We start from the raw sequence: 72,089 nt of genomic DNA, 5'->3' as shown, positions 1-72,089 counted from the left end.
GACTTGCATAACATCAGCCTGATATGTCACTGACCTAGGTTTTATCAGATCAGACCATTTGGTCGCGTCATCGTATCATGCTGCTCCAAGTTCAACAAATCCTCAGCCGTTATATTTTCTTCATTATCGGTGAAGCACAAGTCATTAGGAGATGGATGTCTAAGGTACACTTCATGTCGGGAAGAGCACGAGGACATGAATTCACACAACTAAATTTCATCCATCGTACATTCTACTTAAGAAACAAATTAAAAGGACAAAGAATCATACATATCTGTAACTTGTGACAAAGCTAAGCTGTGCGGATCTAAAATACATCAGGATGAAAGCGTCCAGGAATTGTATTGCCTTGTTGTGCTTGCCTGAGATGCATCATCAGTGCATAATTGTTGACCTGATGTACACAATAAAAATAATATAAAACTGAAACAAAATAATACCATGGATAAAATATTCTTGTTGTGCATATTGTACTCCCAGATCAAAAAGGGTAATAAATAATTTCAATAGAAAAATAAACTTGCATCTGTGACCAAAAGTATCATTTTGTACCAGTCCATAAACATACTGAGCACTAGGAATATTTCATGACCTGATAAATGAAAATATCCCTTATGCACCAATATAGATATAAATTTCTCTTTCAAAAACATCCCTACCATTTTTCTTCAAAAAAATATCAGTGAATTACCTGACTCTCTATTACCCCTCTCTGATTGAAAAAAGTAGCTTGTTTGTTTTCCATTATTCAGATATTTTGGAGGGATGAACAAAGAATCTTACAATTTGCTAGAAAAAGAAAAATATCAGTTACCTCGAGGGTCCTGACTTGCTCCTGGTATTGTGATACCATCTGTCTAAGATGTTGTACTTCTTGGTTCTGTTCCACTTGCTCTTTTTGACGGTCATGCTGGATCGCCACTGCTCGTTTCAGAATAGCATTTTCTCGAAGGACAACTTCCATATGTTCCTTTAGCAATGAATTTTCCTATATAATTGAAACAGAAGGGGACAAAGTACTCAGCAACTCTAGGAACTGTAGCAAAACACTTCACTAAAGTGAAGAAATACACAAAATAAAATAATAGGAAGCAAAATATAAGGAGTACCGAGTATTTCAACACAGTTCTTAGTTGTCCTGTTATGTTCATTTAGGCATGCTAGAAGTAGGAAATGCAATTTTACTAGAAGAAAATATGAGGAAAATGGAGTACCTTTTGAACATTCTGCGTGCTTTCTGGGCTAACACGGGAAATGATAGACTTCTCCAAGACCTCAAGCGCTCTTGTGGCGCGAGACCTCGCATCATCCATGTCAGAGGCATTCATCATTTCCTGTACAAACAGCTCCACCCATTCAGAACCACCTGATGGGCGATTATTATCCACACCGGGCATGGAGTCAGCAGCTGTACATATGTTACCATCATTGCCCAGTATTTTTTGTCCTAATATATAGCAGTTGAAACGTATTAGAACCAGACTACAAATAGACTTAATGGGATTATACAAAAAAGCAAAAAAATATTATTCTGTCCATAAATTTAAATATTGAAAAAAAAAATACTTAGCAAGCACTTCATGCTATTGCTGTATGTTTTATAGTGTGTATGCTTTTTTTATTTTTTGCATTCATGCCAAATGAAGAAGAAACGAACATAAGAAGCAATTATATTCTTAAGTTCTCTTTCTAGTTGTCAAATACTTGGGTCAAATCCGGAAAGAAATGTCAGAGGGGAAGGGAGGGAGGCTGAAAGAAAATGAGCAAGGAAGAGAGGAGGTGAACTTTTACACCCCAAAATGGAGGGTACAAAATTTCCAATGTCTTGTGTCTTTGCTCTCTGTCCCTTCAACCCCTCCCCAGGTACCCCCTTCATTTGAATTTGTGGAGCAAGGTAGAACATTTGGGCAAGGTAGAGCATCTGGTTCTTCTAAGTAACTGTAAAATAAAGAAAAAGGCCTGAGAAAGGGAAGGTGCAGATACCTTCGTTTGCAAGATGATTTACAGGAGTTCCATCTTCACAAGTCCCTGCAATAGAAGCTAAATTGGTTTCTTCTGGTTCGAGATGCAGATCTGTCAAGCTCTTTATTGCAGAATCCATATCATTTCCAGCTGCTTCGAGAGCTCTCTCCAGCAACTGTAACCAAAATTTTGTTGAGAAAGCAGAAACTTTACATGGTACTCCAGAAAGATACCAGAGGTCAAAGCACTAACGCAAAATGTTTTAATTTAAAAAAAAAAAATCTAGTCAAAGACCAGGATAAACAAATTAAATTCATTCTCACAGATTAAAGAAAACGATCAAACGAACCTTCAAATGAAATCTGACCAGGAGAAAGTATTTATTTGTACAGGAATTGAAATTTTGGAAAATACCTCTTGGTTCATCTGAGGGAAGAGGGAGCGGAGGTGGGACAAGAGGGGATTGGCGTCTCTAGGAGGGGAGAAGCCGCAGCGAGAGCGCTTGGCGGAGTGGTGGGGCTGGAACGGCAACGGCAGCTCGTCGAAGATGGAAGAAGATCGCTTCCCGCAGACCGCGGCGGACATCTTGGCGTGGCGGCGCCAACTCCTATTCGTGCCTTGTTAGCCGAGGATTTTCCTGCCTCCTGACGCAGCTCAGAATGACGCGGAGAGAGAGAGAGAGATTAAAAAGAGAGGGTTTGGTTCTCTTTTCTTTGGTAAAAAGGGGAAGAAGAGCAAGTGGATGGATGGATTAACCGATGTGACTTGTGAGATGCGTGAAGGGCTGAAGGCTTGTGGTGGCTTGTGGGGTAGGGGACTGGTAATGGGTTTCGTGTTGGAGGGGAGTTTGGGTTGGGAGTCCGGCAAGGCAAAATTGGATCCGAAATCATTCAGGAGCTAATCCGAATCTGCCCAGTTACCTGACGCAAGCAAATTAAAATGGACGGCTCCGATTAACTCAAACTGATGGCCTATTGCCCTATTCTATTCGGAGATGGCGCCGGGGACAAGTATTAACTGTGCTTTGAGATTCGTATCAAGTTAAAAGAATGATCATGGACCGTCCTTTTCTAATTTGCTTGAGTCAGATACCTGAGGTGATCCAAATTCGTCACCTGAGGTTGGAAATTAGAATATTTAACAGACGAGGGATTGTCGATGTTTCGGGTTAATGCTCCGAAGAAATATTGATCACACGAAAATTAATATTTTCAAAATAAATAATTACTTGAATAAATTTTCCTTCGTTGAACTTTATACATAGATATATATCTTTCAAACTTACATGATAAATTGTATGAAAATTTTTGTAGATTAAACAAAAGAGTTTTATCAATTTTAAGATTTCTTTAATACTTTAACTATATCAAACACAACACCCGAAATTTTTATTAATAGAAAATATATTAAATAAATATCAAGATTAGAGAACGCTTTTGCGTTTTATCAAGATATAGGGAAACTGTTATGATTTATCACGGCCTCTGGTCGTTATGGTTTATAACGGCCAGAGTTAGCACTTAATTAACAAGATTAACCATTTTAATTGAACCATAAAAAAATCAAAAAAAAAAAACCCTGTCCGCGATAGATTGGAACGATCAGAGGAAAAAAAAATCTCTGTCCGTGATGAACAATAACGGCCAGGCGCGAAAATAAATAAAAAATCTTTTTTTTTCACCTCTGGCCGTGATGGGCTATCACGGCCAGCCTTTTTTTTTTTCTTTCTTTCTGCCTCTGGCCGTGATAGATAGTAACGGCCAGGGTTTTTTTTCTGGTTTTTTTCTTGCGCGGTTCAGTTAGAATGGATGATGATTAATTAAGTGTTAATGCTGGTCGTGATAAACCATAACGGTTTCCCTATATCTCGATAAAACGCAAAAGCGTTCTCTAATCTCGATATTTATTTAATATATTTCCTATTAATAAAAATTTCGAAACACAACACTATTAATTGAGGAGAGAATAAAAAGAACATGAGTTGTATGATATATAAAAGAAAAAAGTGAAGAGGGAGGAAGAGAGAAAAAAAAAATATCGTGATATGACGTGGCTAATAAGCTTAGAAACTTATAATCATTTTTATATAGAGTAAAGATGTTGTCCCCTTGAATTTGTCTCCTATCTGTCCCTCTAACAACCTTCTTTTTTTGTTCTGTCATGTGGTCAAAACCCACCCACTTCAATTTTCTCTTAGAAAGAAAAAAAAAATTCAACACAACTCAAAACTCACCATGTTCTTCTCCTCTACTGCTCGCCACCATCTACCCACGTCGACAGTTGTGATGGCGATCGAGATCCGGCGAGACGAGCGTGGTGCACCGTCGAGATTCGACGAGGAGAGCGTGGTGCACCGTTGAGATTCGACGAGGAGAGCGTGGTGCACCATCAAGATTCGGCGGGGAGAGCGTGGTGCACCGTTTGAGGGGGTCCATGCTAGCCCAGCAAAGGTTATCACAGTTGAACATATGAATATTTTATTAGTTAGATATGAATAATTTATTTGTTAGATATGCATACTTCATGTAAGATATGCATACTTCATGTAAGATATGAATACTTCTTGGAAGAGGTGGGGTGAGAGAGACGAATATGACTTTTGAATGTTGAATTGTATAAATTATTTTGAACATGTATGAATACTTCGTTTGTTAGATATGCATTCATGTTATTAGATATGAATATTTCTTAGAAGATGTGTTCAAGAAGAAGGGTCTGACTTTGAATTGTATAAATTATTTCAAACATGTATGAATACTTCATTAGTTAGATATGAATACTTCATTTGTTAGATATGCATGAAGAAGGGTCTAACTTTGAATGTTGAATTGTATAAATTATTTCGAACATGTATGAATACTTCATTTGTTAGATATGAATACTTCGTTTGTTAGATATGCATTCATGTTATTAGATATGAATATTTCTTAGAAGAGGTGTTCAAGAAGAAGGGTTTGACTTTGAATTGTATAAATTATTTCAAACATGTATGAATACTTCATTAGTTAGATATGAATACTTCATTTGTTAGATATGCATGAAGAAGGGTCTAACTTTGAATGTTGAATTGTATAAATTATTTCGAACATGTATGAATATTTCATTTGTTAGATATGAATATTTCGTTTGTTAGATATGCATTCATGTTATTATATATAAATATTTCTTAGAAGACGTGTTCAAGAAGAAGGGTTTGACTTTGAATTGTATAAATTATTTCAAACATGTATGAATACTTCATTTGTTAGATATGCATGAAGAAGGGTCTAACTTTGAATTTTGAATTGTATAAATTATTTCAAACATGTATGAATACTTCGTAATCGTCAGTATGAATACTTCATTTGTTTAGATATGAATACTTCTTTAGTTATATATGAATAATATATAGATTTGCTGTAGTGGTCTCCAATCTTGGCAAATGTCACTTTCAGACGGTTGCGATCTCCAATCCAGGCTGTCACAAGACGTTAACGGCCCCCCTGGTCGTTACTGGTCCCCTCCAGCTTGTGTTTACATATGACGAATGGTTCTGATAATAAGTATGAATACTATACATTCGTAGGTATGAATACTATACGTTTTGACTATTAACTCAGAGTATAAATAGTTAAATACCCTTATATCAGATGTTGGAGTCAGTTAGTGGTTCCATGTCAAAAGTTGTTTGTCTTTTAATGCAGAGAACGTTTAGGGAACTGATATGGAGGTACTGTTAGTCGTTCCCTTTTATATATTTATAATATTCACTTATATTTCTTTTGTATGAGTGATTTCTTAAACTTTTAATAAGTTAAATGCTTGTATATCTATTTGGGTTGTTCTTGATATTATATCCTTTCTATTAAACACACAAAAAAACAAAAAAAAAATATTCTTAATTTTTTTTTGCTGTATTACTCGAATTTCTTTTTATTTTGTTTCCAAATTAGAAAAATATTAATTCGTAAATAATAACATTATAACGTTCGCGGTACCTTCTTATCTAATTTTACAATTATAAGTGAGATTAATATTTTAATGATTGTTAATCCAGTTGTGTGTAACGGTTGAGATTTTTCTTTTTAGTAAGAGTTGGTTGCTAAGCAATCAACTGTTTAATATTCATAATTAAAGAGTTGGATTTTTTTTTTTTTAAATTTACAATCTCTCACACGGAGAGTGTTGTCTTAACCACTAGGTCAGAAGTTGATTCTCGTGTTGTTGTCAAGATTAAAATCTTAAGGATTGCTCCACCAAAAAACACGTAATATTTTCCACCAAAACATTTTAGAACCTATCAAGTCGATCGATACCAATAAATTAATATTACGTGTTTTTTTTTTTTTTTTCTGTCTCGAATTCTCATATTGACGCAAACTTCTTTTTTTGTTAAAAGTAAATATATAATTTGTTAGGGTGCCAAATTCTCATATTGGCACGGAGGTTATTTTTTTTTTTTTTTTTTTTACATAGAGTCGAATTCTCATCTCGGTACCACAAAAAAAAAAAAAAAAATATATATTTTTGTTTCAGATTGACTAAAAAAAACTCTTGGGTTGAGAAGCATCTCGGCACAATAAAAATAAAAATCAAAAGAGTCTTATTATCTATTTAAAAGGCGAGAACTCAAAAGAGACATGAGAAATTCATGGTATTCCTCTTTTTCTCTTCTCGCTTTCTTTACGAGTTCACAAGCCGATTAATTAGCCTTGATAATTATGTTCTTCCTGTGTACCGTAAATTTTGTACATTAATTGTTTGATGTGTGTAAGTGTGTTTGTTCTGATTGAATGACTTAAATGGGGGCAGGAATTGTTATGTGATGATTGTGATATTCGTGTAAATTTGGAATGTAAACACTTGGATCATTTAGTGTATTATGATTAATAATTCAATTTATTGTTTGAAGCTCATTAAACCGTTTTTTATCCAAATTTATGCACTCTTTTGATGAGCTGATCGACCCTCATATTAGTTTTACTTTAAAAAAAAAAAAACTCTTTGTACATGCTCTTTTTCTTGGTTTAGCATACTAAATTTTAATTTGCCAAGAGAATATATATACCGACCAGTATGTATCAGTTGATTTTGGTTAGTTTGTCCTCTGTATTATTTATTTTGCTCAAGCTAATGAATTTCTATTATAAGCTCGACCTTCAGGACAAGATAACATTATTGAAATCATGTAAACTTGGGAAGTGTTGTGAGCAGTCAAGCAGTACTTAACAGGTTCTATTAGCTGTTGTACAAATAACCACTAGTATATATCTATCAGCTGGAAATGGAGGGCATGTTGGCAATTTCCTTTTTTTATTTGCAATGGTTTCCAACTTTCCATGGCCATTCTTTGTTGGATGTGGATCTAGTTTTAGACCATTAAAGTTTTCCTTTTATGCTTTAAAATCAATGTAATAAGTAATAACTAATCTTAGGGGAAACGATACAATTGCAATTTTTTGTTTTAAACATACTTTTAACATTTTTTTTATAATTTTTTTTTAATTCTAAATGATAAACTCCAAAATATATTACTATTGTTGTGTTATAAGTATATGTTTAGAATCGACATAATTAATTTGGATAACTCAGGAGGTTAAAAATTAAATAAATGTATGAAATAAATTACTAGTGGTTTAGTCTTTCAACATCTTGATGTTGCACAAAATAAACTCTAAATTTATAATTATTTTATGCACATATATTGTTTATGAGTTAGAATAAGATTCATGGTTCATTCTTCATTTAAAATTTCAAAATTAAATTACTAATGCAACAAATAATTTTGTCATCATGTTCAACAAAATTTTCTTAAGTTGATCTATTCCTGTTATTTTATAGACATAACTAATGAAAATACTTGGAACATACAATCTTAATATCCTTGAACCTCTAAGTAGTAAAATTTAAAACCTTCACATGAAATTAAACAATCTGATTTTGACATTTTTTATTTTCTTATTGTAAAAGGGAAAGGTGCTTAAGATTTTTTTTTTTTTTTTTTGCTTTCAGTAATAAATAAAGAAAAATGTTGGTCAATGTGATAAATATGACTAACTATGAAAATAGATGTTCAATCTATTGTGAGCAATTAATTGAGAATTGAAGTTCTAGGCCAAATTTTAGTAGGTGGAACTTGTTCTTTGAACTAATTTGACAAACTATTGTTTTCTTGTTAGTCCATTCATATCAAATGTCATGTAAAAAGTTATTAATATGCATATGTTGTCACAAGTGGTATTCCGGTCTGTTGGTCTCCACTATGAATGAAGCACAAGAGTTGCTTAATTTAGTTCAAAACAAATAGAAATGTAACATCAATATAAAGTATGAGCCAACCCATAGAAGTGTACTAAATTTTTATTTGAAAACATAAAATTTCAGTTAAGGTAATTTGTTTGCTTAACTATTTCAAGATCTTCGGGTAGATATAAGTTTGATTATGCTATGCGTTCTTTCCCGAAAGTATGTTTAATTGGCAAATCAGAACTATGTGGAGGAGGTGATAGTTATTTTGCATTACCATACATAAACTCATTGGCATCTGATGGTGATTTGACACCATACAAAGGTAGAGTAGGTGTGTTATGTGTACCAACTAAATCATATATGCAATGCTATCTCAATCACTGTACCATCATCACAAGTCTTGAACTCAATTAGAAATGCAAACTAATGAAATAATAGTTTAGATTTTTCTTTTTTTTTAAATTAGATTGTTTCATTGAATATAGAAAATTAGAATGTGGATATTAACTTTACCATATATCGGTTATCTTCGCCAGATGTGGACCGAGTTTATGCTCATGATTTAAATTAATGTAGCGATCTCTAAAAGATACACATTTATGAAAATTAGGTTACACTTCTTTCTTATTGTTTGTTATAAGTACCCCCATATACCTAGCTAGCTCCCTTTCCATCACGCCGCCATCCTTTGTTCTTCTCACATCGCCTCTTCCTTCTTTGCATTCATCTCCTAGAAATCCTGCTTGATTATTGCTTTTCAATTGTAGATGAAAACAAATTCCTTTGATCCATTAACTATTGCAACCACAAGATACAAAAGAATAGTTTTCACAATATATTGTGTGAAAATCTTACGTCGGCTTACTAATTATTAGGGCTAGCAACGAGCCGGCTCGGTCCGAGTTAGACCAAGTCCATGGCTCGCTCGTTTCAGCAATGAGCGAGTTATGAGCGAGTCAACATTCAGATCCGAGCTGAAAAGGTGGCTCATGGCTCACTTGTTTTGACAATGAGCGAGCCGAGCTAGCTCGTGTTTGCTCATGGGCCAAAAGTCCAAATGTATTAGACTATGTAATATAAAGTCAACTATCAGAAATTAAGTTTGTAATTAAATTCATACATACAAAAATACTAAATTTCCAAATTCATACAAACATAATTCACAAAATAAATTCATGCATACTAAATTCACACACATTTATACCATTTCACAAATTCATATTAGGACCGAGCTAGCTCGCCAGCTCGTGAGCAAGCTAGGTCCCAGCTCAAACTTGTTAATTTTGAATTGAGCTAGTGATGAGCTGGCTCATTAATAGCTCGGTCCACTAATGAATGAGTTGTTAGCGAGCGAATCAGATGTGAGTCACGATCGGTCCATGAGCTACGAGCTTTGTTGCCACCCCTAAGACATTATGATCTTTCCATTGATGATGCAAAAGTTTCTTCCAGGGGTTGCAGATTACAAGCACCTTGAGCAAATGTACAAATGTGACAGAAAGAAAAAGCTAAAATGTACATTTGAGGTAATACTTGTCAATTAATGAGTCATCTCAATGTCTCTCTATTAGGCTTTCCGACATGTTGCCCAAAAGAAAGGTGCTAAAAGAGGACTTGTAATTTCAAAGCAACTAACTTTAAAAATTGTAAGAATGTATACACACACTCTTTGGCAATGCCATGTTTTTATTAGAGTCCAATTCGTCTTATTGTTACAAAAAATAGAGGTCAATGCAGCTATGACAGTAGAATACTGATATAAAGACCTTATAATTTTTTGTATCAAGATCCATATTATTATGTTTCTTAGTAATTTGTCTTTTATTATACGTACATGTAGATGCACAAATTAGTTTATGCAAATGATGGGGAATCAGTCATCGCACTTTCATCCAATGGTACTCATAAACTATAGAGATGGAACCAAACATGTTTGAACTCATGCAGCAAGGTAGAACTAGTTTCTTTATCCCTGCTTTCTCTTTCTTTTGTTATTTGTACTAAAATGTTAATTTGGTTGTATGTAGGCAACTTCCTTTGAGTCTCCAACGTAATTATTGCTATCAGATGGCCTAATGGTTATCAACGTGAGTGATGTTGACATAGAAGCACATTCATTTGATCTAACTAAGGACAACAGATACCTCATCTCTACATCAGGAGGATCGGTATCTCTTTTCAATGTCACTAATGATGAGGTAATATTTCAGTTGAAGATGGTAATTGTATCTCAACCTGACCAATTTGACCAACCGATCAAATTGGTGGTTTAATTGATTTGGCAAGACTCGGCTGATCAGAACATATTATTATTATTCATTTGCATTTTAAAATAATATATATCATGCTAATATAATTAGTAGTATTTACTTCCAGAAATAAAAATAATACTCACATCAATTTTCATACAAAATCTATCAACCTAGTAAAAAGTTGCAATATATTGTGTGTTTTCAAAAACTAGGAAGTTTCTTAAGACAGCCTCCAGTGGCTACCGTGTTCGCATTTCATCCCAAAATAATAACTGGGTTGCCATAGGCATGGACGATTGCACAATCCTTGTTTTGAACCCCCAACGTAAAAAGGTTGGTATGATATTGTTGTTTGAACAAAGATAATCAAATGTGAAGGCAAACAAAATGGTACTTAATGAAAACAAATTACGAACACTATCAATATTGAGTTAAATATCAATGGTAGCAAAATATAATGTGCAAAAATATCAATTACATGCACTCCATAATTAGCATACTTGATGTCAATATGTAGCAATTATAATTGCACTTGTGTGCAATTATATAATCTCTGTAAGTACATGTACACCTCTTCTTCTTTTTTAAAATACCAGCAGAGGCAGGTTGATCAGTACAAGTACATGTACACCTCTCAATATCATTATATGAAAATGCATTATTAAGTTTATTCATTGTTTATTTATGTAGGTTTGTTGTATTCTCAGTGGTCATAATAAAAGAGTAACTAGCCTCTGTTTCTCTACCAAACTAGATGTTCTTGTTTCGTGGGATTGGATGCTCAGGTACACTTTATTAACATGACAATATAATTTGTTGTATTTTTACATATAAAAAAAAAAAGATAATACTCACATCGATTAGCATACAAATTAAATAAAACACCAACATCAATTTTTTTATTATATGAAAAGAGAAGATAAATATCTGCCTTGGTCTTTGATGCATATTTTCACGTTAATCAACTATTTTCTTTTTTCTTTTCTCTTAGACCTTGCCTCGAATCAGGTCCAGCAAAGGTGGTTTTCAGCTAGTTATTTTTTCATACAGAACACAATGCTTTGATGAATTCTGCTAAAGTTCACAGTTCCTTGCTAGTTGTGGCAGTAATTGACAGCTTAATCAAGATTTTGACGGGCAAAAGTGGTCAGAAAATGTGGGAGCCTTCACATTACTAGGGGCGTTTAGAGATGATTAGAGACCAAGCAATCTGATATGGATACAACTGTCACAAAATTCAATGAAAGGATACCTCCAATATGGACCGTACCAGCTGGTACAGACTATATTTCCCCTGTGCATAAGTAGGGTGCTCCAGGAGTTAATGCATATTCCTTTCTGCTTGGTCTGGTCTGTATTGGGCTAGGTCTGTACTGGCTGGTACGAACTGTAACAGAGAGTTAGTTCCGGTGTTCTTGTTGGGAATTTAAAATACCACTTGAGAGATATGCCTATTGTGTAATTAACCAATGAGAGAAATGAATGAGTAATATTAGTACCGTACTAGTTGGTATCAAAAAGTTCAAAGTCAAAATAAACAAGTCAAATTAAGATAATATGAGATCAAGCATAATCACAAATGACACCAAATTTACGTGAAAAACCCTCTCAACTTGGAGGATAAAAAACCACGAGACACACCGACAAATTTCACTATACCAACAAAAACGGGTACAATTGTTCTTCTCAAGTTTAAGTCCTAAACTGAGATATACACACAGTAATAAAAAGAAATTACAAGAGATAACATATTACAGAGAAATGTCTTTCAAACTCCAATTCCATTCAAACTCAAGCAAACTCTAGATTTGAGAAAAACAAAAAATTCCTTTCTTACACACAGAAAAAATTGATCAAAATAGTGAAATTGAAGAGACTAACTTGCTATTCATTTTCTTCTCATCACCACCTTCTCTTTTTCTCTCCTTCTACTTCTCTCTCTCTTCTCTTTTTCGCCTCCTCTCTGTGTCTCTCACGAAGCACAACACAGCACCGCCCCCTTTTCATTTTCTTTCTTTTTCTTTTTCTTTTTCTTTTTCTTTTTCTTTTGTTTCTTTCTTTTGCCAAGATGGGCTGGACCCAACTGCCCAACAGTTCTGGGCGATCCGATTCTTACTCCAATTGATATAAAATAAACTCAAAACATGATTCCTACGTTAGATCATAAAAAGAGTAGCAATAATTAATTTCTGACAATAATTAAACATAAAAGTGAGATAATTAGACAAAACCTAAGTCAAAATCCTACATAAAACAGGGTTGTTTTTACCTGATCAGCGCGACCCCTTCTTGCTCTCCTTTCTCGTAGCCTACTACCTACCCCCTTCCATTCTCATCTTGTACCAGTATAGTTTACTCCATTTTCATGATGATTTTGCACTTCTTCTATTAGATTATTTCTCAAGTCCAGATGAGGGTTAAAGAAAACGATGATTAACTTATTTTGTGGGGGAGTTTTGACTTTGTAACATCAATTAGAAAGTCATTTTTGTAAGTCACTACACTAACAATTTCTCGAGATATTCAACTCAAAGGCAATTTAGTCATTTTTTTTACTTCCTTCACTCTTGTTTCATTTGCATATATCGAAAATAATAATGCAATCAGTACCATATAAAAGGATAAGCTTAAACCATGCCAGAAAGAATTTATTGAAAACTAAATTTAAAAACTGAATTGGTCTTGAGCACAATGATAGACTTGATCTTACTAATTAGCATAAGCAAAAATATTGTTCCTTCATCAGAAAATTTGTTTTTTGAAAAACACAGTTCAGTCAATAAAAAGAATATACTATTGACACCACTTCATACACAGTGAACAAATTCATTCCTTGTATCATAATGTGCATCCACTTCATAGGGGACTGTTTTGAAAACCCAATTTTTCTGATAAAGAATTAGATAAAGAGAAGAGGAAAAGCTAACGGGAGGGAGAATCTTTAGCAATACATTGCAAGATGAGAATGGAGGGGGGTGGTCGGAATCTATATCCTCCACGTACCAGCTGAAAGGAGAATATTTTACAATTTGTGGATTCAGACCGTTCTTTTTAACTTGGCACAAATCTCAAAGCTCAATAATACTGTCCCTTGCGCAAGCCTAAATCTCAAAATAACCGTGAAGTTGAAATGTCATAATTTTTTACTTTTTACAAGCTCTTAATCACAATCAAAATAAAGTTAAAATGTCATAATTTTTTACATATGCATAGATAAAATGATATAAGATCATATCTAATGGTTTTATTTTGACTTTTAAGTTTTAAATTTTGAGTTATTAAAGTTTTTAAAAATAGAAACATAATGGAGACACAAAAAATAGAAATATTTGAACCCTCCTCATTAATAAAATACTTTAATTTAAATTTAGATGATTAAATAACTATTTTTTTAATTTGAATGGAAAAATATCTAAATTCTGATTTATGATAGAAATATATCTAAATTTATCTAAAATTTATAATCGCGCCCCTTTAAGGATTGTTTCTTTTTTATAACGGTTAGTCCTAGAAAATATTTCATACCACAATCAGACTATTTTTTTTTTCAAGAGGAGGGTTCAAATGCCTCCATATTTTTGTGCCTCCATCTCCCTCCATTGTTTTCAAAGTTCAAACAGTCGATCCGAACCACTCAATCTAACCTCCATACTAAAATATGTTTGGAGATCAAATTTTATATTTTTAGGAATTTTTTTACTATTTTTTTAGAAAGGTAGAAAAATACTGTTTTTAGATGGTTCAGATTTACTGATTTTGTACCTATCTAAAAAAATAGTAAAAAAATTCCTAAAAATATAAAATTTGGTCTCCAAACATATTTTAGTATGGAGGTTAGATTGAGCGGTTCGGATCGACTGTTTGAACTTTGAAAATGATGGAGGGAGATGGAGGAATGATGGAGGCACAAAAACATGGAGGCATTTGAACCCTCCTCTTTTTTCAATGGTTGGCGGCATTTCACCGCCAACAGATATATTGATAAAAAAAAAAAAGTATTTACACAGGTCTTAGCTAAAAAATTTAAACTAAAATAAAAAAAAATTTCAGCTCGCAAAAATTGCCGCGAGTAATGCACAAAATTCACCTGCGTGATATAGCCCCCCCCCCCCCCCCCCCCCCCCCATCTTACCGCTTTTAGTCCTAAATCCTTTGATACCAAAATAATATTTTTGTTGTCATATCATTTAACAATAACTCTGTTTTTCGCTTGTCTGAGAAGACTCTTCTATTCCTCTCATGCCACAGGATCACGTACCTGCTGCCCAAACCACATTCACTCTATCTCGATCCGTCTTCGAGAGGCCCGGATTTGTCATAATCTAGCTTTGCTGAATTGTTCCCGACGTCTGAGAAAAGAGACCGAATCATCTGTTCCGGGGTGCAGGAAATTCCTGCTCCCAGGGCAGACGATTCGGTCTCCTGAGAAAAAATATCGTAGTGTGCCAGTAAGCTCCAGAATCTTTTTGCGAATGGACAATACCACGTGATGTCATCTACCGTCTCGTTTTTTGCGAATGGACAAGACCACAATCAGACTTTTACGCAAATAGAGATAAGCATGGAGCCATGACAAAGACATGCATGGCATGTGCTACGTACGCACACTGACTAGATTTTCATTTTATCTTAATTTAAGTTTGATGCAAAATTTAGCATAAATTTTTTTTCATATTAGATAGTTTCGATTAATTTTGAACATATTGTAAGTAATTCAATAAAATTGACAGTGATGCAGTGATGCTCTGAAAAAGTCCAAACTTTGAGAAAACTTTTGAAAGGAAATACTAATTTTTACACAAAAAATAGATGTATTATACGTAGCATTTACAACAAATTGCATGCGTAATAAATATTTTTGATTAATCTGGAATCAATTCTAGTGATTAAACCACCAAAGTTAATAGCGGTACTTTAAATAGTATCTGATATTTGCACACTTTCGAGTTTAAGCTCGAACTTAAAATTTCATTGATCGAAAGCCGAAGCCTTTTCCATTTTTTTTTCTTTGCACTCTTGAGCTGCTACTATTGGAAACCGACAGGAAACCTCAATCGACCTTTGCAGTTGCACTTTTCAAATATTTGCTAATAAAAGGATGAGAAATCTAGGCCCGCACCAAAATTTATACACCGCAGGCCCCAAGCCCACTATAATTCCTCATGAATTCATATTCTCTGCGTCAACTCAAATTTTGAGTTAGTATCTGAACCGTCCGATTTAAATCCGCACTAATGTTCAAGCATGGGCCAGCCAGATTAGCCCTGAATTCTGTATCGCAATCTGAAAATTAATTGCGGATTCATTCCTCATGCGGTTAAGCACCAGGTTACATGATAACTACCATCACTTGCTCTAAAAAAACAAAAAACAAAAAAAAACAACCACCCCTCTTTTTTCCAATTCCAATGACTGAATGTAAGGGAAGATGAAACAGGGATCAAAAAAGCTACCATGATGGTCGGGACTGTTTTCTCTTTTGTGCCAGTTTGGCAGTTTCATGTTTCTTTCTTGTTGAAACTTTTAGCCTCCGCTTTCCAAAATTGGGGGTTCCCAGAAGAAGGAACAAGAACCAATACAGTAAAATTTGTTCCACATATAAAGAATGACAAGACAGGAAGACCTACAAGATCCTGGGACCAGCTAAATTATAAACAAAAATATGAATACAATCAATAAACGCAACAACTTACAAATTAAGGAACCATTAACCATTTTCATGTCCCAAGCAAATTAATTATGCAAAACGACAAATTAGTACTAAAAATCCCCCCCCCCCAAAAAAAAAAAAATCCTGATTTTATCAAGTATTGGATGCACCACAGTCAAGTCAGTGAAATCGAATCGCCCCAGAGTCTCTGCTGAGTGGGACCGGTTACTGTTTAAAAGTTTAACTATTGTTACTATTTTTAAATGGGTCCCATCCCCAGAGACTCTGGGGTCTGGGGGCAGAAATTTCCTGCCCCCGGGGCAGACGATTCGGTCTCCAAGTCAGTACCTGTATTCTATATGCCAATCAATGAAACTTAAATTAACCAATTAATTAAATCCAGGTATTGAAATCCTCTTGAACTTCCTTCTTTTCATGTTACAAGATATTATAAATTTATAACCCTCCACTAGCTTTTAGCATTAAAATCCTAAACGGCCTATATATTTATAAAAAAAAAAAAAAAAAAAAAATTACTTCTGCTAAGCACCCATCACGTCCGTAGAAATATATCTAGAACTAAAAAACGAAAAACAAAATACTTCTAATCCAACAAGTTCTCTGTGTCAGGCGCTTCATTGAGATCTAAACCTCTCCAAGCCTTGCTGTTATCTTTCTCCATTTCACTGCCGCTTTCTTTTTTCACATAACCAGCAGCAGCAAGACCTGCTTGCACAGCATCAACTCTAGCACCGACCTCCGCTGCTTTTTTCCTGATCAAATCTGCCGTCAGCTCCCCATGGGCTCCGCTTTCGACCAAAACTTCATTGGGGAAATTGAGTCTACCAGACCGTCCTCGTAAAAAAAATACCGCGGTGTCGTACGCCTTTGCGGCCGCAACCGGGGTGCAGTAAGAGCCCAGCCATATGCGGCTGCGCTTGTTGGGCTCCCTAATCTCCGCCACCCACTTCCCCCACTTGCGCATCCTTACGCCTCTGTACTGTTTCTTTTTTTGTGATTGGTGGCAATTATTGGAGACCTCCATTGGTCTGGGGCTGGGTCTTGTTTTCTGAGCCATTGGCTTAATTTGTGCGAGAGAGAGTAGGAATTTAGATATTTATATTGTGAGAGAGAGGAGGTTGAGTCCAGGACGCTGGCTAAAGTTGATCTAATCCATTCAACGAAAGGGACAGTACGAAGGAGAAATAATATTGAATTGAAAACATTGAAGGGGTCGAATTGCAAAAGTACGATGGGAGGATACAATAGTTTGCCGACAAATAGGCCAATTGTAGGGTTTAATCATTTCATCAATGAGCGGTGATGCTGGAGTCGGTGGACCCTATTTCAGCTGTCTTTTCTACAAATGAACCCGGTCCACCACAGAAGACATATGTCTGTTGCTTGTACTGTTCGCTCTTTATATATTTCTAAATTATGTGTTACTATTTTTATTTTTTAATCAATAAAAAATGATTATTAAGTAAAATAATCAAACCGTCATAGTGGGTCTATATAAGTTCGGTATTATATTGACAGAATCCAAAAATATAATTTAATATTTTTTTTGTGAGAAATGTTTTTTTTTTTTCCGTCTTATGAATCTTTGTATCGTCAGAACACGACCCATATAAGTTTTATGCTTACAATTACAAAATTAAATATTAATATTATATAATTTTCACTCACGTATATATTCTACGTATATCAATTCATTTGTATTGAATTTGTGTTTACAACGGAAATATATTATAAGAAAATCTTGTACAAAATAACGTATTTTTATAAAATAATTAGACTAAATGACAAATAATATTTTTCAAATGACATTCTAAATGGCATCTACGTGTATATACTATTTTTTAGATGACATATTAAATAACATATTAAATGATATATATCTTTTTAATCTTTTTGATATATTTTTATAAATAAAATCTCAAATAAAATGACATAATAAATGACAAATAACATTCCTTAAATGATATAAAACAATAGAAAGAAATTAAAACATGATCAATCAATTCAAAAATTTCTTAAATGACATTTGAAAAATAGAAAGAAATGAGAATCCATCATAAAGATGATATAATTTGCATATGACAAATACATGTCTAAATATATTTGATCGAATGACTGATACAATTTGGACATCTAGACATAAAAAAAAACATAAAAAAAGATACATAAAATCTAAATATTGAATCAAATGGTTGATATTTAATTTAAATGTTCATCTTTTAATCAAAAGCGTTGACGAATCAGGACATCTACATATTTAATATAACAACAGAGTTATAAAATTTATATTTACAACTAAAAATATGTAACAAAGTGACAGTTCAGGATAAAAATCCAAATAACTACATATATTATCATTTCAGAAAAGAAAACAGAATTGAAATTTCCTATAAATGGTACGCTAATAAATACAAAACTTAAAATGTGACGGTATTGTTTTTTTACACGTCACTATCTAATTACTTTTAAATCTTCTATTAACATTTAATTCTAAAACAACGAAGAAAATGCTTACGATTCGTTGGCCAATCACAGCTAATTCATTACACAAATAGATAATAAATTGACGTTTTAAGTTACATAATAATTAGGGTTGCACAAAAAGTTGTAGTCTTGATTCGATTTGAATTTGATTATGAAAAAATTTGTAATTAATTTGATTCAAAATTAGTTTGTTCTGAAACAAATCAAACCATTTCGGTTCGAATCTTATTCAAACTCAAACTGAATATAGTTCGTTCAAAATTGGTTTGTGAACTATTTATATTTGAATCTCAAATAATGCAACTAATGCTTGAACTATCAATCTTTAATAATAATGGAACCAAACTTACATCAGAGCTCAAAATTATGAATATAATGGTAACTTATATAATAGGAAAATACTTCAGCAACATAACAAATTAACAATAGAAATAAATTTTATTTGACTAGATCCATGTCGTAATTTTAATCAATCCAGCAGCATACGAGGTAAAGGAATTTTGGACTAGCCCATAATTTATCAGTGTGAATTCATGAAAGGTAAAAGGTAAAAGAAAACCACATGAAATTTTGTTCCGCATGAATAAAACTAATGCATAAATTATCGGTGGCTGTCAAAAAAGTCCATAGTTCGTGATTCGATTGATTTCAATTTGATTCGAAAAAAATATATCAATTAATTTGTTCAATTAAAGTTCGTTCTAAAACAAATTAAATCAGCTCAGTTCAAATCTTATTCAAACAAAAACTCAAACTGTGATAAGTTTGATTTGGTTCGATTCGTTTGCAGCTTATTCTGTTAATAATCCATTAATACATTCGTTTGCGGCGGTAACTATTAATTCCGCTTTGCCATAAATTCATAGCACTGGAGACCAGGTGTACCTAATTTCTGCATCACCTCAGGTAGACGATAGAGCTTCAAACGTGTATTCTAAATAGGTGCATGCGCCTCAAAGCAATCTCCAAATTAATACAATTTGTCGCGACATAAGCTATGAGATGACACGTGACGGTAGTATAATAGGCGACAGTGAAATATTGAAATCTGAGGGGCGGCGCAAGCAATTAGACGGTGGGATGTTGGACGGTCTGATTTGCTTCAAGTGAGTAGGTGCGCATTAATCGGACGGTCAGGAGGGACTTAATGGAATGATTGGACAAGTAAGGTCGGTGGTGCCCCAGTGCCCCTTAGGCTGCCACGACATATTTTATTAACGGTGGTAAAGCGGCGGAAGTAACAGAATAGGTGCAAGAGTTTGGTGCGACCTTTAAAAAATTCTTTTGATAGTTTGAAGGGCTGCATCTTTATGTGTAAACGGTGGCAACTGGCAAAGCATTTAAACAGATCAATTTTAATATTCCGGATCTGTTCTCCATTTATTTTGACATTTATAAGAATAGTAATGTTCATACTCCTAAAAGACAAATAAACAGGAGTATTTTGTATTTTTAAAAGACAAACAAAAATATTTATACATATTTTATTTTAAGGTACGTAGCGCTATTTTGAACGCAAAAAATTTATTATTAAGAGTTGGGAGAATTTTTTTTCTCTTTTATACTAACTCTTAACTCCGTTCTCTATTCAATCTTTATTTTAGATTTAGTTACTATTATTAATAAAGAAAATATTTGAGGCTTATATTTATGAAAATCATAAATAAGGAATACAATTGTTTTTACTTTTACCCATATTAACACTAAAATGCAATAAACGATCTCAGAATGAAATTAGCTATTTTAATTCACAAATAAAATACTTAGAAAATTACTAAACGCGGTTAACTTTTAAAGATTAGTCAATGACTCCTCAATTGAAATGGTTCCAAAATTTAACATGTTATATTTATTTTAATTGTACGTATTGGAACTAACAAAATTTGACTATCTTATTTTATGTCCAAATAATTTTTGTTGGATCAAAGAGAAAAATTTATTCTACCATTATTTTTTTGACTAATCTCAATGACCTCATCAATTAATTACTTAGATAATTTATTTCGGACTGTACGTTCTAAATTTGAATCAATATATAGTTGTACATGTATAAAAATAATTAATTAGAAGCAAAATAAAAAGGTATTTAATTAGAGACTTGAATTCTCCTTTTATACCCGTGTAGCTGTGAATTTGATAGCAGTACGTAATTAATTAAAAGCAAAATAACAAGGTATTTAATAAGGTGTACAATTAAATTAAAAACAAAAGAATTCTATAAACTCTCAAAAATAAAATTCATACGTTTAAAATAACAATCTCCTTTATTTTAATTGTATGGTGTTGGCTCATGTAAAATTAAATCTTTATATTAAATCAATATCTTTATCTAAAAGTCCTTGCAGTCATATCAGGAGCGGATTCACGTTGTTCAGAAATAGACAACTATCTTATTTTATATCTGAAAATTAATTTTCAGATATAGGTACGCGGTAATATGAACTCTTACCCTTCTCTCAAAAATATTTTGTCATTTTTAACTCGAAGTTTCAAGTGTAGTCCACCTTTTTCATCTTTTAGCGCAACCAGCTAGCTAGCTAGTGTTGCATGATCAAATGGTCTGGTCCGGTTCAAATCTGATCGGTTCACGAGTGTCCCCCAGTTCACGGGTTGGTACGATCCGGATCTGACAAGTCTAGTTTGAAATGTTGGCTCAAATCTGTGTCAAGGACCATGGTTCAGATCCACACGGGTTGGTCCGGTTTGTTCGGGTTTGGTCGGTTCAGTTTTTTATCAATTATTTAAAAAACCGGCGGTTTGGATCCGGTCCGGTCTGGATTTGGTTCAGTTTTTGGTGGGTTTGACACAGGTTAGTCCAGTTTTGGGCGGGCTCGGTCCGGTTCTACACGAGTTTGGTCTGGTTTACCACAGCCCGTTCCGGTTTTCTACAAATTTAGTTCGGGTTACTATGGGTCAAGGGGTGATCTAGTCCGGTCCACAGGTTTTGAACTATGGAGTTGGTTCGGATCTAGTGGAGAAAACCAGCCAAAATTAATCGTGCTAGGCTCTTCCCTAGCACCAGTTCAGACCGGTCCACAGGTTGACCACGATTCGGATCAATCCGATCCTGATCCACAAATAGTCTGATCCAATTCTAGACCGGCCGGGTATTTTCATAACACTAAACCTAGCTCAACATAAATGACAATTCTAAGTGAGTGATAAGTTTTTACTATATAAATACCTCTTTTTTATGTATGTTCAGCATTGCTGTGACGCACACACGTTCAGCTCTCGATTCCTTTATTTTTTTATCTAGTATCCGATTAGCTAATGAATTTAAAACTAATTACAAAAATCTCAAATTCATCCCTGCTCACAACAACTATATCTCTTCAACATTAACTACAAATCTATATAATCTCTCAATAAAAATAAAATAAATTGCAAGGTTTAAGAATTATATCAAAAAAATAAATGGAAGGGAAAAGACGGTCGATGAAGGACTGAAATACAAATACATAATAAGGATGTTTCATTAATCAGGGAGGGCAAAATATACCGGAAAAGGTAAAAAAGAGTGGCATGCACTAGGTCAAAAGCGAGAGAATGGCAAATCTCAGAGACAATAACAAGGAATAAAGATATATTTCCTGTCATTTTTTGTGAGGACCTAATAACTATATTTTCATGAGTTTCTTAATTTTTCTTCAAAATAAAAAAATTAAAAGAATGTGAATTGTTGATGTTGTTTTATTTTATGTAATGCATTAGCTTGAAAATGCAAGAAGTTTTGAGTTTCTTTCTTACAAGATCAAAATATTAAAAAAAACTTGAATTATTAATTGTGATTCATTTATACCATTGACTTCTTCATCCTTTAAGTTGTAAAAAATATAAAGTTCTATGATTATTGACGTGTGTCTATTATTTTAAAAATAAAATAACATCAATAGTTCATATTTATCATATAAATTTAAATTTTGAATAATTTAAATTTACAAAAATAGTGGTCTTGACGGGGAACCAAAAATGTAAACAACATCATATTGATAGTCACAAAAATTTCACTACAAAGTAACTATTTGTTAGTTTGCACTATAATTATTTACATTAATATTAATATGAATAAAAAACTAATAATTTGAGCTTATGTAGTAGTCAATCTCAATTCGAGTTTAAATCACTTTAGTTTAATAACTTGATTGATTCAGTGTAATCACATACTAAAATTTGCATTAGCAACCTAACAACATGTAAATCTGACATCATACGGAAACCAACATTAAAGTAACATACCAAGAAATCCATAAAACTACAAAAATTTAATGTTAGTTTAAAATAAGTATCATCACCTTTAAATTTTGCATCAGAAATTTAATAACGAAAGTATACAAAGTGCAATTAATTTAATTTAATTACATATTGATCCCTAAAAAACTGTAATCCTTTCAACCCTATAGTTTAAATATAATCTGTACCTCTATTCAATTTCTTGCTTTCAATGAAATACAGCTAGCTATGGACCACAAATCCTCTATAGTGTAGGCAGAAAAACTGACATTATTGTCCTGAGCTATACATCCCAAATTAATCTACGTTACAAACATGTGACTAGACTATCTCAAATTCAGTGCAAAAGGCACATGTTCACCTTGCACGGCTATTTTTATTAAAACCCTAAAAAAAAAGGTTTTTATAGATCTGCCCTCCAGTTGGTTTTTTTTTTAAAACTGCCCCAGCCGCCAGGCCCATGGGCGACTCAGTCTCCATACCAGACCATCAGGCCCACGGGCAGTCCAGTATTTTTTTGTTTTTTGTTTTTTGTTTTTTTAGAGATCTTAATATTTTTATTTAAATGATTTTGTGAAGTTTTGGTTTTCTTGTTTAGGGTGTATACCAAAAAAATAAGACATTTGATATATTTATGAGTGAGATGTCGGAACTCTTTATAACTTTGATTTGATTTGTCAGTTGAATATCACAAGTCTAAAGATAACACTAATTAAGAACTTGACTTTGATTCTTAATAATTTATTTTATTCAAATGTACATAAGACAATATGGTTAGATTGTATCAATGATGTCAATTTTTTTTTTAGAGAATAATTGAAGAGCGAGAGAGAGAATAATTGAATTATTTATTATTGTCAACATATACCATTTGCTTGAATAAGCAAACGCACACAATAAATAGTAAATGCATTTTAAAATAATTATATGGATCATTCTTGAATAATCCCTTAGGCTGTGCTCTACAACGGAGGGTAAACCTCTCATTAAAGGGAAGGAAGGAGAGATGAAGGCAGACCGGAGCTGCTTGCCACGGTTACTCGCTCCAGAATGAAGAAATCGGAGAGGAGAGGAAGGGGAAACGCTACTGTTGCAGGGGCAACTCTACGTTGAAAGCTTCCGAAATTCGTACCCCCCGATTCGGGGTGTAGACGGAGTAACGCGCTCTCGTTTCCCTTCCTTCGTCTCCCGTCCCCTTCCTCTGCACGGCAGGTTCTGGAGCACAGCCTTAGGCTTTTGACTAAACAAAATACCGATCGTTGCATGTCTACCATTGAACGAAAACTTAAACTGAATTTTTGAGACACTAAACGATGTTTTTTTTTAATTTTGATGCTTCAAATATCGGGGGGGTTTCCCTGGGGTAAAATTCGGATTCATCTCGTCTCCCCCATTTCGAAAAGTGGTCATACGCGCAAATCCAACTTTCATAGCTAAAGTTATGGCCGTTTAAAGTTTTTTCGAAAGCTTAACTTTAGAAATTCATAACTAACTGTAGAAAAATCGAAATAAATTAAAATTTGTGTCAATTATGTGTATTTTTGAATGTTCTACATGCTGGTGTAATCACTTTTGTAGTTTGATCCCTCTATCAGTCCAAACTTGCTTATTTACTAACAGAGGTCAAATTTGATGTTTTTATTGCATTGCACTATATGCTTAGTGCTTGGCTGCTGAGTTTGGACTTGGTACCATATTAGATATCAGTCTATGGTTCTTTGTGCATGGAGAGAGATCTAATTTGATGTACGTTTGAACACATTTTAGTAGCTCTAAATTACTGTTTTAGTACCAGAAATAAAGAGAAGAAGATCAAAGCTCCAAGATATCATTTAAAAATTATTAAGAATCAAGGTCAAGTTCTTAATTAGTATTATCTTTAGACTTGTGATATCTAATTGACAAATTAAATCAAAGTTATAAAGGGTTCTGACATCTCACTCATAAATACATCAAATGTCTTATTTTTTTTGGCATACACCATAAACAAGAAAACCAAAACTTCACAAAATCATTTAAATGAAAATATTAAGATCTCTAAAAAAAAATATACAGGACCATCCCAGCTCCAGACGGTCAGGTCCTTGGTGGACCGTCCGTGAACCTAGCAGTTGGGGTAGTTTTTAAAAAAAAACTCAACTGGAGGGCAGATATATGTAAAAACTTTTTTTAGGATTTTAGTAAAAATGGCCGCACCTTTGCATCTCCACACCAACTTATCCATCTCATCGTTAATCATTCTAAAATTTGGAAAGCTAACTATGTATGTATTATCCATCTCAACGGAAATAAATCTGATGTTATTCATAAAGAATAACGGGAATGATCCTAACCGTTCAAATTTTTTCATGTGTGAATTCTAAGAAAGAAAGTTTTCTATGCACAAATTTCAACAAAGATCAACTGCTAGAATCAGAATAACAGCAGATTTATTTCCCCATCTTAACTACTATAATATGGGGATTGTATATACAGTCAAATTTTGAAGATAAGTTGTATAAGTGATAGGGGTAAAAACAGGTCTATCCGACCGAATCACGGATTCGAATCCATATTATATCTGATATCTAAATACCTGCAGATAGTAGTACAGATATAATTTTAAATTTTAATTATTTTTATTCAAATTAATAGATATATATATATAGGCTGTGGCTAAATTGCTGCTGGCAGCAGTTCTGTCCAAGTGCTGCCGGGGCTATATTTAGCCGTGTGATATCCAAACAGCAAATCCAAACCGTTAGATGTTTAATCTATATTATAATCTACTTGGAGACCAAATTTTACATTTTTTGGAATTTTTTTACTATTTATTAAGCTGGTTTGAAAACCACTGATTTCAATGCTGCAGAAAATTACTGAAATCAGCGGTTTTCAAACCAGCTTAATAAATAGTAAAAAAATTCCAAAAAATGTAAAATTTGGTCTCCAAGTAGATTATAATATAAATTAAACATCTAACGGTTTGAATTTGTTGTTTGGATATCACAAAATAAATAAAACCCGGCAGCACCTCCGGCTAAAACGGTTTGAATTTGTTGTTTGGAGAGAGATCTAATTTGATGTACGTTTGAACACATTTTAGTAGTTCTAAACTACTGTTTTAGTACCAGAAATAAAGAGAAGAAGATCAAAGCTCCAAGATATCATTTAAAAATGATTAAGAATCAAGGTCAAGTCATTAATTAGTATTATCTTTAGACTTGTGATATCCAATGGTCAAATCAAATCAAAGTTATAAAAGGTTCTGACATCTCACTCATAAATATATCAAATGTCTTATTTTTTGGCATACACCCTAAATAAGAAAATCAAAACTTCACAAAATCATTTAAATAAAAATATTAAGATCTCTAAAAATAAAAAAAGGACCGCCCCAACTCCAAACGGTCAGGTCCCTGGTGGACCGTCCGTGAGCCTGGCGGTTGGGGCAGTTTAAAAAAAAAACTCAACTAGAGGGCAGATATGCGTAAAAACTTTTTTTTAGGGTTTTAATAAAAATGGCCGACTTTCAAAATGAAAATACGGCGTGGAGTATAAACACTTGGTGAGCCATGGCTCACCCAAGTCAACATCATATATATACACTATATAGTTTAATGAGTAAAACTAGGGTGCTCTTAAGCTCACCAAAATTTTGGTGAGCTTAACTCTAAAACTCATCAAATCGATTTCAAATGACGAATCCGAACCATTGAAACCCGCCTACCTTACGTGTGATGCATCTACATGTGAAATTTTTAAACATTCGAATTAATTTAGTATAAAGTCAAGCGGTCAAAAATGTTCAAAAAATGAATGCACTAAAATTAATTTATTAACCTTCTAATTTTGACCGCTTGACTTTATACTAAATTAATTCGAATATTTAAAAATTTCACATGTAGATGCATCACACGTAAGGTAGGCGGGTTTCAACGGTTCAGATTCGTCATTTAAAATCGATTTGATAAGTTTTAGAGTTAAGCTCACCAAAACTTTGGTGAGCTTAAGAGCACCCTAGTTCTACTCTAGTTTAATATATATTATGAAAATATTTATGTATATATTGACGGATATCCAATATCTGATCGATATTTGTACATATTCATCTAATATTTAATCCGTATCCATATTAAAAAAATACATATATAATTATACCAGGGATAAGGCTAAGGTGCTATGGGTTGCATAGAGACCAAGGGTGCTACGACTCAATATTCGAGTTTTCAAAATCCAAACGGTCGATCTGAACCATTCGTCTTGTTCTCCATATTAATATGTGTTTGGAGACCAAATTTTACATTTTTTGGAAATTTTTTTTACTATTTTTTTAGATAGGTAGAAAATCAAATATCTAAACGGTGCAGAATTTTTTAGATCAACTGATTTTCTACCTATCTAAAAAAATAATAATAAATTTCCAAAAAATGTAAAATTTGGTCTCCAAATACATATTAATATGGAGAACATGATGAACGGTTCAGAACGACCGTTTGAATTTTAAAAACTCGAATATTAAGCTGTAGCACCGTAGGCAACCCATAGCACCTTAGCCTTACCCATTATACCAGTATCCGATCCACCCCCTAAATTAAGTGAGCATTCATGTAGCAACCTATCTAACTAAGAGACATTGTTGACTTGTTGACCATATCTTACTACTTTTATTAATCCCGTTATCTTTAGAGTTTTACTTCTTCTTCTTTTTTTTAATCTCGAAAAGCCCCCTTTTTCTTAATCTTTAGTTGTTGTTGTTTGTCTTGCAGAACTAATGATAGCGCTACCATCACTTGACTAAAGGCCTTCTCATTAAATCTAGAACAATATACACTCATAGTCCTCCTTGATTTTTTATTTTATATATAATATTCCACTTCACTTAATTATACTTTTTTTTTTCCTAACAATACTACCATCAAATCACAAAAACCTTCTCTTTATTTTATCAATTATCCTTTTTTTCAACATGTACTTGCATTTTATAAATGGGTAGTCATAAAAAGATATTGCAAAAATAATAGAATTTAATAATGTAATTGACCTCCTAAAGATAGTAAAATTATATTTCCATTCATCTATTTTTTCGATCAAACTATTCCCTTTCTCCAATGTATTGGCACTCATTAATAACAAAATGCAGCTGAACCAATTTGCAAACAAAATTAGCTAAATGAATGCCTTCTTCCTTTTAATAATGAATGCCTTCGTCTTATTTTTTCAATGTACTCAAATATTCTTCAAAGGCACTCAAGCATATATTTTAATAGACTGTACAATCAAGTATAACCACTTTAAAGTCTCAAGCATATATTTTAATAGACTGTACAATCAAGTATAACCACTTTAGGCTTACATAATATTCATTTTGATTCCAACTCTCACCAAAAGCGCAAACAAATTCATGTCAACATCTTTTCTGGAGCAACTCTCTATTCTGCTGCATCGTTTTATAGTGCTTTTCTATTAATAATTGAATAACAATTATTTTAGCTAGCTTCTACAAAAAACTTTTCTTTGCACAAAATAATATAGGATGAAAATACAAGAACTAAACTCTTATTAAGCTTATCAAGTTTTTTGGAAGAGCTTAGCTTTAAAACCTATCTAATTAGTTTTAAACTACAAATTCAAACAATTGAAATCAATCTATTTCCCAATAATAAGTTTGGATACAAAGTTTTAAATTTTTTCAATTCATTTAGTATAAAATATATCAAACAGTCAAAAAATATTAAAAAATAAATACATTAAAATTAACTAGTATCATACCCGTGCGTTGCAGCAGAGACATACTATAAGAAAAAAAATATCAATGAAAATAATAATAATTATTCAAAAATTAAGACACATATTAATAGAAAATTTATATAATTTTGTATTTTTAATTAACTTTAATTGTGATATCTGATAACAATTTGATGATGTGGTGATTCTTTATTTTTAAATACCAATAATATCAAATAATATCTCAATTCAAATATAATATCAAATATCGCACAACAATTCAATATCGACATATAATATGATATCAAAAAATATAAATAAAAAGTGTTATCATGTGTATGTATAGGATACACACACACACATATTATAAGAGAAATATATATTCACACACACGTTTCAATTTATATTCTTCTTTGTTTCCAATTTAGAATACACACACACATTGATATATTCTATATTGGAAATACATTCTAAATTGTCCACAACAATATGTATAGAAACAAAGAAAGAGAAATAAGGAAATAAAAAAATTGATTTCCATTGTGATCCATATAAAAACGAAGAAGAAGTAAGGAAATAAAGAAATAAGAAAATGGAAAGTGGAGTCTTCTCAATTGAAGAGGAGAAATATGGAAACAAAGAAATAAGGAAACGGATAAATATATCGCTAAATTTTAGAATTTGTTCAATTTTAATTGTAACGTATCGTGTGGCAGCACATGTGATGAGTATGTTTTTAACTAAATTTAGACTTCTATATATAAAACAGATGCATTTAATAAAATAAAAAAGACAAATTATGTAATTGGAGGGCTGAGATCAAATCCGAAGTTTAATCTTTCAATCGTAGCCGTTGACGGATCGGACACCCAACGTGCTTAATAATAGAATGGAGAAATGGAGATGTATACACCTTCTAATTTTAATGAATATATGGGATATATACTAGACAAATATTGTGTGTTTGACAATACAAAGTTCACAGGATAATTGTGTCTTAGTTTGAAGGATAATTGAATACTATCATATATATATATGCACTCGTGGATCCAAAGAAAAATAGGGTTAGGCAAGTGTCTGTCTTTGAATTCGATTTTTTTTAGATCCAATGGTATGTTATACTTGCATATATTTTTGAATAGATATAATATCTACCCTGAATTTAATTCACGATCTAGTAGAAGAAAATTGTGTGAAAAAGAAAGTCAGTTTAGACTGATTTGCGTAAAAGAAAGAAAAAAAAAAGATGCAGTACAATTCACCACTTAGAAGAAGAATCGTTGATTGTTAGGAGAAAAAAGAGGTCGGCTACAAATTATATAAACAAGTACCGTGTCGTGACTAGTCACACCGTGACATAGATCACGTGTCGTGCCATACTGTGATCAAATTTGAAAGAATGGTCATGGTAGCTAAGTGAATGGTCACAACACATTAATCACACTGTGACTACACGGGACGTGTCCAAATGTGATCGGTCAGTTTAACTATTTTTTTTTATAATTGAGGTTAATTTATTTAAAATTCACCATTCGATCAAGATTTAACGGTCCTAATTACACGTGATTCATGTGATCATGTGTCGTACCATGACCAAATCTTTTGTATGATGCGTCTTGTCGTGTCAAAATTTTAAAAGATGATCACAATGCATAACAAGTAACCGACACACGTGTTGTAACATAACTGTGTCGTGTCTTGACGTATTCGGTCTTCCGTAACTCTTAAATCCCCATTTACTAATCCACTCTAACGTACGGTTAAGGTTTTGTACCTATCCAGTAAAATTATGGATCCACTCCTCCATATAAGTCTGAATATTTCGTCGGGCACTGGTGCTTACGCTGTATATACAGTGGACTTGAAAGTTTTTTTTTTTTATATAAAACTCTTATTATAGAGGCTATCAGGTAGTGGAATTGATTCTTGGAATCTTGGGTAACAAACAGAAGACGGAAGACTGAAGACAGACTAACTCTTCTGCACCGATTACTACATGTCAGGCGCCACTGACGATTTTGAACAGCGGAACAAAATAAAAACAAGGCAGATATTTTGTTTGGTCATCCTCTTGTCAGTTGGACAAGGACTCTGGAGTCTGGAGTCGGTTGAATTCGGATCCTCTGAGATATCTCATATTTTGCGTGACTTTTTGGAAAATCTCAACCGTTGCAATACGTTCTGCGCGAATCTCAAAGCTCAAATAATACGGGCACCTACGTCACCGCCGAATAGGCACCGGACACGTCGGTCACGCAAAATATGAGATATCTCAGAGGATACGCACTCGAGTCGGTTCTGGTTAACAGATTTGGTGTGGTCTTATGTGGCTTTGGTAACGTAGCTTTACATGACAATATTGACGCAGAACACTATGCAATCATAACCAGTGTTCTAAATAGCACGTTATACCGTTTTTGGATCCTAAACGCTAAGCTATGACATCAAAATGCGCTATTTGAGCTACGTCCGGATTTTATCATAATATAATATAATAATATAATATAATATAATATAATCTTTGAAATTCTGGACGGATTACTTAACCCGTCCGGATTTTCTTCTTCTTCTTCTTTTTTTTTTATCCTGGACCGGGACGGGCTTACTTAACCTGTACGACAATTTTTTTTTTTTTTTTTGACCCGGGACGGGTTGTGTAGTACCGTCCGGGTTTTTTTTTTTTCTTTTTTTGCGCGAATGAATTTGATTAAGTTAAGTAATTAAGGAGGGAACCGGGACGGGTTAATTAGACCCATCCGGTGGGACGGGTTGACACAATCCATCCTATCTATTTTTCGAAAATAATCAACAGTGCTCTCGAATTTCGATATTTTTTTTATTTTATTTCTATTAATAAAAAATTCGGTGTGTTGTCCTGTTAAAAAACTTTAGATAGAAGGAAAGAGGCACGTAGTTTCATCAGCGTTTAGCGAGAGACGGAGAGAGCCAGAGAGAGAGAGAGCGATAGAAGGAAAGAGGTCGCGATGGGCTCATGAGCCAGCTCGAATTCAGTTCTGTTTAAGTTATAAATTTTGAGTCAAGTCTAGTTTGAGCTTTTTTTAGTTTCGAGTCCGATTCGTTATGAAATATTGAGCCACTCAGCTCATTGATTCGTGAGACTCAGCCCATTGATTCGTTAGCGAGCTCGACTAATTAGCAGCCCTACTGAAAATAAATCTAGAAAAATAAGTAAAAATATGAGAGGGCTCGTGAGCTCGCGAGCCGAGTTAGAACCGAATCATTTTACTTCTCTCATTGAGCCGAACCAAGTTTAAGCCGAACCTTAATCATTAGCAGCCCTACAATCATAGGCAATGAAAAAAAGATGCATTTTCATCTTTCTATATTCTAATCTTTTGATATTCTTTCTATTTTAAAGAGAACTCCATATATTAACCAACCATAGAGCCTTTCTAACAAATCAACCAGCCACAGAGCGTATGCAAATGCGGGTATAATGAAATAAACATTAATTTCTATTGCCTTCTAGTTTCAACTATCAAGCATACTTGGGGGCAATTACCGGCCTGTAAAAATTGGATTCTTATCTTTTAATATTCTTTATAAAACTTATACCCCAGCATACCAATGCTACCAAAAACATATAAACTCACAAGGAAACATGAGCTAAAACGGAAAAGAAAACGAAGCTATAAAAGGAGGGCAATAATCAGCAAAATGGCATGCAATTTAGTTAAATCTAAAACATGTTGCAAACTAAAACTTGAAGAAGGAAAGGAGAACTGTAGAGTTCCTGAGTAAACATTTCCACCAGGTGTTGTATTTTGACTTGGTGGTACAGTATTCTTGCATGCTCCCATTGGTGCTCCAGCCTACAAAGCAGCATATAATCAGGTAATGAACTTACAATTATATTAACCCAACAACTTGCCTTTGAACATTTATTTGAGCACATATGGTTATAAGCAAGCTCACGGCCACATATCACTTGATTGTTTAAAAATAAGTGTTGCGACATAACTTTTATGTCAAATGAGGCCAACGAGCCATTCCAAAGGTGAGCCATTTTAGTTCACTAAAGATTATAATACATACCAATACCATAACAAATATATTATAATACATTTCTTAAAAGTTAATTCAACAAAAAAGAAAGGTTCAAATGCTCATTTTTTGTGCCTCCACAATTTATCTAATCTAATTCAATACTTTAATTCTAAAACATAATTATTCAAGTAAACCATTAAATATGATCTATATCAATTATTCCACATTCACATAAGAGAACAATTTTTTTTCTGGTAGGCATAAAGACTTTGTGAACATCTACTGATGTGGATAATTTTCTATGGGCCATCGGGTGAGGGTAATCAAGCTAAATGGTGGGTTAAACTGAGGATTAGTGTGCAACTGACAGTTAACTGAGGGAAATTTTGGTTATAATGAACTTAATTGCATATTGAGCATTTTATTCCAATAAATCTCAAATGATTGCAAAATCCTAGATGCTGGTTCCGCACTCCATCAGTAAGTACCAGCCGATGTTTCAGCTTACAAGTCAAAAATTGGCCTGATACATTGATGCAAAATGACAAAACCGAGTTTGGCTAGTATAACATCAGTGTCATTTCAACCTATATAACACCAACTCTAAAACCTATCAAATCAACTTCAAACGGTGAATCCAAACCGTTCAAACCAATCTACTTCATTAGTTGTGCGTTTACATGCAAAATTTATAACTTTTCGAATTTATTTAGTATTAAGTCAAGCGGTTAAATGTGTGAGTTTTTAAGTTAATTTTAATACATTAATTTTTCAATATTTTTACCGCTTGATTTGATACTAAAATAACTCAAAAATATAAAACATTTGTATGTAAACGCGTCACTCATAATGTAAATCGGTTTGAACGGTTTGGATTAGTCGTTCGAAGTCGATTTGATAGGTTTTAGAGTTGGTGTTATATAGGCTGAAATGGCATTGATGTTATACTAGCCAAACTCGACAAAACCTCATCTGCTTGACATTTACAGCATCAACCAAATTGTAGATACAAACACCCCAGAAATATAAAATATGAATATTAAATTATATAAAAAAGCAACAAAGCACCTGACAGGCAGCAAGGGTGCTACAACCACAGAGCGCGAGGCCATTTATTCTGTCTTGAATGTCAAAAACACCCCCACCATCACTCCTCTGTAAAAATAGGAAATTATCATAATCTAGAAGTCGGCTGAAATTTTTATTTTGATGTGTAAATCCTTCCAAAATGACACAGAAAATTGCTCTGTTCAAATATGAAAACATAAGTTTTATGTCCCTTGATGTCTCAGGCACTTCGATTTTTGAAACTGAACCTCTGTTACAAAATTATCCCATCTTAAACCATTTATTAACATAACTGCATTAACAAACAAAATAAAAAGAAGGGTATGCCAGATAAAAAATACACAAAATACAAAAAATAGGAACAATTTTGTTTCTACCCGACAAAAGCAGATAAATCGCATATACGCTCTTCGAAACGAATTATACATGACTGCCCCACATTAAAAATGTCAATATTACACATAAAGGACCCCTCCTAAACTTCTCCCTTGTGTCAAGAGATTCTAAGGGTAGTATGAAGCAGAAAGGATGATGTTTATGCTTTGCAGATTAAATCTGAAATTTGTTTATTTTATAGGGTCCTAAGCAAGTAATTCAGATTCTGCAGGGATATACATGACAATATGATATTGTAAAGGTATGCGTGAAATTGCTTCCATATAACTATTACCATGTAGAAATTGACAGCAATGAAGTTGGGCATTCTATTGCCAGCTGCATTGTAACATGCTTCAACCATCTGAGCAAGGGCTCCCGAGTTCTCCTTGCAAGCCTCACTTTCAACTGGAATTGAAGGGAAGTGGTTTTGAAGGAAAAGAGATGCATATCCTGAATTTAAAGGATGCGACTCCTTTCTGTTTGGGCATGAACCTGGCACCATTCCTGGATCTCCAGCTGAATTGTAGCACAGAATTTTAACTTTGAAAACTCCAAATAGAATTAAATTTAAACTGGGTGTAGAGAACAATATTCTTTTCTCATTTTCAGGGTTAATTATTTACATAACTGCAGGCATCAAATGTGTTTTACTACCTTAAATAATTATTACAGCACATATGGTATTACAAGTATAGTACAGCTAACAATACCTTACAAGTGGGTATCATACTAGGACTATGGTAATTTTACAGAACACTTTTACACCAACAATTATCATGACTGTTGGAGGCCAGTACCCAGTACTGCAACCTTTGACAGGTAAAAACACACACCTAGACACTCTCACACACTCAGAAAGAGAGGTAGACAGGTAGGGAAGGAATGGAAGACTTACATTCATTCTCCAACAAGTACCGCCACTGGTATGCAATCCCCTCACTCGCCTCTTTTGAGGAGTCAGAAGTAAAAACAATTAGCCGGTGGTTCTTTGTCAACATCTCAGTAACAGTTGGCCAGTCTTTGCCATTGGCTGGCATGTCAGAGACAGGATACAAATATTTGACTAAATCAGCATTGGTGAAAAGCTTACTCAGACCCATTTGTGTGTGAACATAGTCCTCTATGAATATTGTTACAATTTCTGTTGGGTTTTCGGTCAGGAATGTTTCCACTTCCTTTAGAGTGTTTATCGCCGGTTCCTGAATTAGGTAAGCTAAAATCCTTTAAAACATTACCTCTGGTCACTATTGGAAAAATTTATTTGTAAATATGATCAAGTATAATGGAGGAAGAAACTTCACAAAACCTAATTCAACCCCATGGAAAACTCATTTATAAGCAACAATAAATACACATAGATGAAGATAGATGAACAAATGAGACTATTGATATAGCCCTTGTGTTTTTATCAGTTTGTTAGGTTTCATCCTTTGAGAACATCAAAGGGCCACACCATAAAGGAGGAAGTTGATACTGATCAAGCGATCACCACCTATGGAAGGCTTAAACAGTATATCCAGCATCCATTACAATTAACAAACAATTCCACGTAGTGCAGACAGAAAATTAAGGAAAATTATAGAATTTGACCCAGTAGAAGAAAGAAAGCAAGAATAAATTATCTCTGATATTAGTATAACTTTCTCAAGACATAAAAAATTGAACTTACAAAAGCTGTGAAATTATAGCATTGCCCCTGAAACGAGTGGCAGAGCCAGATGTCACCATCCAATTCATACATATCCAGCATTAATCCCCGGACTCCATTCTACAGTGAAAGGCTAATATTAGAAAAGATGCATGAAAACACACTTATTCCAGCAACTTCGAGTACCTCTGGAGACAAAAAGTATTTAAGCGCTCCTTCATACCAGTATCCACTGGATACCTATAGTCCTGTACTGGACTGCTGTTATAGGAACAAGATGGTATTTGGTAATCAAAAGGGGGGCTTGAGTTGAAAAGGCACATTAATACAGCACTATAGCAGTCATTCAATAGTGGAAGTTAAACTATAGAAACAAGTACATAACTTATCTTGTCAGCATCTGGTGCTAGCACAGTTGCATGAACTAAATTGCTGTTTGTTCAGTACAAACCAAACATATGACTATAAAAAATTCACAAGGTGTAGACATGTTAAACTTCTAAGTTACCCTCAATTGATTAGTGACGGTATCTTCTTGGTTGTAGAAGGTGACCCGTTGGACTCCTGTGTTAGATGGCTCATTAACATTGGAGAAAGAGTTATGAGTCGCAAGCCACGTGTACCTATTGAAAGGCAAGCCCTTGACCTGTAGCAATAACCAAAGATTTGACAATTGCAAAGAAAATATATCAAAGAGGGAAGGAATTTAATTACACATCACCTCGCATTAGCTATACAGTTCCATATATCTAAAAGTTATCTCCAAGAACAGCCTTTTCTGCTCTGGTCATTAGTCCAATTGCAAGTCATTTAGGATTTTTTTTACAAGAAGTCAGTTTAATAGTTGGCTAAAATGACATTAATTCTATGGGAACCAAAATATTCATACTCCAATCATATCTCTGCTCACTCTCAGATTAGCAATTTTGCCTACAAAGATAAAAACTCAGTTTTCCAATTGAAGAAAAATTGAAGATTCATTAACCTGAAATAACCTGAAACTGACAAAAATTCATGCACGGTCAGGTCAGTAGTAATACTGACGTGTTCAGATTATTGCCGGAAAGAATTATAAAGGCTTCACCAATTGAAGAAATTTTCACATCCAAGTTGTAAGTCAGTCAGAATTAAGGCAAATAAATGAAAACAAAATAAAATAATATAAAACACAAATAATTCCGGTTTTGATGCTAAAACAGGATCCAGAACTGAAATCTTGCCATTCACCACCCCAATTTAACACTAAAAGGTTGTAATTCCGAAAAAGAAAAGAGAAACTACTCACAATGGAGGCAGGTTCTATGGCCTGAGCACGGCTACACGATGTCTGTTTTTTACCAGCCGCGGGGCAATTGCCACAGTAAAGCCCTGCCGCGCAATCATCGCTTGAAGAGCACGCGTCAGAGAGCTGCGAGCGGGATCCAGTCGTCAGTGTGGCATTGGATCATAGAGAGTGACAAAGATCGAAGAGGAAAAGAGTGTTTACCTGGCAAGTATGAAGGGAGCAGGAGGAGAAGGAAGTGGGGAGAAGGAACGAGACGGAGAGGTAGAGAGCTAGTAGAGAAAATGCACTGGAGAACGCCATTACCTTTTTTTAGTTGGGTTTCTAGTGCTGTTATGTTCTCAGCGCACACTCTCCAGTCTCCCCCCTCCCGCCCTCCGAGCGTCCGACACAGTGAGGAGAGGGATGAAGGTACTGGAATAGCTTTTGCTTTGCTATGATTAATTGGTTTGAGCTTTTCACCTTTTATTTTAGCTCCGAGGGAAAAAAAAAGAGAGAAAAAGACAAAGAGCAGGTAAACGAGAAACAATCAGGATCTTTTGTGTCTCTCTTCGGTGTATAACTGTATATACCGAGTAGGGATGAGCAAACTGAGACTCCCGTTATATAGTCAGAATAATAAAATTTACGAATTAGTAGCTCATAATAATAAAATTCACGAATTATTTACAAATTATTTGAATTTTAATAATAAAAATATATCAATAATTAATTTAAAAATTCACGAAGTAATCATTGATTATGTAAATCAATTCACGAAAAATATATAAACTGTCTTTTCTTCAATAATATGTTTTGTATTTTCTTTATGTGAATGACTACTAGATAGAAAAATAAAAATAAACTTATCTTTTATGTGAATGTGTAAGAGAGAAATATAATAGTGTCCGTTTATCTTATCTAAATACTTTTCATGTAAAATCAAGTTGGCTCACTTACTCAATTTTGGCTCACTTACTCAATTTTTTTTTACTTTCTCATTTCGATATAATTTTTTCTCATTTCGATGTATTCTAAATGAATTTAGGAGCTTAAATTATTTTCTGAGGGTTGAATTTTGAAGCTTAAATCCAATGTATCTTATTTTTCTGTTATGACTTTCAAAGTTCCTAACAAATATACATACAAAGTAAATAAAAAATTGAATCATATTCATATTACATCTCTGTATTATACTATTATTCATCTTCAAAAACTTTTACCAAATAAATAAATTAAATAGGTTTTCACAAAAAACAAAAAATTATCTTACAATGCACTGCTTCAAATTTACAATACATGATTTACATTCATACTACGTTCTATATTCACAATTTTGAGTATACTTTCCTAAAGTTCTCAATACTTTTGTATATTATTTGCATCGTGTTATAAGGGAATTATTTTCAAATTATATTTGAATTACGAATTCTATACCTAGTGAATTATTTTTTTAGTTCTAAACTTGTCATTATGATTATAAGGGACGTGCATGCCATGTTGTATTATTTCATATTCGATATAAGACAATCAATTTGAACATAGAGTTAAATAATAAAAAATTTCCCTCAAATGTCTCTAGATTGTCTCTAGATTCAACATATACTTTGGCAAGTAAAATAAAATAAAAGTAAAGATTATTAGAAATTCTATTTTAAGTGTATGATAGTATGGAAAAATAAAATATAAATTTTAATAAGCACTATTGATTTAAAAATGAGGAATTATGGCAGTAAAAGATAGAATTGTATTTGAAAAATCAAAAGACTTTCATTTGTTATGTTGGGTGAAGTAACAAAAATAAAACATGCTAAAGATATTTAATATTTTAAATCGAAACACCTACCATATTTTTGTTACCTAAAACAAAAAAATTATTTAAAAATATCTTAACGAATCTCCTATTTAATAGAGTACTTTTAGATATTAAATCAGTGTTTTTACTTCTACAAACTAAAAAAAATGTAATAGTAAATATCAGTGTTTGTGTTTATATATTATTGATAAAGAAATTACATAGCAAAAAACTTAATATTTCTCCTATGATATTTTTAGTCCATAATCCATAGGACTCAGGGGTCAAATTTTAAATTTAATAAAAATCCATTCCGATTAAATACGGGCTATACAGATTTATGTACAACAGTAGCCTCACGGAATCCGAACTATGCATGACGTCAGCACGATTGCACGAACGTGACCGGTCGTCAACTCGTCATTTTGAAAGACTTCGTTTATTGGGAAATTTCCTGCGTTACGAAAACTTTTAAAATAACCAGTGTTGTAAATGAATCTGGTTAATATAATATCAGTGTCATTTTAGTCTATATAACATCAACTCTAAAATTTATCAAATCGATTTTGAACGATTAATTCAAACTATTCAAACCGATTTATATTATGAGTGATGCGTTTACATACAATTTTTTTATATTTTCGAGTTATTTTAGCATCAAATCAAGCGGTAAAAATATTGAAAAATAAATGTATTAAAATTAACTTAAAACTCACACATTTGACCGCTTGACTTAATACTAAATAAATTCGAAAAGTTATAAATTTTGCATGTAAATGCACAACTAATGAAGTAGATCGATTTGAACGGTTTGGATTCACCGTTTGAAGTCGATTTGATAAGTTTTAGAGTTGGTGTTATATAGGTTGAAATGACACTGATATTATACTAGTCAAACTCGTTCTAAATAGCTAGATGTAGTTTGGGTATAATTTTTTTGGATCCTAAAAGCTATGGTGCTATGGACAATATATTGCTAGCTACTCAATGCAATCGCTTATTTTTTTTTAACCGTCCCACTATATTGCTATAATCGTTATTTAAATAATTGAAAGTAACTAATATTTTTATGAAAATATTATAATATTCAATATTCTTAGTTTCTCACTAAGATTTAACATTTTATTCAATATTCTCTTTTATTTATTTAATATTTTACTTGATTGTTTTATTTAATATTTTAAATAAAAAAAATATCTGACAGGTGACTTGAATCTAATTCTACCTTATGATTTGAAGGACCTGAGCGGGTGTACAATGGTCATTTTCATGGGAAATACACAGGTTTCAACCCTTATGCTTGGAGTAGAGATCAATTCAAGTGATGAAGAAGGATACTCAAATAGTACAGAAGTTAGGAACAGCAACTTATCACTAGCCGTCGCCTAATTTTTAGGGTCTTTTTATGCTAAAAGTTCTATTTTGTGGTGTTATATACTTGTTTGTTAGGTTTTTATGGTTTATGATTGTTTTGATGAACTGTTTTGAGATTTCTTAGCTTGCAAGGGCTATTATGCTTATGTTGATCCATTGGAGATATGATGGCTTTTTAGGGGCTGTTTTGCTTAATTCCTTAGTTTTATGAGTGTTATCCAAGTTGTAACAGGGTTCTCTATGTTCTGATATTTTGGCATACTTTGTTTGTTATTTTTGCTTATCATTTGTACTTGGTACCACCAGTACCGGTGAACTTTGTAATGGTTTCTTACAATGAAAATCGATGGCATAGTTCACTTCTTTCAAAAAAAAAAAATAGTTAACAATTATACCTTTCATTTTAAACTTCCCTCTCTCTCTCTCTCTTTTAAAGGAATGTCAGAAACATAATACTTCTATAGTCTGATCGAATACAATTGGGGTTTGGGAGAAACTCGGTGTCAGATAGAGAAGGTAAGATGTTGAGTAATTTGATTTTGAGATTGGGAGAAGGTAGTGGAATTTTGGGGTAATATAATATTAATTTACTTGGTAATTAATATGGATAGAACAACTGTACATTGTAATTCCGCAGAACAGAACCGGGCTTGTCTGATTGGGGTAACATAATATTTACTTGGTAATTCCTGTTTCAGCAACATAGACTTCGAAAATTGAGAAAGCAATTAAATTGGCGAGATGATCAAAGAATAAATGATAGTATTCTATGAACGAGCTCTGTACTTAATTGCTTGATTAAAATTAAAAAATTGTTTTTAGTAGTGACCGAAATGAAACAGAACAGTATGCGAGAAAAAAAGTTTAGAATGTAGAAATTAATAGATGACTAGATAAAGACACAGTTTGCAATACAAAAACATACTAGTAATCGTGTCCGTGCACAGCAACGGGAGCAAATTATGTAGTAGAAAACCTAATTTACTAAAAAAAAAATTTCATAAAAATAGAGAAAATAAATATCGCTGAATGTAAATCAAAGATATTATTTCTGAATTGAATATAGAAATAAAAAAATATAACATTCTCTAATAAAAACCATAAACATACAAAGCTAAAACAAAACAAACAACCTAAAAGTACTGAAGTAAGTAATTTCAATACGCTGACAGCCTGACACCAAATTTGGTAGCACCTCACGGCATGTTGAGCCTGTACATAGTAAACAAACTGTTTTAATCAAGGAACTTCAATTTGATTAATATTGATTAATTTAAGACAGAGTATTTTGATATTTTAATTTTAGAAGTACCTAAGTCTCAACTCTTCGTATTCTGGCATCTGGGGATTAAAATGGACAGTGGAAATATCCGTGGCAAGCAAATGATTATCTGTAAAATATTTTTATTTATTTAGTTTAAATTTAGTTTTTAAAATTTCAAATAAACATAAAAGATATAAATTTGTTACATACACGGTGTATCAACAAGTACTTTCACCCGAGTGACGAAAATAATAGACTTTTGTTCAATAGCTTGGAGGACTCCCGGGTTGTTCTCGAAGGGTTTGCCTACCATCAACAATGGAATGACAGTTCCTCTAAACATTAAAAACATTGTAAGCAATTATGTGAACCTTTAATGTTTGATTTGAAATATTCAAATTATAATTAGTAAGTGTTGTTTATTATTATTACTCACGTCGGATGAAATAGATATATCTTAACGGAAGGCACAAGTTCTCGACCTCTCCATTCGACGAAATTCACTTGGTGAGCATAACTCACTTGACCGAGAACATCTAAAACAAAGTCAATATATGTTGCCAATTATATAGTTTAGTAATGATAGTTAAGATTAAGATTAAGATTAAGATATTTAATTAAATAGGTAGTCACAAGTTAATTACCTGTGAGATATTTGCCGCGTGGTATCGCCTTAATTTGATCTATGGGTTGTGGCGTTGGGTAAATTGCAAAATTTGGATCGACTTGAAGAGTAACAAGAGTGGTTCGCCTTTCATCAATAGCAATCATGAAATCATCATTCGTGAGTTTATAGTGATTTTTTCTGAGAGCAATTGGCTGGGCCAAATTTGGAGTTCTTTATATGGAAATGACCATCAATACTTGAACTTTATGTCTAATTAATTTCAGAATTTTTATGGCTCAGGGACTATGATGAACAGGTGGTTTTGTAACTGACAAATTTCAGGAACCAGCAGTTCTCTATTCTGACAGTCTGATTTGTGATTTTTTCTGAGAGCAATTGGCTGGGCCAAATTTGGAGTTCTTTATATGGAAATGACCATCAATACTTGAACTTTATGCCTAATTAATTTCAGAATTTTTATGGCTCAGGGACTATGATGAACAGGTGGTTTTGTAACTGACAAATTTCAGGCTGGTAGCAATTTTCCTGAACCAGTCCCAATTTCAAAAGATGAACTTCTAAAATCGATTATAAATCACAGAAAATTTCAAATAGAGACATTCCTTTTTCATTATATTCATATGAATGTCCTCTTCATTATTTTCTGGGTCTGTACAACGAAATAATTGATCCATAGTATGGACCAATCTGCGCTATGCATAGTTGTAAGTCAACAAGCTAAAACTATGTTTTTGTACCAGCAAGCATACAAGCTCGTACCAGGAAGGATACAGGTAAACCAGACAAGAGGAGGCTCAACTTCGTTTTATTAAAAAAATTCATGATGGGATAACAATCGTACCTTCACATCGATCAGTGATGACAGGTGCAACAAATTCTTCACACAAATACATTATGTTGATTTCCTCTATATTTGTAAGATTCTTATTTGTTAGTAAGAATAATACTCTAAATTAATAATTCTTGTAAAATAATGTTATGGAATGCTATAAACATATACCTTCAGTAATATTATCAAATTCATTTGTACTGTCATTTTGTTGTATCAGCACCGGTGGTTGGTTCTTGGCTCTGCTGTATACCCTCTTACGGCATGTTTGTACACCTACAAGGAAATCCAACTTAATATAAATTTTGATAAAAGAAATGAACTTACACTTGTTTTAACGATTGAAAAACAAAATATGATTGTACCAGCTCCATCAAAACGCACGCTTAGTGGAGGAGATGTTGCAATTGCACTTTGTATGGGAGAATTGCTACTCTGCCCTGTTTGCTGCTGCTTCTTTGCACGATTTTTCAGTAGAAGAGCTTGTTTCTTTTCCTGACTCGTTTCTTGATATGTTCTATTGAAGTACTTTCTCTTTTGTTTCAATCGTTTCTCTGTGAGACAAAGAATGAATGATGTTAAAAATTGTTTGAAAGGTCAGCATGTGTGCAGTTCAAAACTTCAAATCGTGTAGATTGAGTTATTGCTATCGAAATACCTGATGTTGTCGGTTCCGTTGCATCTGAATTTTTTTGGCCATTGTTAAGTGGTGGTTGATTTTCCTTTCCATGATGATGCTTCTCCATTGCATCTGGCGTGGAAGTGAGAGGAGGCAAGAGGAGGGCGGAGGGCGCGCGTTTTTTTAAAAAAACTAATAGACGGTGGTTTGGTGAAGAGATGGAGCGGTGTGAAATACATAGAATCTTGTTGTAGAATCTTTTAGAGGAGGAGAGACGGAGCACCAGAAATACATAGAGGAGAAGAGACGGAGAAGAGACGGAGCGCCAGAGAAATAATTCCTCTATGTATTCATGATGGGAGAAGAGACGGAGCGCCAGAGCGGAGCGCGCCAGAGACGGACGGAGTGAAGAGATGAGCGCCAGGAATTTTTGTAGGTTTTTAGGGATCTTATGTGGCGCGAACAGTGGGGTCTTAAGTGTTGAAGAGTAAAATTTAGAAAACTCTGCTGTATCTGATCTGAAAATTGAATGGCTGATATTAATTCCGAAAATTTAACTTTTAATCACAACCCTTGCAAGATCTAAACATTAAGCTCCTTAATAAGGTAGGGAGATAACCCATGTAATTTCCGATCCAAACAAAAATATTTTGTGAATTTTATGCGAGAAAGCAAGAAATTCCCTGTGCTTGTGCTACATACAATAAAGAAGATAGAAGAGTTTGAAATCAAGGGCATAATTGTCGACTTAATTTTTAAAATAATTAAATAAAAAACTTAATAGATAAAGAGGACGGTTCAAATATCTTTATTTTTTTATGTCTCCATTGTTAATTTTCTAATAACAAAATTTCTAAAATTTATTTGTCAAAATAAAGCTGTTAGATTACTTTATATTATTTTCTCTGCATATACACAAAAAATTATAACTTTTCAATTCTAGTTTTATATAAATCAATAAGTTGAAATATATGTGTCCTGAATTTGTCCACATCGGTGTATTTTTGCAAGCAGTTGATGCTAATCAAAACAATATGAGAATGTTGTGATCTTTACGTGTGCATAGAGAAAATGATATATTTCATATCTAACAAATTTTATTTTGATATTTAAGTTTTAAATATTATGTTATTGTGTTCTAAAAATAGAAACATGATGGTGACACAAAAAATGAAGATATTTGAAACCTCCTCACTGCACCGGTTTTTCAAATAAAATAAATAATATAAATTTTAATTTTTTTTAAACTCTACATTTGCATTTTGAAACACATACTTCACAATACATACGAAATGTATATGTTCAAATAGCTGAAAATGTCGAATTTTCTTTTTAAGTGTCTAAACATAAGAAATATTGAAAGCCAACACTTTGAAGTGAAATTTTACTTTGTTCCAGACAGAAGGTAAATGCTCCCTATCACCAGCTATACAATTATACAAATGAAAAATATTTCCTGCCTCCTGATTTGCCCCCAAGCAGTATGGTGATGCGCTGGACTTTAATTGTACCTTGTTTATTTTTAGTCCCTGTCCAAATACTCATAATACCCTGCTCGGTTTTGATAGGTACCTTTTATTGGGATTTGGTATAAGTACAACAATTTGATTCACTTCATCATTTATTTACTATTTGAAAATCAAAATCTATGTATAATTTAATTTAAAGATATAAAGTTTATCACTAGATGCGTAGCAGAAACTTTAAACTTTAGTAGTAACCTTCTTCACTCGATACACCTTGTGTCGGATCCACGCAACAACAATCGTAGCCATGTCTCTATTGGTATTCACATGAACATATTGACAAACAACTGCGAATCGGAGTGCTAACGTCAATTGACAGTCCCCTTTTGTCTTCCTACTTTTCTTTTTCGGTTTTTGAAGTGGTGCAAATAGACAGATCAGATTTTTCAATTTTTATCCAAAATCGAAAATATTGTTTCTCTATTATTTTTATGTTTCTTTTTTGTCTCTGTCCAAAAATTGAACAGTTTTAATAGAAAGACGAAACTAGTCATCTGCATGTGTATATATAATACAACACACCATTTGAACGCACCTATTCAGTATCACTTATCCATAAGTGATCAGATCAGAGAAGTATAGCAAAAATTTCGATGCATATTGTGTTCTTCCCAAAATAGCCTAATCCATATTATAATTACACAAATAACTATTAATTATGGCCCATAATAATCTGGCATTTTAATACATTTCTAACACCTTTGGCTACCCATTGGCAATCATACACAAGGCAGAGTCAGACTTTTGAACTCAAGATTAAATACATATAAAGGTCAATCATATATAATTTATTAATGGAGAATGAAAATTAATTTTACAATATCATAATATTTTACTTTAAATAATATAAAAATATATATATAAATATAAAAAATTTGAAAAAATCGAAAAATGAGATCAATAAACTCCGTTCCTTGTTCTTAGCACCACCTCTGATTATACGTGTAACAATGTGTAGTAAGGTCTTGAAGAATGTTCTAATATTTTTCCTTTTTGTCATTTGATTTGTGTCTCTTTCGACCTCTCTCCCACTGTGATGTCCCAAGGCGTTGTCAAAAGCTATACTTCCCCTTCAACTATATATGCAAGTGAACTTGAAATTACTTCATATTGCCCCCTCAAGTACTGCTATTTAGACCAATCTGTTAAGGCAAGACATGTATTTTTATTTTTTTTTGTTTAAAGTTATTGTAGACAATGTCATTTGTTGTAAGAACTCTTATTCTTTTATCAATTGTCATTTGTTGCGACGTCTCTTATTTAAGTTGGTGCTCTCGTGCAATCGAAATTTCTCATTAGTTATTATAATTTTAATTCAAATTGTTCATACATGTTTTCTGGGATCTTGTAGAACGCCCACTGGTGCAGTGGTGCTTACCAAGTTTCAATCCCCTAGCTGAATTGTTCGGCCCAAAATCAACGACACATAATGCTTTCTCTTCATACTTCATGCCTTCATGGGTCATTTTGCACGACTTACCCAACAGCTCTCACTCTCAGTATCTACATAACATAACTTGCGCAAATTAACCAGCACGCATGCCACTTCATCAAATTAGCTTACCCAAACAACAAACCACGATGCATTCAACTTTGTTAGCGTTCTCTAACCTGCTCACCTATGCATGTTGCTTCATACACATTGTGCTCAGTATGCCCATGGTGAGTGTCTGGTAGTTCTATGGTAAGGATACAGGGGAAATTATAAGGGCTTTATATCATCACCCTCATACAAATAGTGGTGTCGTTCATTTTCCACTTGGGCAATGTAGTCATGGTATTAATCAAAATCCAGTTTTATTTCCCATAGCAAAACAGAGAAGGATAAATATATAATGCATAAAAAGTGTGGTATCTGCCCCCAAAGCCAAAAGCATAGCTGTCAGTTGAAAACAAAGTAAAATTAAGCAACTTTTTCTACAGATGTCTTAAAAAAACTAATAGAAGTAGCCGACAAAAATACTGTTTTGTTTGTGACAAATTTCTCAGAATTCAGTAACATTTTCTCCATGAAAATTTCTCATACTATATCCTAGATAACTACAATGCATGTTCATATATCCAGAAAAAATGCATTAATTGCAGAATCACCTTTATACATGGTAGTTATATACTCTCCTTCCAATAACGTACCGATCATCCTTTATGAAATTTTGTACTCTGGCAACCCAAGAAGGAAGCTTCGCCACACAGCTCCATACCATATATAAGAGAAGGAAGCCAAGCCAGGCATAGAGATATGCTACAGAGTTGGCCAACACAGTATAACCAAATAGAGGGAATATTCCCTTGGCAAAAACATAAGGGACACACAGCCCGGTGAGCAGATGAGAAATGATTGAAAATATAGTCTCACCAATGGCAGAAGACCATGTGAAATGCGATAAGCCATGCTCCTCCAATAATACAAGATTTGTGCACAACCTTTGAAATCTTTCAGAATCCTGTATCATTTGATACCCCACCTGCTAGTCAAATATAAGACCAGAAGCTAAATATTCAAGCGGAGATATGAAAATTAGATTAATCAGCAGTACACAATTACACAATCTTTTGAACAAGAGCAAAGTCAATGGGCAAAAGGAAACAGACATAGCCCATTAAAATCCAGAAAAAAAATATATATATTAGAACAATAGCAAACCTAATGTAAATTACCATGGACAACCATATGTTGAGACAAAGTGAACCATTGGCCCAGTTTATGTGCCAGAATAAGATCTGGGTTTCATCGACAGGGACCACAAGAGGTGCAGTAACCAGATCAAGTAAGAAACCTGAAAGTAAGGGAATAACAGAAACCTATAAAAGAAAAACAATCGAGCTAGTCAGTAAAAGTATTTTTTTTTTCTTACAAAATCAAGAAACTGTTAATAGCATATAAACCTTTGATTGAGAGATGAGCTAGTTGAAAACAGATTCATCTTACCCAAATGAAAAACAGAGTCAAGCATTTTAGAGCAGTTGAGCCCATTTTCCGGATCTCTGGTCCAAGAAGAACATCACGATCTTTTATGCAATGTACCACTTTTGTGGCTGTCACTATGCATTTCCACATGATATACAACCCAACACTGATGGTATAGAAATCTGCAAGAAAGAAGCAATAAGATCATTATGATTGGTATGAGAAATTTGCAGCAGAGAGACTAACATTTTTGAAGGACCACAGGTTGTCGGTCCCTTTAGTTAATTTTTTTCGTTTTTCAGTTTATACTAGAAGTACAATAGGTCCATCTACTTCAAATCAGAATCTATTACTGAGAGAAGTTAATAACTGCTAGCCCATTACTGAAATTTACCAAAACCTATAATTTTTAACCTATTTTGAGTGGTGCATTCATTACAATAGTGTTTTAGAAGTATAAAATTAAACTCTCCATTCACTACTATGGTTTATCCAGGAACATTCATGATTAAAATTTGTGAGTTCTCTATCAATTTTAGATAGAAATAAAATGATAAAGTTATTCCAATATCTTGTACCATTGTGCCAGATGACATTAAAGTCCTCAGGATAAGGAATTGCATTGAAAACAGCTCGCCCAATCGAAGCAGGAACGACAAGCATTGTCGTGTTAAGTAGTAGAAGAGTGGTCCATGACAAGACTAGCATTAGCATAATCCGGAGTATAAGGTATCTGAAAAGGATAAAATTTATTATAAATCCTTCTATGTTATTATTATCCATTCAATCCCTGAGTGCCTAGGTCTTAACAGAGCAGTATCATTCATATTTTAGCAGTACCACCAATATTTTCATTTTAATAATAAATCAGAAATCCAAAGTATCCTAGTCAAGTAGAAATTTCAAAAAAGCATTAAGGGACCCAAAAACAGATTACTTGCCAAATGAGCAGCTGAAACACCACTGACTAGTTCAATACCAAAATATGGAGATTTATTGATAATTATTACACAAAAAAGTTATACACATATAGGTACAGAAAGAGCAGGAAAATGTGATAGAAGTACTTACTGGGGTTCTCCTTTGAAAGAAATTGGAGATACTTCGCTGTAATTTACATTTCCACTGGAGTCATTTCCAATTTCTTCAACAATTCCATGATTTTTGGTCACTGAGCAATTGGCTAGGCCAATAGCCCAACCAACCAGTGCAAACCAATGATGTAAGAGGGCTCTGATTGTATCTCCAAAATGGAAATCACAGATATGATGTGCTACAAATGGAATGTACACCAAGAGCAGCGCCACAAATTCATGTATGTTGTGAATGATATTGGGGAAGCTACATAAATTTGAATTGTATGTTAAGTTCTGCAAGAGTATACTAAAGGAGAAAGGCTAATGTATCAAACAATTCTATTAACACAGTGAGGTCTCCATTGAATTCAACAATATTTGTGAAATTATTGTGACTACTTCTGTAGGGTAGATAACATTTTGCAAAATAAAACATGAAAAGAATGAAGCTTACGTCAAGTCCAGAGGAAAGATGGAAGGGGCTAATCGCACAGCAAGTCTGACAGGTAAGAAAATCAGAATCACCACCACCACACTATCAAAACTAATGGACAACAAAAGTCTCAGAGAAAGATTGCTAATGTGCTCTACAGCTAAAGTGTTGATCTGATCTGAATTTGGAATCCTATGCCTGATATCCCAAGAGAGGATTGGAAGACTAGTGTGCAACACCTATCATATAAAGGAAAGTTAATCTGAGAAAAAATTTAGTGACCGTATCTTAGTAATAAATAAGATGTGGAAAAAAATTTATAAAAGAAAGATAGTTCACCTTACCTTTTCAACATGAGAAATGAAGTTTGATATAAGGACCATATAGCACAACCCAAGCACCAAATAATACATATAGCTTCTTAGAGGGTGATAATAGAACAATTCGATTCTGTATTTTATTGAAACCCCCCAAACTTCCACGGTGCATGCATCAAGACAACAGCCAAGAACAAATGAGAAAATGAGAAGCTCAATCACCAGAAAAGTCCCAACCTTGAGGAATGTCATCACAGGTATAATAGCAACCAAGAATTTCCTCAAAAAATATGGAATTTCCCTTCCAACACTCATATCCCCTGTCATCAAAGGCTCAGTTCTAGCCAAGCACTTCCAACAGAAGGACAGAATTGCCGCTACAAGACCCTTTAATTGTCTCCTCCTAAGATAAATGAAACAAAGTCCAAATATGGGAATATATCCCATGACTAGTGCATACAAATTAGGTGTACTTGTAGAGTAGAGAATCATTCTTCCCAAGTAAATAGGGATAGCAACCAGGCCAATAGTCACTGCAGCATTGCCTGCAAAATCCTATTTTAAAAAAAAAATAAAAAGATAAAAAGATATTTTCAATAACATAGCAAATAAAGCCAGGATGCAAACCAAACCTAGCATTTCATAATGGTTGTGTGCCCAATAAGATATTCTTGATTCGCTAATATATATATAGGGGTACGCATCTGCAGTACTTTTAGAAGTCTGAGCAAATTAATAAATTGACAGAACTTGCATGATACGTGAGTGCATACCCGTAAAAGTCGCTTGAAGAAAGGGTACATAGAACCTTCCATACCAAAAAGTTCTGCTAAGGTTTCATGGTGTACCTCAAATGGAAGAACAATTACCACTTCCATTTCACCAACAAAAGCATCTCCATTTCTAGGCCCCTGGTTGGTCGGTTGTCTCTGACTATAATACATTATCAAACTGAGACAAATACAACTAAGCATATTCATTCCCACAAAGCATAGCAAACCAACTAAGCTGTCTACAATTGTGAAACTGTAGTCAAAGAGGAAAGCCCATCCTTCAGCAAGGGTTTTAATCATCAGTGTCATTCGCCAAACCCAACGTGTGGTGAACGGCACTATGATAAACCACACAAAGATCACACAAGCAAGACGAAGGAAGAACAGCAGCAAACTGGGAGCTTTTGTTGCACCCCAGGTCACTATTTCGTAAAATGGAATTCTAACAGGGGTGTGGTCAGCATAGATAGGAGAAAAAGAAAAGGTGTGCCTACACACCTGCAGAATACAGAAGGAGCATTTTTATTATTCACGAGGTCCTCAAATAATTGTGTACAAGTATTTATACTATAGGTTAATGAAAATCAGTTTAATTAATCATGAAATTTGATGAGGGATTAATAATTATCTGTAAGGCATTGGAAACTACTCTGCAACAAAATTAAGCGAACAGGACCGATTGCTTTGGGGCTTGTTCTATGCTAAAACTTAATCTTAGATGATGTGGTAAGTAACTTGTTGTATAACATATTGTTTTGGTTAATTTGTATGCCTAACTTGCAAGGAAATGCCTGAAATTCATTAAAGTAATACACCGAAGTTATAGATTACAATAACCACAGAATGATTAGAGAGAAGAGACTTGAACTAAGTCATCCATTGGAAAAATAGTAATGTTGTAAAGGTTGAAATCAAACATGAAGACCAACACTAAATAGTACTTGCTACAACTTAAGAACAGTTAAAAAATTCAGTTGCAATTAGTAGAGCATCTAGAATATTGCCTCTTACCAAAACTTCCAGCTCCCACTATTTTTCAAGATGTCACATCTTGAAAATATATATCATTCCAGAATCCTATGCTGTTATGCATAATTGAAATTCTAAATTATTATCCCCAATTTTTTTTTCCTTCCTTTCCAAGAACTCAAAGAGATAAAAAATACATTTTCTACACCTGTACTACAAAGTGAAAATCACCTAACTTTAAACTCAGAATTACCGCAGCATTAACCACGAGTTAAAACCTTTAGCAAAGAATAATCACGAAATAGTTATTCAACCTCGCAATGGCTTTTGTTGCCGACACTGAGCCATTGGAGAAGGCACTCCTCGTGCACATACTTGATGCTGCCGCGACAGACACACGGGTATCGAAGCGGGTCGCCTACACTACCCGGTAAGCGACAGATTCGACACACCTCTCCGTCCTCGTCCATGTCATGCATCAACGGAGATGACGAGCTTGGTGATGGCGCGTCGCCGGAGAAGAGAATGTTGCCATCAGCCATGCGACTCTCACTCTAATCCAGAGAGAGAGGCGCCAAGGCTGTTGCTATGGAATTTTCTAGAAGAAGCGACGGATCTCATACACTCGCATTTTGTGGGAGAGTGAAGACAAAATTGCTCACAGTGTCTCAGCGATTAAACGGGATTCTGGTACTGTCAGCGGAGAGCTGGAGTGTATCATGCACTGCGCGCGTTTCTTTGGGGTCAGGCGAAACTAAAGAGTGTCGGATCATCTGAGGCGCGTATAATACGAACTTTTGTGCAGAACTAACTGACAAAGAGACCCGAAATACTTGGCATTCAGAAATCAGAATTCCTCGGAAAAGAAATCCCCTCCCCCAAATATTAGGTGGTAATTACTTGTTATAGACCGAGTTATAGAGGATCAAACGAAATAGACTGAGATTCTTCATTTTTTACCTCGTGTTGGAAACTACGAATTACGATCGAAACGGGACGAGCAGTCTCATTTCTAAATTGCAACTCAGACGGGAAGGAATTCGCATCGTCTGAGATATCTCATATGGTGCGTGACTTTTTGGAAAATCTCAACAGTCCAAGTACGTTCTACACAAATCTTAAAGCTCAAATAATACTTGCCCCCATGCTATCTCCGAATAGAAACCGGACACGTCGGTCACGCAAAATATGAGATATCTCAGAGGATACGCACTCGACGGGAAGCCTGTCTACGTGAAATTATTCAAAAAAAATAAATAAATAATCTAAGATGTAAGGCCCATTATAATTAATGGGCCGAAGATAGAGACGCATTTCACTTCCTGCTCCAGAGCCGGGCCTAAGGACCTGAAGTTGGGATAAATTATAGATAACTATAGGCTAAGTATCAGCTTGAATAGACTGACAAATTTTGAATTGTTAATTTTAGCCGACTTGACCGGATAAGTATTTTGGTTCAAACTTTTTTATTTAACAAATGTCGTATAAAAATCAAGTGGTTGAATTTTTTTTTTATTTTGATTAAAGTATCCCGGTATGCTTCCAATATTTTTTAAAGAGGGTTCAAATGCCTCCATGTTTTTGTGCCTCCATTATGCCTCCATCTTTCTCTATCATTTTCAAAGTTCAAACAGTCGATCCGAACCGCTCAACCTAACCTCCATACTAAAATGTGTTTGGAGACCAAATTTTATATTTTTAGGAATTTTTTTACTATTTTTTTAAATAAGTACAAAAATACTATTTTTAGATGGTTCAGATTTACTGATTTTATACATATCTAAAAAAATAGTAAAAAAATTCCTAAAAATATAAAATTTGGTCTCCAAACAAATTTTAGTATGGAGGTTAGGTTGAGCGGTTCGGATCGACTGTTTGAACTTTAAAAATAATGGAGAGAGATGGAGGCACAAAAACATGGAGGCATTTGAACCCTCCTCTTTTTTAAATGCTATTGTCGAGAATTGACCCTACATCTATCCGTGTAGAGACAAAATTGCTTACGTCACTACTCTTAAGTCTGCAGTTCTCAAGTAGTTGAATTTTTTTTTTAAAAACTGTGCGCACCAAATAATTCATTTTTGGTATCAGAATTGACGGGTGGAACTTGGCCTTTTAATAAAATTTTCAGTAGTTAAAAAATCCCCTCAAGCGGTTTGGCTGATGCTCCGTAGCAATTGCAGGTCCAATTTTAATGAAAGATAATTATACCTGGGATGCGTCCCAAACAATCTTTTAATATTAGACAAAGAACGCTACAGTAAAAAAAATCATACAATTGCGCATTATGTAAACTTTAGTTGCAATACTCAAAACTACATGTCTATCATAATCGATTTAAATGGAAAAGTAAACATAGCAACATAATGCAGTTGGCCTACCGTAAAACTGTATTACATATAACTATTCTGTCTTTATAGAGCTCTCGACATACAAGGGAAACTAATTTTAGTTTCTTTTCTTGGAACCTAATAAGTGAGCACCGTTGTGAATCAAAACTAGAGCAGAAGCATACCATAACAAGTTTATCTGAGCACAGAAGGCATCTTTTCTCATTAACTGCCTCAACTAAATCATCAAGAAAAAAAAATCAAGGAATGTTCTTTGTTTGCCCGTCGTGAAATTTTTTGGCAAATGTTGCAGCTACCAGCAGGGGAAATGCTATAGTTGCGTCACAATGCACCTAGTTTGGAAAATATAACAATAAAAAGAATTGCAAAATTAGCACCGACATTAATTGAAGGTAAAATCAAGCACAAAAACTATAAAAAATTAGGGAAACATCACAAAACAGGCTAATCGTAATTTAATCCTTCTTTGTCACAGCTTGTTTTGCATCTCAGTAACATACCCTTTGTTTGCATTATACATTTAGCTTAGACCAGTCAAGATTCATACCAGCACAGGCATCAAACCCCAGGTAATACATAAACCATTAAATCCTCAATTTCAACTGTTTTCTCAGTCAGGCCAATTTTGTAAGAAAAAACAACATTATACCTTAACAGGTTTGGCAGAGCCTTTGATTTTTCCCCAAGAAACTGCCTCGTCAGGTTGCGCACCCGAATCACTGCCATCAAACTCCTGGGCAGTGTTAATATAAACAGCATAGTCGGCACCATTGCGCATCATATTGGCATTGCATATGTGGTGCTTCGGTAGCCCTCCACCTAAGATTATCACCCCAGTTTTTCTCTGACCAATATGCACCGCCTCCCCATTCATTGACCTAATATCTGCCACATAAAGAGGTGTTGAACAGTGATTTGATGTCCCAAAAAGGTAGAAATTTCATCATCATTATGCAAATTTAAAATTACTATTTTTTCTTATTTTTCTGAAAAGCAAAAATAAGAAAATCTAATTATCGTGTGCAGTTCGATGCATGACCATCCATATGTAACCATCATATGAAACATATTTATCATATTTAGATCACTAATTAATTTATTATGAGGATTTTATATCCATATCTACCTCATTTGTAAAAGAACAGGGCCAGAATAGCTCAAAGTAAGATGGTAAATTTAACGGACGTATAACTTAATACCTTCAACAATATCAATAACTAGACCAGGATTTCGCACTGAATGGCAGTAGATCATGTCTCCTAATGATCCATCCGTCAAAGCAGGGCAGTACACAGGGATGCCATTCTAGTTTAATTGTCAAATTTCAGTGCTTTCATTGCTTTGAAATAAATAAAATAATAGAAAGGCATGGCATTATGTACATCCTTTTAATCTAATAGAGAACCAAAGCTGGCCCTTGAAAAGAAAATAAAAATGTACCAGGAGTGCCTATTAAAGCCCAAAAAATACTATCTCGAGGGCAGACCTGATGTTCTAGGATTTTGGAACATTATTTATGATATTACATATAGGCAGTTGAGAAAAAGCAGCACCTTGTAAGCCCAGTAAAGGTAGGAGGTTTCGTCATTTATTTCTTTGCCAAGGCGTGCAATCACCTTTGACGGCGTCCAGACCAACTTCTACAAACAAATCAAAGCAGATACATTTTCAAATAAGAACAAAGAAATATATAATGTCAAGGAAACTGAATTCCTTAAGCTGCACAGCATTAGCATTATTTTAATGATCACAATCTTCTTGTCACTTGGTTTATGAAAGGTAAATTCAGCAGCAAATGCATTATCAAAGGGTATTGGATCAACAAATTTCCTATGTAGAGTTCAATGCATTATCAAAGGGTATTGGATCAACAAATTTCCTGTGTAGAGTTCATGAGTCCACAAAACCAATACCACACAAGTCGGGTACTTTTGTCCCTTAGGTCAAACATCAGCATGAATTAACCACAAACTCAAAATCCAGACAAGATACTCAAATTTGCAAATTTTAAGCCAAGTTCAAGATCGAGTTAAACAGAGAACAGCTCAAACTATATAGACCTCAACTGCAAATTGAATGGTGAATGAGGTTATAACTTAAGGCTTGAACGCACAACTAATTCAATGTTAATTCAGGGTGCTTGATTACCAACCAGTAATTAGTGAATATGCGGCTTCCAATGATTCTAGATGCAAGACCTGATTCTTTTTTTGCAACAATCCGGTGACGGTACTTGGGTTAAATTGGGAGCACAAAATAGGTTATTAATTTGGAAGTTAATTGCACATAAAAATTGAAACCATATTGATCTTGCTATTGGACAAGTTAATAGAATATAAATTTGGCCAACTTGACAACCAACTGCGATACCTACTACCATACCTGATTGGATTGTTCTATAAGCATGCAATCAAGAAGAGGCATGATCCAATTCTCAAATTTGCAATAGTTATCATTTGGCACCAACAAATTGCCGATGCGGTTCAAGCCCTTGGAACGAAGTTGTGCACCAGGCAGAGAGAATTCTCCTCGGTATGTTGGTGCCAGGCATTTTATCAGATCCTCTTCTATGCCACCAGCGGTCGTCACTATCACATCAACCTGTATCAAGTCATATTCACAGAGAAATATCAAGGATTACAAGTGCATATTTCACAATATAGCAGCACTAGTTTGACCTATGCATTGAAAGCAGGCATGATTTCGGACACTTTGGTTAAAATTATTCATTTCTGCCTGGATCAATACAAAATAAATTCGGAAATTTACATTTTTATATGTATCAACGCCGTTCTTCCTGTATTTTATAAGGACTGGTGGCTGCTGAAATGGTTCTAAGAATGCTTCACGTCCAAAATAAATCTATAGAGAACCTGCTGTTTCTTCATTTTTCAAATTTATCTAAATGGTCTGAAATTTTGGTTCCTGTGCACACTCGCTTTCAAGAAATTTCAAATTCCGCAATTGTTGTTCATTCTCTCGGAGGAGCAGTGAAGGGGAGCTTGAAGATGGGGCACAAACTCCCTTTCCATACTCCCCTTCCTGTATACCCTAACACTTGAGAAATTGAGTCATTCATGAATACCCCAGAAATATTATACACAATTTTAAAAAAGTCTGAAGGGTATGTGTGACACTTCTTTCTTTTCAGGATGCATGACATTTCAACATTATGCTAGGACACATCACACATGAAAGCGCTGTATTCTTTTTGCCAAGCTCCATGGTTAAATAATGAGATAAGATCAAATTTAAACCAAAGAGTTTATCAAAGATGCATTCAAGGGTTAATTCAGGTGCATATAAAGGGTCTAATTTAGGCTTACTTATAATTTTCTATCTGTTGTCACATAAATTTGAAATTAATCATACAATTCAGCCAACCAACTGATACTAAATGGGGATTATAAACATTATCTTTTACCAATGTGTGACACTTAAAATCTAGCAACTTACTTTCATTTAGGTTCTAATGGCACCAAGCAGCGTGAATCCCTTCATAAAATTGATCTAAAACAAAATTGGAATCTAGGTGAAGTTACTAACCATCTTGTGTTGGGTCAGAAACCTGATCACATCCCGAATCCCAGAAGAAATCAGATTTGAAGTGAACCCCAAAAAAATCTTGCATTTGACAGATTCTCTATAGGATGGATCGAGCTCCGAACAATCAGAATCAGCAGCTGGCTTCTCATGAGACAACCTCCAATCTAGCTTTAAAAGATGTGAGTCGAAATTTAACAATAAAACACAAGGACGACAAAAGTTTCATTACAGAAAATAAGTTGAATTTGTTATGATCTAGGATATTATAACATAGAAATCCTTACATTAGTTAGCACAATGGAGGTCCACAAGAACTAAAACTCAACCGATTTAGTAAATATAAAGTTAAAGCACATAAACATTCTAAAAGTCTCATTTACCGGGAGAAGAAGCAACTATCAAGCTGGGCAAAACTAACACATTTAATATTATTTAAAGAAAGGAAAACCAGTTACCATTTGATTAACTACGGCAATGGCATCACCAAGGTTGGAAGCCTGGAACCCAGTTGATGCCATGGAATTGAGAAGACCTGTAAGATCGAGGCCATGATTGAAATCATACCCGTTGATCTTAACAAAGTGTTGTTCGTCTAGGATTTCGGAGGGTTTAAGCACCACTGCCCTAACAGCATCTAGCTCATCACTGTTCCCGCTTCCAGCCATCATTGTATAAACTTTGTAGGATCACAGACAGGGGCGTAGCCAAGATCTTCATCAAGGGTAGGAAAAAAAATTATTTTTTTTTTCATTTCATTTATCATTAATTGTTTTTATTAAACATTAAAATTGCCAACGCACCCTTTCTTTAAAATGAGGATCCCTTTATTTCAATACAATTTGGTAAAAAGGTCAAATTAAAAAAAAAATTCACACTGTCAACTATCAAGTATCCTTCATCGAACTAAATTAAATATAATGTAGACATGGTACAAGATATTAACAAACAAAAGCCTTACAGGATCAACTATTTTTGACAAATATTACAAGCATTTTAAGCATCTAACTCAAAACAATTTAATCCTTCCATCCATATCAAGTTCAAAATAATAATTTTATAGAAAATGAAAATATGAACATTTTTCCTATACCAGAACAATTTTCTCCATGCTGATATGTGCATCAAGATAATATAGATCAAGTTTTATATCAGTTCGTTATTATATCGCCTTGTTCTACAATGTTCATAATAAAGACTCGTGCTGGTTTTAATTAGTTAATGAGAATAGACAGTGCTCAAGAGGCCCAACAGCATTGCTGTAAAGGTGTAAACCTGGGGATTGGTCTAGCAATCCAACTCTTCCAGTATTGTAAAAACTGGCCAGTTAGCCAAACAACAAATTATAAATTCAAGCCAACTATTGGGAAAATTGTGATTCATGTAACAGATTGCATTCTAAACACTTGTGATTCTTGTTTCGAATGGACTCGATAGGAATTTGAGTGGAATAAGCGAAAATTGTAAAAATATTGTAAAATCCAATATCAATATGATTTTCTCATTATTCGTTACTTTAGTTCATGCGCATATCATGTCCTGTTCTTAATTGTAAAATAAAGCGACATTAGGAAACTAACCAGAAAACCTAGTAGCGTCCAATGGTCCGAGACAGTAGTGAAGAGTCGCTCGGCGCTTCAGACGGAGAGCCGCAGGGGCGGAGAAAGAAGAGACGCACAGCACGGGGAGAAGAGAGGAAGCGAGGTAGCTCCTGGACCGCTGTAGGTTGTAGCCCCGTCCCTGATTCCCGGTACTCTACAGTAAAGGTCGAGATGTAAAGAAGTGAGGTAGCTGGAAGGAAGAATGCGTACAACCTAAGCCTTGATATGCGCCTCGTTGTAATTAACGGTCCTGATCACGCCATTTTTTAGAAGTGGGTCGTTTGGCAGAAGCTTAGCGAATAGTATCACCATATGTACGGTGCAAGTTACCTGACCGTTCTCTTAACATGGCACGAAACTCAAAACATACCTTTTACAGTCTCAATAGACAGGATTGAATTTAATCCATCTAGAATTAATTTGGACCGTTCATTTTGTTAAATTGTACCTCAGGTACGGGAGGCAAGAAGTCCGTGTCCCCTCAGGTACCTGAGATACAATTCAAAAACATGGACGGTCTAGATTAATTCCAACTGAGTCAAACTCAATCCGGAACCAGTTGGAACTGTTACAAGTTACAACTGTAGAAGTATGCTTTGAAATTCGTGCCACATGAAAAAAGGGGTCTAAATTTGTAACTTGCACCTCAGGTATCTGAGGTGATACGGATTCGGGGGTGGGGGGAAATACGGACAGATGAATTTAGATTCAGTGTGATACTAACCTGGTCGGCTAATTAATTGACATCTGAATCGTCGGTTTTAATCTGGCACGAATCTCAAAATAAATCCTCTATATTTCAAAGGGACACCGAATTAATTTTGATCTGCTGAAAATATTCTACTCGATCTGGTACACGAGGGGACACTGACTTATTTCATATCGAAGGATTGCCAAAAAAATTGACAAATTGAATTATGGGCCAGGTTTGGAGAAATTTGATCTTGTTGTGAATTTGTATCCTTCTAGATACCGCAATCAGGCCGATGAGCTCCAATGAGTTCCAGTAGCCGTTCTTTTTTTAGGAGAATGAGGAGAAAAATGACTCCGAATTTTAATCTCAAGAAGTGGAAAGAGATGAATAAAGAGAATTTCTCTGTTTATTACTTCAATATTAATTTATTTAGTTTCGATTTGAAGTATAACTAGAGTTGTTTTTAGAATTTAACCCCGCAAAAATTCTCACAGAAAGATTAATCAATCAAGAAATTGTTTATACAATTATATATTATACTTTCAGTCTAAAAAAAATGAAAGAATAGACGAAATAATGAAATTTATTAAAAATTAGACTTGTTTTACTTGTAAAGACAAAAATCATTTAGAAAATATACTTAACTTGATTAAAAACTTCAAACTAAGCATATTTTTGCATCTACAATATTTAGAGCCACTTTATGTTGAGATTTTTTTTATTAATATATTTTACAGAGGAGGGTTTAAATGCCTCCATTTTTTGTGCCTCCATCATGCCTCCATTTCTAAAAACTTTAATAATTCAAAATAAACCGTTGGATGTGATTTACATTATTTTATCTATGCACATGTAACAAATTGTGACATTTCAATTTGATTTTGGTTGTCATCAAGAGCTTGCAAAAAACATACTAATATGGATAATTTCTAGACGTTGATTTTTCTACTTATTGATTCACATAAAAACAAAATTGAAATGTGATAATTTTTTATGAGCACCTAGATAAAATAACATAGATCACATCTAATGATTTTGTTTTGACTTTTAAGTTTTAAATTTTGAGTTATTAAAGTTTTAAAAAATGAAAACATGATGGAGACACAAAAATGTAGGCATTTGAACCCTCCTCTGTTTTACAATAAAATATGTAAAACTGTTCAATAAATTATAGGCCCGGGCCGGGATGGGTCCAAGGGGCATCTACTGCTGAGTAGAGTGCAAGAAATCTAATCTGGAGTCAACTGTGACAATTTAGCTGAAGGGGTGCTTTAATGCATACCGCAATAGGTGTAATGCAGAGACTGATATGTATAAGCACACAAGTATTTATATAAATTATAAAATATAAAGGACTAAAGTGCTAATTTCTAATTTATGGCCACCCCTAAACAATATTGTGTTCTGCCACTGCAGCCGAGCACTTAGCATAATTTATAACCTTTAGGGTTGCATTCAGGGTAATGCGTGATCCTCTGACTTGGCATGTTTTCTTCCAACTCCTGATGCGGACCACATTCAAAGTTAGAGTTCTAATGCGGTTCGTGACAGAGTTTAACTTCTCTGTTGATGCTTGTTTTGTGCTGATTCTTGCTTCATACCGTTCAATTCTTCAATATATGCAATAGGACTAAAAAGGTGGAGCAATAGTTTTTTCTCAAGAAAATGGGAAATAAAAATGAGATTTTTAAATAAAATTCAAGTCAAAATTATATGATTTTTTTGTGAGAGGAGAGTTAAAATGCATCCTTCATTTTGTGCTCTTAACGTGCACCCTCTCATCATATTTTTATTTTCAAAGTTCAAATAGTTGATTCAAACCTTTCAATGTGTTTTTCATATTAAAATGTGCATGGAGACCAAATTTTACATTTTTTGGAAATTTTTTACTATTTTTTCAGAATTTTTGAAAATCAGCACTTTGCTGAATTTTTTATTATTGTTTAGTTTAATAAAAAATTCTAAAAAAAATAATAAAAAATTCTAAAAAAAAATGTAAAATTTGGTCTCCAAGCATATTTTAATATGAAGAACACGTTGGAAGATTGAAATCGACTATTTGAACTTTAAAAATGAAAATATGAGGGAATGGTGCACGTTAGGAGCACAAAAGAGATGGTGCATTTTAACCCTTCTCTTTTTGTGATCAACTTGCTAAATATGTTTTAATAAGAGAGAATTCAAATGTTTTCATTTAAGATTTTTTACAAATACAACCCATATAAACATTGTTTGCAAACCATATTCTTTTGTTTTTGACGGCACTTCAGGGGAAGATTAAAAATAAAATGAAAGTTTTGACAAGTAAAGATTGTTTACTCGTCAGATACATCAAGCATAAAAACTTTTAATTATCGTCAGATATGTCGACCACAAAGAATATCTGTGCACCATTGCACTGATTGACACATAAACATCGTTTGCTTGTTAGTAGCTTGCAATGAAGTCTGAAACAGAGTATTTCATTTATGCCACTTTTATGTAGTTAAAACTCGGACAGATGAAAATTTAACAGTATTTAGGGCAATACAGAATTTTTTTTAAATGATTTAAAAATTGGGCACGGGCTGGCACTAGAAATCCCACTGCTCCCGCACCACGCCCCGTGATATACGGTGCACTAAAAATTTCGGCAGCAAACACGCGCCGTGATATACGAGTATACGACCAGTGGTCTATGGTCCTACGTTCTCTCCCGAAAAATTTCGTCCTTTCCATTACGGTGCACTAACAACCGGTCCATTTACTTATTACCAAAAATACTGGTCCCACTGCTCCCGCACCACGCCCCAGGCGAAGAACTCGCAGGCTCGCAGCGGTCAAAAGAACGAGTGCGTAATTGCGTATCCTCTGAGATATCTCATATTTTGCGAGACCGACGTGTCCGGTGCCTATTCGGGGGTGACGTAGGGGGCCAGTATTATTTTAGCTTTGAGATTCGCGCATAACGTATTACAACGGTTGAGATTTTCCAAAAAGTCACGCAAAATATGAGATATCTTAGAGGATGCGAATTCAAAAAGAACGGCTTTGTTACTGTGAAAAGACGTGCTGCTCATCCTGCAATGGCCACGCTTCTCCGTTTTATTGGTCGATGCATCAATGAGGTAGACATAACAATGTAACATCTGTATTTCCCTTCTGTGGAGGAGAAGCGTTCTGCTCAAGTCATGCTCACGCTGCACGAGAAAGATAAAAAGGTAAAGAAGGGGCGGTCAGAGAAGGCGCGCGCGCCGACCCCTTTTCCAGTTTTCCTATTTCCTGTTTCGTGCAATTCCCGTTCTACCCCTGCTTGCTTGCCAGTCAAAGCTCAAAAGTCAAAAGCGGAAGAATTCCTGTCTATCTCGAATTTTCTATTATGGTTTTTTTTTCTTCTTCTATAAAACCCGGAAATTAATTTCGGTGAAAAGAATATCAAGTCCATTGTTCTGGTAATGCAAGGACAGCATCCTCAAACTTTTAGTTTGTTATAAATAGGTTTTAAATTCTTTAGTTCTTTTATGGATAATTTCGCGAATTTTTAATTGGTAATGGTTAAACCCTTAACTAGGACTGGACAAAAGAACTCGGACTCGTAACTCGCTCATTTACAACTCAAGTTGGCCAACTCGTTTAATAAATGAGCTGAGTTCGAGTTGGCCCCAACTCGCTCATTTATAACTCGAGTTACATAAAAATAATCAAACTCGAATATCTAGACTGTTATTTGTGCTTTGAGATTCGTGCAAAATATGTTTGAACTTGTGTTGTAATAATATCACTGATTAAACGAGTTGTGAGCCAACTCGAGTTAATAACGAACTGAGTTCGAGTTGGTTTTACAACTTGTTATTATCATTTCAACTCGAGTTGGCTTGCTTATTTATTAAACGAGCCGAGTTCGAGTTGAAGATAACTCGCTCAAACTCAGCTCATTTATAGCCCTATCCCCAACTACAATCTAATATAACTACATTAATTTACAATTTTTAAATGGTCATAACTCATAATACACCTGATAAATTTTTTATTATTCAAATATTTTTATAAATTTATATTATTACTCCGAATCATTTGCTATTTTCATATAGAAATATTTTCATCAACTTTAATTATTTACGAAACTGTATTTTCACACACACGTGCATTATGCATATAATAAAGCATATAAAACGAAAAAAAATATATTTCATATTTCATATAGTATGAATATTTAATTCAAGTGCCTAAATTAAAAAAAAAATATCACCGGCTTTACAAATTGAAAAGTAAAAAATCATTAAAATTTAAATATTATAATATAACATCGTAGAATATTATGATCATTTCGTATTTAAATATGAGCATATGAATAAATTGTTTAGGGATCACTGTCATGAATTGTCTTGTTCAGAAGGAATGGATGGGAGTTTTTTTTTTTTTTAGGAAAGGAGCACCCTCTTATTCTTTCATCCGAGTCGTTCAAAAACGATCACACGGCTTTAATTACTTTTTCTTTTATATCAATATAATCTATTAAAACGAATCAGATATAATTGAAGCTATGTGATCGATTTTGAACGGCTCGAATGGAAGAATAGGAGGATGCTCATTTTCTCAAGAAAATGAGCAGATTTGAATCCCTTATATAGTATCTTTGTACGTAATTTTAGTGTGCGATTTTTAAAATTCATGTCAAGTTCATTAAAATTTAGAACTACAGATGATACAAGTTCTCAAAAACATGAAAATAAATTTACTAGAATTACTGGAACCTATCATTCTGATCCCAACCGTTCAATTTTTTTTTTGTGTGCGAATTTCAATGATTTTTTCATGCACAATAACGTTAAATTGTATGACTTTGCAGAGAAAATTATAACAAAAAAATTATCCGACTGAAATATCTGAATGATGTTTGCAAAGAATTTTATCACAAATATATATCACCGGTACGGTTTATAGTCTATTAGTGTCTAATGATTTATTTTACACATGTAAAAACCTCACTTGTGTTGTTCTAAATTGATGTTTTATTCTCTTGTTTGTTGAGGACGAAACGAAAGAATAAGAAATCCAGTCCTCATTTTGACTATAAAATGGGAAATAGTAACACCGAGTTAAGAGAATGTAATTTTAATTTTAAATTGATCTAAGTTAAATCATTTATTTAGAAGATTAAAGAGACCGTTTATTCATTATTCCCCTTTCTCTCTTCTGTTCAACATTAACCGATATAATTTTATTCCACAACTCAACAGACATAACTTATGCCGATTTAACTTAAATTAAAGGGAAAATTTGTACTGTACCCATGGAAACTTCTAAAATAGCCAATTTTCCCATGAAAACAGAATAATATTCATTATTCCCATAGAAATTTAACATTTTTTCTTTTATCCCCATCTATTCATGAAGTTAGTTTTCATAGACAAATATACCATTTCCTTTTAAATGAAGATATCCATTTAAATTAACAACATGATTGAATTTTAAGTCTACAACAAGCTTCCAAGGAAATTGAAAAAAAATTGCTAGCTATTTCATAAACTGAAAACAACAAGAAAACTGAGAGCACAAATAACTTGGTTAGAAGAAGATTTCAACTAATATATCTATAATAACAAGTTTTAGCACTTTTGCCTACTGCTTCAACCAAATAATAAGTTTAAGGCCCAATTTTCTCCTTATTTACGGTTTATGAAATAGCTAGCAATTTGCTTCAATTTTCTTGGAAGCTTGTTGTAGACTTAAAAATTCAATCATGTTGATAATTTAATTGGATATCTTAAGGGTATATTTGTCTAAAAAAACTAACTTCATGAATAGATGGGAATAAAAGAAATGATATTAAATTTCTATGGGATATTGGATATTATCATGCTTTTATAGAGAAATTGGTTATTTTAAAAAAATTCATGGGTACGCTAGAAAATTTTCCCTAAATTAAATATTTACTCCTCTAGTTTCATTACGCAACCGAAAGTATCTCAAGGTGTGTCAAAATCAAAATTTTTATTAATATCACTGCCAAATAAAAAAAAATCACAAATTATGGGGAATTCGAAAAATATCAGGACATCTAATTCAATATGTCGCTCCATTTTTAGGAGACTGCATATTGAATTGGAGGCCTCCTAAAAATCTAAAAATGCACTGTAATATACTAATATTTAAGTTTTTGAGGGGCTTCAATTCAATTTGCACCCTCCCCTCACAAGAATGAGATTACATATTGAATCAGAGACCATGATATTTTTCGAATTTCTAATTTAAATGGTGTTTTGTCTTTCTTTTTTTTAAAATGGTATTAATAAAAATTTCCGATTGATAGTCGTTATGAGAGTGTATTATATAACTTCGAATTTTGCCTCTCCCCTACTATTTCTTAGAAAACGAGGAACTGTGAAGCACAAGGTTTGGTGATGAAAATTTGTAATGATCTTTTTATTTGTTGTTGAAGAAATGGAATTTGGTCACCAACGGCAACCCTTGGTTCTGTAAACGACACGGGGGCGAGTCTTTAATAAGTAAAATAATTAATACACCGACTTCTTTATGAATATTCACATCCCCTCAGGTTATCGGACTGAGTAGAATTCAATCGGACGATCTAAAATTGTTTTTTTTAACTTGACACGAATCTCAAAGCACAAATAATACTGCCCCCCACATCATCCGGAACACACACCGGCTGAGAGCAAATCTGGACCGTGTGTTTCAATTATGTTGAGTCAGGTACCTGGGAGGATACGGATCCCTTCTTTATTTGGCGCAACTCAAATTTTTAATGCTGTTTTTTATTCACGACCTTATTTCAATTGATTATGTCCAATCTGGTTTCTTTTTCTTCTTTTTTGAAAAAAGCAAAATAATTTAGAATGCTAATTGTCGCCTGCTATTGGAATCGTACCATGTATCCTCTTAAAAAAAGGTTCAATTTCGTTTTTGACAATTATTCTGTGTTGTTAACAACAAATCGTTATGTGTTTGTACATCATTTGTAATTTTTTTAGTAAAGGTTGGAGGTGATGATTTGTATTATTAAAAATTAAAAATATCATAAATGGTTGATATTGTAAAACATATATTTCGACAAATCTGAGATGGACATAATGCATATCCGATTTGTCTTTTTAACAAGCTTGATTATGAGAAATAATAACAAAGTATGCAAGATAATACAACACAATTAGTTTTTCTTTAGATGAAACCTTAGATGAAACCCGTAGGTAAACATAATAGTTATTTTTTCAATAACTCTAAAAAATGTAAAATTTAGTGTACAAGTACATATTTATTGAACAATTCAGATCAACTGTTAAAATTTCAAAACAAAAATATTGATATATAGTACAGACCAATCGGCACCATGCATAGTACTATATCTTCACTCAAAAACTAATAATATCTTTCTAAATAAGAACAATTGGCTAACTGTTTAATAGGCTAAAAAAATGTCAATAACAAGTATATTATTTTAAGAAACAACTCATTTTTTTATTACTGCAATATTTGACGTTCCAAACTTTAGTGTGGGTTATTATTCATCAATGAATATATTTGTCACTTAAATAATTAACAATTCCTTCTTATGATATATATTATTAATAAGTAGAAGTAGAGTGTTCTTCAATTTATCAAGTCTCATTGTGAACTCAACTCTAAAATCTATTGAATTGGCTTCAAATAAAGAATTCAAACCATTGTTGAAATCCATTTACGTTACAAATGATACGTCTACATACAAATTTTTTGAAATTTTGAATTAATTTAGTATAAACTCAAGCGGTCAAATTAGAAGGTTATAAATTAATTTGAATACACTCATTTTTTTTTTACTTTTTCTACCACTTGACTATATACAAAATTAATTCGAAAATTTTAAATTTCCATATGTAGACACATCATTCGTAAGATAAAAAAATTTCAACAGTTTAAATTCATCGACAGATTTTAGAGTTGAGTAATTCACAAAGAAATTTGATAAACTTAAAAATATCCTAGTTCTACTCATTATTAAATGTAATTAGCTAGATAACTAGCTAATGGATAACGGGTGTTAGGGGTGTCAGTGGCACCCTTTTATTTGTTTACCCGCTGCGTACCGTATTTGATAAGGTAGGTACAAATAATATAAATTTTTTCGTAAACTTGTCGATTACCGATACGAGTAAAGATTTTTTTTTTATTATCTAAATGAGTAAGGGTACGTATAAAGCATATCCCGTATCCGTTACCTAATCGGATAATTATAAAAAAATTATATATTAATGATCAATCAATGTTAATTCTTCAACTATTCTTGATAGTTGTGTTGCGCTTAATTAACCATTAAAACACGTAAATAAATTTCATCAAAACCTAATAAAGTTTAGACCTTTAAAACACGTACATATATTTATGAAATTAGTGTGTTTTAATGAATTGCTCAGTAAATAATATTTTTTATTATAATAGCGTTATTTGTTATTTATCCGTTGTTATTTTGTTATTTTGATAACTATAACGGATAAAGGTAGAATACGAATAAAATAATTTATAACAAATAAAGATAAAATGCAAATAAGATTAATTTGTACCGGATATGAAAATATTCCCAACCAATTTACGACATCCTACCGGATGTACTCTAAAAAGATAATTTTTATTGCAGAGCAAATCCTCTACGTACCCTCGAGAAGCATGGATTTGTTTGTCTTGCTCGTTTTGCCTCTTTGAAAGCTACGAAAAGCCAACGCCTATGGCTCTTCAGAGTTCCAAAATACACACGTTTGCCTCTTTTTCGTGCACGCTAAATAAATTGGTGACAAAATATCGTTCGTTTTTTCCCCTGATGCCCTGACGTTGTACCCCAATAATTAATTAATGTTTCATTTCAATTCCATATATAACGTTTTACTTTTTGTGGAAATGGTCATTTTTATAATAATTTAATAATCTGTTAAAATTTTTTGGTGCAACAATAGTAAACTTAATTTGCGCGTAAAAAAATAAGAAAGCTTTTAAGAGTAGAACTATATTTCTCATCAAGTTCTCTCGTAAACTTGATTTCAAAATTTACCGTATTGACTACAATAATAATAAAAAAATATATGAATCCGATATATTTTACGAATAATGTGTTTACATACAAATTGTATGAATTTTTAAATTCATTAGATATAAAATCAAGTGACAAAAAAATATTGAAAAATAAATGTTTTAAAATTAACGTACAAACCTTATTTTTATTTACAGCTTGACATTAAACTAAAAAAACCCAAATACTCGTAAATAATGCATATAAATAAATCACTCATGAAATATATCATCTTCAAATAATTAAAATTCATTATTTCAAACCAATCTAATAGATTTTGATATAAGGTCACCAAAAAATTTAGATCTAAAAAACACCCTAATTCTAATGTAAACTTTAAATGAAACTAAAACAAAAGAAAAGCTTGCTCCACTTTATTGTTTTTTAAGATTACCATCAATTTCCTTCGGTAAAATCTATGGGAAGGAGATCACCTGCCCCCTTAGTCACTGCCGGGTGGGATCGGTCACTGTTAATTTTTAAACTGGGAGGCCCACCAACAGTGACTCTGGAGGCAGGAATTTCCTACCCCAGGGGGGCAGAGGATTCGGTCTCAAATCTATGGCATGGACACAAATGAAAACAACGAATGGTGTTTATTGTATTTATGAACCACGAACTTAGTACAATGACACGATTTTTCAAGTATTTCTATGTAGAAATGCAAGTTCAATTCCAGAGAATAATATTTAAAAGGTGTTAAATGTACCTGTTCCTTTATTAAAAACAAACGTTACTGTATTCAAATAATTACAGATAAAAAAATATCCGACATTAGAAATGAAAGCAGAAAAAAGTTGCAACACCTAATCTTGAATTCCTTTCCTCAGCTTCACGTTGAAATATTTAGCTAATGCCCTTATTTTGTGTATGTTTTTTTTCATGAAAGTTATTCTGTTAGTATCTTGGTATTTTAATAAGATATCGTCAATATCACAATCCGGAACCACCTAATAAGAATTCGTATCCTCTGAGGTATCTCAAACTTCGCGTGACTTTACGGAAAATTTTAACCGTTTAAATAAGTTCTGCATGAATCTCGAAGCACGAATAATACAGGCCCCGTGCGCTATCACCGAATAGGCACCGGACACGTCGGTCACGCAAAAGTTCAGATATCTCAGAGGATACGCTCTCACCTAATAATGGGGACACGTTTGTTTATATTATTCTAATCTCTTCTTTTAAGTACGGCGAGAAAAAAATGCACACAACTATTATAAACAGACATATTTTAATTAAGAAAACTAGAAAAAGAGAGGAGAGAGGGAGAACTAGGGGTGCAAACGGATCGGATAGTGGTAAAACCATATCCGTATCCGTTTTTATTTTCCGAATACGGATCGGATATTAGACGGATACGGATACGGATCGGATATTAACCGGATACGGATACGGATATCCACTTTTTATAATAGTGAATAACATAATATTTTTCATAATTCATATTAAATTATATAATATATATCTACTATTCGGATACGGATAATTAAAATTCAAAACCGTATCCGTATCCACACGGATATTCGGATATTGGATATCCGTATTAAATTTTCGGATACGGTCGGATAATATCCAACCCATTTGCACCTCTAGGGAGAACGATCCAGAAGACCATAAATCTTAAATAATAACCGTTTAAATAAGTTCTTCACGAATCTCAAAGCTCAAACAGACATATCTCGTATTTTGCTTGATTTTTCGGAAAATCGTAACCATTTAAATAAGTTCCTCACGAATCTCAAAAATTAAATAATACTGCGACCGCCCCATCCCCGAATAGACACCGGACACGTCGGTCACGCAAAATACGAGATATCTCACAAGATGCGAATTCGTCGAGCTCGTTGTTTAATTGTTTTCATTTTTCTCTGATTTCTTTGAATTTTTAGTTGAATTTCTACAACAAGAATCTTGCAATTCAATGTGTAAAGGAACAATACCTTAGCGAAACACTTAATAAACGACTCGTCGCACCATCAATTGGATCAACTTAGCCACAGGAATCTTTGATGGTTCTTGTGGACCCCGCCAGTAATTGACTGGGAGGATGGGTCTGAATTCCCTTGATGCGTGCGTGATGACTGCCTGACTGGTGGTGATGTTATAAATGATGAACACGTTGTCTGCCGTAGAAATGTTGGAGACCGAGATCCACTGTATGCTCTACTGTATAGTAAATTGTAGAACCAGTCTTAGTTGTTTATTTTACTCTCAGCACCGGGCGGTAAGCCGATAAAAATTGTTATTATTAAAAGTATTGTTATTATCAACGATAGTATCTGCAAAGATACTGAGAATAAACAAATATTTTTGTTCTTGCGAATAATGACAAATTATGTAGTAGAGAATATAAACGGAACGTATACTTCATGCACTCTTATACAACTATCGCTAACCAATCTATTGAATTTGTTACAAATAAATAAACACTAGGTTAATATTTTCATATTCACCTAATCACCTTAATCAATTGAATGTTTGAAACCAATTCTATTTTTGATGAGAAAATTTTTGTAGCAAATTTTATTTTCAAGTATGCTTTAGATTTTTATTTTCCAAACGGTAAAGTTTTAATTATAGACATATTTTTTCCATTTTTAGACTGGTATGTATGAGCTTCGCCAAATTTGGATATTATTTGGAAGTTGGTCATCCGACTAGGTTCCTCGAATATATGTCTAAGAAAGCTGATAACAGTACCAGCGCTACAGTATCCGTACTGTATCCGCAGGAAGGACCGTTGAAAATTAAATTTGAAAAAATAACTTTTTGTGGTGATCGCAAAAACTCCACAATTCGATTTTTTTTCTCTAAAGTATTAATATCTATGCACGGAAGTATTTATACCTATGTACGGAAGTATTTATACCTATGTATGAAAGTATTTATAGCTATGAGGTGAACAATTATTTATTGTGTGGAGTGCGAAGATAATAGTACCCGCATCACTGTACTCGTGGGGGGACCATCGAAAATTAAATGCAGAAATATAACTTCATGTAGAGACTGCAAATCTCCACAGTTTTAATTTTTTTCTATATTATTAATATCTACATAATATTTTCTTTCAAATGAGATCCATGATGACGTACTTTCAGACTTATCATCGGGCATGTATTTGTATCTCGCTGTACAAGTATTTATACCTGTACTTACAAGTATTTTTTACATATAACACTGAAAATATTAATATCTAAGTATTAAAAATATTTATACTTATATATTAAAATATTTATACGTATGAGGTCAACTATTTTTGTTAGAGGAAGGTTGATGGATGATTGGAGAACTCCAAAAAAGATAATCATAACCAGTCACGCATCAAAGTATTCATATTTTTTAAAGTGTTAATATCTTATCTTCTAAGTATTTATAACTATGAAGGTATACATATCTAAATATTTTTTACATATGACACTGAAAAGTATTTTATAACTACAAAGGTAT

At 33.5% G+C, this 72,089-nt stretch overlaps 5 protein-coding genes, 2 long non-coding RNA genes and 1 pseudogene across 10 annotated transcripts in view; 1 reads left to right on the top strand and 7 right to left on the bottom strand.

Annotated features, from left to right (window-relative positions):
- Nucleotides 1-2,698, bottom strand: part of LOC144565452 (uncharacterized) — a 2,821-nt gene extending 123 nt beyond the window's left edge. The window contains exons 1-6 of one of the 2 annotated variants that reach the window (XM_078315214.1): nt 2,377-2,698; nt 1,984-2,137; nt 1,215-1,447; nt 815-988; nt 271-394; nt 1-159 (exon numbers count right to left, since the gene is read on the bottom strand). The exon at nt 1-159 is cut by the window's left edge and continues 123 nt beyond it. In XM_078315214.1, the coding sequence (XP_078171340.1) occupies nt 308-394; nt 815-988; nt 1,215-1,447; nt 1,984-2,137; nt 2,377-2,547 (819 nt within the window). In that variant the 5' untranslated portion in view covers nt 2,548-2,698 and the 3' untranslated portion in view covers nt 1-159; nt 271-307. Of the gene's footprint in view, nt 395-814; nt 989-1,214; nt 1,448-1,983; nt 2,138-2,376 lie in introns of both variants that reach the window. The other variant, XM_078315213.1, reaches the window with a different exon arrangement.
- Nucleotides 2,699-10,042: 7,344 nt separating this feature from the next.
- Nucleotides 10,043-11,608, top strand: LOC144565712 (uncharacterized). Its single transcript, XR_013514945.1, has 3 exons — nt 10,043-10,141; nt 10,218-10,775; nt 11,133-11,608. It is a non-coding gene; the product is annotated as an uncharacterized LOC144565712 (long non-coding RNA).
- Nucleotides 11,609-16,696: 5,088 nt separating this feature from the next.
- Nucleotides 16,697-17,170, bottom strand: LOC144565586 (ethylene-responsive transcription factor RAP2-9 pseudogene; annotated as a pseudogene).
- Nucleotides 17,171-31,980: 14,810 nt separating this feature from the next.
- LOC144565669 (PLC-like phosphodiesterases superfamily protein) lies at nt 31,981-37,351 on the bottom strand. The gene is made up of 8 exons (XM_078315483.1): nt 37,125-37,351; nt 36,924-37,046; nt 36,147-36,284; nt 35,660-35,758; nt 34,886-35,189; nt 34,283-34,506; nt 33,613-33,699; nt 31,981-32,369 (listed from the first exon to the last, which is right to left on the bottom strand). Exons 1-8 carry the CDS (start codon nt 37,221-37,223, stop codon nt 32,187-32,189), a joined length of 1,257 nt encoding a protein of 418 aa, XP_078171609.1. The 5' UTR covers nt 37,224-37,351; the 3' UTR covers nt 31,981-32,186.
- A 4,204-nt stretch (nt 37,352-41,555) lies between these two features.
- Nucleotides 41,556-42,079, bottom strand: LOC144565115 (uncharacterized). Its single transcript, XR_013514841.1, has 3 exons — nt 41,977-42,079; nt 41,769-41,868; nt 41,556-41,667 (listed from the first exon to the last, which is right to left on the bottom strand). It is a non-coding gene; the product is annotated as an uncharacterized LOC144565115 (long non-coding RNA).
- A 4,816-nt stretch (nt 42,080-46,895) lies between these two features.
- On the bottom strand, nt 46,896-48,566 carry LOC144564968 (putative E3 ubiquitin ligase SUD1). 2 transcript variants are annotated; one of them, XM_078314575.1, is made up of 4 exons: nt 48,421-48,566; nt 47,864-48,024; nt 47,593-47,736; nt 46,896-47,402 (listed from the first exon to the last, which is right to left on the bottom strand). In XM_078314575.1, exons 1-4 carry the CDS (start codon nt 48,554-48,556, stop codon nt 47,028-47,030), a joined length of 816 nt encoding a protein of 271 aa, XP_078170701.1. In that variant the 5' UTR covers nt 48,557-48,566; the 3' UTR covers nt 46,896-47,027. The 2 variants fall into 2 exon arrangements, with proteins under 2 accessions (XP_078170701.1, XP_078170702.1); XM_078314576.1 differs by having other exon boundaries at nt 46,896-47,399.
- Nucleotides 48,567-48,909: 343 nt separating this feature from the next.
- LOC144565585 (putative E3 ubiquitin ligase SUD1) lies at nt 48,910-52,066 on the bottom strand. Its single transcript, XM_078315377.1, has 5 exons — nt 51,725-52,066; nt 50,442-50,939; nt 49,696-50,223; nt 49,373-49,590; nt 48,910-49,183 (listed from the first exon to the last, which is right to left on the bottom strand). Exons 1-5 carry the CDS (start codon nt 51,950-51,952, stop codon nt 48,910-48,912), a joined length of 1,746 nt encoding a protein of 581 aa, XP_078171503.1. The 5' UTR covers nt 51,953-52,066.
- Nucleotides 52,067-53,786: 1,720 nt separating this feature from the next.
- Nucleotides 53,787-59,088, bottom strand: DHS (deoxyhypusine synthase). 2 transcript variants are annotated; one of them, XM_078314883.1, is made up of 8 exons: nt 58,885-59,088; nt 57,763-58,018; nt 57,308-57,475; nt 56,144-56,362; nt 55,315-55,401; nt 54,961-55,066; nt 54,411-54,646; nt 53,787-54,093 (listed from the first exon to the last, which is right to left on the bottom strand). In XM_078314883.1, the coding sequence occupies exons 2-8, from the start codon at nt 57,973-57,975 to the stop codon at nt 54,001-54,003; spliced, it is 1,122 nt and encodes a 373-aa protein (XP_078171009.1). In that variant the 5' UTR covers nt 57,976-58,018; nt 58,885-59,088; the 3' UTR covers nt 53,787-54,000. The 2 variants fall into 2 exon arrangements, with proteins under 2 accessions (XP_078171009.1, XP_078171010.1); XM_078314884.1 differs by lacking the exon at nt 58,885-59,088 and having other exon boundaries at nt 57,308-57,471.
- Nucleotides 59,089-72,089: the final 13,001 nt, after the last annotated feature.

The sequence above is a fragment of the Carex rostrata genome, chromosome 14 (assembly GCF_964058835.1).
Source record: "Carex rostrata chromosome 14, lpCarRost1.2, whole genome shotgun sequence".
Lineage (NCBI taxonomy): Eukaryota > Viridiplantae > Streptophyta > Magnoliopsida > Poales > Cyperaceae > Carex > Carex rostrata.
Note: the sequence above shows the minus strand (reverse complement) of the source record. Positions and strands in the feature narration are given on the sequence as shown.

What these genes read in the sequence shown, in the direction of transcription:
- LOC144565585 (XM_078315377.1), bottom strand. Translation starts at nt 51,952, where the DNA reads ATGGCTGATGGCAACATTCTCTTCTCCGGCGACGCGCCATCACCAAGC. An exon ending in TCTTCAAGCGACTTTTACGG is followed by an intron (nt 50,224 to 50,441) that starts GTATGCACTCAC and finishes TTTTTAAAATAG; the next exon opens with GATTTTGCAGGCAATGCTGC. An exon ending in TCATTTCTCATGTTGAAAAG is followed by an intron (nt 49,591 to 49,695) that starts GTAAGGTGAACT and finishes TTTATATGATAG; the next exon opens with GTGTTGCACACTAGTCTTCC.
- LOC144564968 (XM_078314575.1), bottom strand. Translation starts at nt 48,556, where the DNA reads ATGCTAATGCTAGTCTTGTCATGGACCACTCTTCTACTACTTAACACG. An exon ending in TAATGTCATCTGGCACAATG is followed by an intron (nt 48,025 to 48,420) that starts GTACAAGATATT and finishes TCTTTCTTGCAG; the next exon opens with ATTTCTATACCATCAGTGTT. An exon ending in TGACTCTGTTTTTCATTTGG is followed by an intron (nt 47,737 to 47,863) that starts GTAAGATGAATC and finishes TTTCTTTTATAG; the next exon opens with GTTTCTGTTATTCCCTTACT.
- DHS (XM_078314883.1), bottom strand. Translation starts at nt 57,975, where the DNA reads ATGATGGCTGGAAGCGGGAACAGTGATGAGCTAGATGCTGTTAGGGCA. An exon ending in TTGCCGTAGTTAATCAAATG is followed by an intron (nt 57,476 to 57,762) that starts GTAACTGGTTTT and finishes CATCTTTTAAAG; the next exon opens with CTAGATTGGAGGTTGTCTCA. An exon ending in TTATAGAACAATCCAATCAG is followed by an intron (nt 55,402 to 56,143) that starts GTATGGTAGTAG and finishes ATTTGTTTGTAG; the next exon opens with AAGTTGGTCTGGACGCCGTC.
- LOC144565669 (XM_078315483.1), bottom strand. Translation starts at nt 37,223, where the DNA reads ATGGCGTTCTCCAGTGCATTTTCTCTACTAGCTCTCTACCTCTCCGTC. An exon ending in CCATAGAACCTGCCTCCATT is followed by an intron (nt 36,285 to 36,923) that starts GTGAGTAGTTTC and finishes TTATTGCTACAG; the next exon opens with GTCAAGGGCTTGCCTTTCAA. An exon ending in GCACCCTTGCTGCCTGTCAG is followed by an intron (nt 32,370 to 33,612) that starts GTGCTTTGTTGC and finishes GCTGCTTTGTAG; the next exon opens with GCTGGAGCACCAATGGGAGC.